At 37.8% G+C, this 72,089-nt stretch overlaps 2 protein-coding genes and 2 long non-coding RNA genes across 7 annotated transcripts; 2 read left to right on the top strand and 2 right to left on the bottom strand.

Moving 5' to 3' along the window:
- Positions 1 to 13,790: 13,790 nt before the first annotated feature.
- Positions 13,791 to 14,208, bottom strand: LOC113293822. The gene is made up of 2 exons (XR_003332592.1): positions 14,135 to 14,208; positions 13,791 to 14,021 (listed from the first exon to the last, which is right to left on the bottom strand). It is a non-coding gene; the product is annotated as an uncharacterized LOC113293822 (long non-coding RNA).
- Positions 14,209 to 57,914: 43,706 nt separating this feature from the next.
- LOC113299708 (histone H2A.1-like) lies at positions 57,915 to 58,620 on the top strand. Its single transcript, XM_026548779.1, has 2 exons — positions 57,915 to 58,197; positions 58,284 to 58,620. Exons 1-2 carry the CDS (start codon positions 57,988 to 57,990, stop codon positions 58,530 to 58,532), a joined length of 459 nt encoding a protein of 152 aa, XP_026404564.1. The 5' UTR covers positions 57,915 to 57,987; the 3' UTR covers positions 58,533 to 58,620.
- LOC113299706 lies at positions 58,582 to 63,607 on the bottom strand. Its single transcript, XM_026548778.1, has 2 exons — positions 62,446 to 63,607; positions 58,582 to 59,019 (listed from the first exon to the last, which is right to left on the bottom strand). The coding sequence occupies exons 1-2, from the start codon at positions 62,870 to 62,872 to the stop codon at positions 58,709 to 58,711; spliced, it is 738 nt and encodes a 245-aa protein (XP_026404563.1). The 5' UTR covers positions 62,873 to 63,607; the 3' UTR covers positions 58,582 to 58,708.
- On the top strand, positions 59,261 to 61,843 carry LOC113299709. Of its 4 annotated transcripts, XR_003335159.1 has the most exons (7): positions 59,261 to 59,547; positions 59,661 to 59,725; positions 60,251 to 60,361; positions 60,718 to 60,822; positions 60,915 to 61,029; positions 61,125 to 61,171; positions 61,414 to 61,843. It is a non-coding gene; the product is annotated as an uncharacterized LOC113299709 (long non-coding RNA). The 4 variants fall into 4 exon arrangements; XR_003335158.1 differs by lacking the exon at positions 61,414 to 61,843 and having other exon boundaries at positions 61,125 to 61,364; XR_003335161.1 differs by lacking the exon at positions 61,414 to 61,843 and having other exon boundaries at positions 60,908 to 61,029; positions 61,125 to 61,364.
- Positions 63,608 to 72,089: the final 8,482 nt, after the last annotated feature.

Below are 72,089 nucleotides of genomic sequence, written 5' to 3'. Positions count from 1 at the left end.
TACATAGCTAGAACAAAACTAAAACAAACAGGAGTGAAACACAAACATGGCTTTCCCAAATTAAAGCACAAACAACAGGACTCCCCAAACACTAAAACAAGACCAAACTAAGATCTAGAATAACAACATCAAACAACTATTCAACACCAGCTAAGACATTAATCCTCCTCATAAACAACTTCTTGTTGAAGAAAAAGTAAGAGAACTTCTGGTGGATTGTTCTCCCAACTGTTATTGCAGTTATTTATACGAGCAAACTTAGCCAAAGCATCTGTTACTCTGTTGGAAACCCTGTTAACAAACCTAAATTGTACATCCACTAAAGCTTGAGAAATACTTATAGTTTCAGACATCATTAATTTATCCTCCCATCTAATAGAATCTTGTTGATGCTTTTTAACTGCCTCCATAACTGATTTATTATCACCTTCTACCAGAATTATGCAAAGATCTTTACCCTTAATCCATTGTAAGACTGTCAGCACAACCATAACTTCTGCCTGATCAATATCTCTTACATTTCTTGTCCAGGCCACAGCTTCCATGAATTCTCCCACATAGTTCCATAACACAAGAGAGAAACCAACAAAGTTAGAATCTGGGAGTATAGAAATATCAAAATTTAATTTAATCCAATCATATAGAGGCGGATTCCAACAAATTCTAGGATTTATGGCTATATGTGTGCTAGCATAACTATGTGCAGTGTAACTATTATGGATGTATATGTGATGAGAATAACATAATTGAAAAATTTGTTGAATAATGCTAGCAGGATACTGAAATTTGCCTTCAAACAGCTTCAAGCATCGACTTTTCCATAAGAACCACATAGTTATGATAGCTAGATTCCTGAGATTTCTTCTTGTTGTTGAAAGTAATGATCTTTTATCCATCCATGATTGAATCCATTGAGTGATATATTCATAGTTGTTAGCATCTTGCAAAATGACAATAGAAACAGCAGACCAAACCTCTACAGTCAAAGGACATTGAAAGAAACGATGCTTGATGGATTCAGTTCGATTAGAACATTGAACACAGATGGAAGCTTCAGGATGAATGATCCTCTGAGTTATCAATTTATCTGCCACAGGTAATAAATTCTTAGCAAGCTTCCATAGAAACATCTGGCATTTATATGGAATTTCTATATGCCAGATCATTAACCACATCTGTTGTTGTTGGTTTGTAATTATCTGGTTATTCTGCTGCATTAGAATGACCCTATAAGTTGAAGCAACCGTGAATTGACCATTTCGAGTAAGAGACCATCTAAGCTGATCTGAAGCTGGTCGTTGAGGCAAAATGATATGTTGAATTTGCTGAAGTTGATCCAGAGAACATATTTTCTGAAGCTTATCAATTCTCCACCTTCTTGCTGAATGATCAATATACTCAGCAACTGTAGATTGAGGGTTGTAAACATATAGAAGCTGATGTCGAAAATCCTGATGAGAAACTCTGCCAAACCACTGACCTTGGATATTAACTTTTGACCCATCTCCTATTCGCCAAATATGATATCTTTTAATCCATTTTAATCCTCTTTGAATACCATTCCATATCCAAGTTCCTTGTTGCTTAATCTTGCCATACAAAGGATCAATATTATGAAAATACCTTGCTTCAAGCAATTGCACCCGTTTAGCTTCTTTTTCAGTCAACATTCGCCAGGCCAGCTTACCAAGAAGAGCTTCATTAAAGATGTGCAGATTTTTAAAACCCAGTCCTCCCATTCTTTTTGGTTTACTTAAATCATTCCAACCAACAAAGTATCCTCCACGCTTAGAATGCTTATTCCACCAATAATTACGTTGTAAAGTCTCCATTTTTTTGACTGATTTCTCTGGAATATGCATGCAACTCATCTGATACTGTGCCATTGTTCCTGTGAAAGCTTGAATCTGAGTACTTCTACTTGCTTGATTGAAAAGTTTACCCTGCCATGATTGCAATCTACTATCCATTTTAGTATCTGTGTCTGCAAAGAAAGCATTTTTGTTATGGCCTACAAATAAAGGAATACCCAAATACTTCTCCACTAATGGCATTCTGGGCATCTGAACCATGTCTGAAATATTTTCCTTGGCTAGATCACTCGGATTATTACTAAAATGAATACTGGATTTATTGAGACTAACCATCTTGTTTATTGGTAAAAATCGTTCCTGGTGATTTCGGTAATTTCGGGTGTGTGGATGAGAAACGAATCTAAACCCTAAATAATGTACTGCACGAGAGTACTTTTGATTCGAGAGATCAATCTGTACAATCCTGTCCTAAACAAAGAAATGGCCGTTCCAGGCTTGCTTCGGTCACAAAGTGAAGGAGAAGGGTTGGTCTTGAGAGGGAAGCGAAGAGAGTGTTGAGACCAGAATAGTTGATTCTGAAGGTGTGGTTTGTTTTATGACTTGTATCGGAAGTAGAACTGGTTAGCAGCATGGAGAGCTACCAGATGATTTCTAGATACTGTGTTGTTCTCCGACCAAAACTTGTTATTTGGTGAAAATAGGTGAAGACTATTTATACAAACGTACCATGGTCTCGTAGGAAGTGGAAACGATTGAATTGTGGAAGAAAAGAGTAACGTGTAACCGTCAGGCGTTATGCTTCCATGATGAATGAAGTGAATTCGTGTAACCGTCAGTCATTACACTTTCATGATGAACGAAATGAATTGTTTACACCGTTACTTTTTACCACCACTAATTGTCCCACTTCATGACACTTTCTTGTAACGGGCGCATTGCATGCCACACGCTGTAAACCGCCAGACCAATACCCTGATGAGTATCCCCCAGTTTGTGACATGTTTGATGTCTCAAGTGTTTTCGTGGAAAACGTGTAGCATGTTGCTATGTGTGGCAAGTCAAAGTCAAGAGACCTTTCCATAGGAAAATAACATGTGATGCTATTAGGATTGCCTTGGCCGGCCGCCTAAAAGTTGCCACAAGTCCGTCAGTTTCGTGGAGACCGTGAATAGATGAGATTTCATCTCATGAAGAAGGGTAGCCGTTGATTATGGCTACCTTCTGTTGGCGCCTGGTAATGTTACAGTAGCGTTTTTGGTGTATGCCAGTGACATTGCGGCATGACTGGCATATCTCGTGTATGCCAGTGGCACGATGGTGTAAGTGGCGCCTGGCGTAGCCATGGCCACTAGTCCGTTAGTTTGGTGCGAACTTGGATGGCTGAGATTGCATCTCGTGAGGAAGAGTGTCCATTGATTATGGCCGAATCTTGTTGTATAGCGAAGTGGAGCCATTGGCATAGTAGCGCCTGGTGGAGCTATGGAATCGCGGTATGCTAGTGGCATTCCAGTGGCATAGCCGCGACATAGCGGCATGCTAGTAGCCGTGGCATAGAGGCATTCTAGTGGCGGGGTTTTTCGGCATACTAGTAGACGTGGCATGGCGGCATGCCAGCGGCGTTGTGGTATGGCCACGCCTGTGGCGTTGTAGCATGGCCCAAGCTAGGATTTGGCGACGTGGTAAGAATTAGGGCTTGGCGGCATGGACAAGGCTAGGATTTGACGTCGTGGTAAGAATTAGGGCTTGGAGGCGTGGCCAAGGCTAGGTTTCGGCATTTTGGTAAGAGTTAGGGCTTGGAGGCGTGGCCAAGGCTAGGTTTTGGTGTCGTGGTAAGAATTAGGGCTTGGAGGAGTGTCCAAGGCTAGGATTTGGCGCGTCAATAAAATCTTCATAGAGATTTGGATCCGTCTGCAGAGTCTTAGAGAGATTCACATCTCTCCTCAAAATCGCGGAGAGTTTCACATCTCTCCGAAAAATCTCATATAGGGCCGAATATTCCCCATGATAGGCACACACCTTACCTAGAGTTCAAGCATATTTCTCAGCCTCTCAAACACACTCACGGCTAGTAAATTGATTCTGAATTGTACATGTCTATCCAAAAACGTGGATAATCTCTCTTGAGCTCTGCATGATCAACAAAAGGACCCACAAGCAATAATATGGCCTCCACATGACATATGTGACCGGCCATGGAAAGAGGGAGCTCAACCTCAGCTCCTCTCACACTCTGCACAGAATTCTTGAGGCATTCCATGCCTTTTCACGTGACTCATCCTAGTCATTCTCACAAATCAGAGAATATCTATCTATCTTGGCCAACTCGTCTAAAGAGAATATTTCTCTCTCAACACATCATCACAAAAGGTTGACTCATCTTCACACAAATGGGAGGATATCAATTAGGGTTTTGGTCTGACGGTCTACAAAACGTGCGAGAAATACCCGGCCTATTTCTCACTGCAGAAGAGAGTAAAGGCGGTGGAATAATGAGATAAAATCACCCTAGTTTATCTCTATCTATTCCTGAAGAGACGGGATAATTTCTCCGCACGGCACGGCAAGCAATCCCTATCTTCACCGACCTGAGATTAGAGAATTCAGATATAAATAGGTCATCTATTTCTCCAAGCTAACACATGAATTTTCTCTCAACAACTCAGAGCAATTCTTATTCAAACTCTAAAATTCTCTTATCTCTCTCTTCATCTGCTTCCCTCCCTAAGACCAGCCATAAGCGCTCTTCCATGTGACTGAAGCAGCCTTTGAACGGCCACTGTGCGTGGTTTAGGTGACGACTGTTCGTGCTCAACCTCGCGTAACTCACTTTCAGAAACTCTAAAATCCCACTTCTAACCTCTCTCAGATTTTAGGTAACTACATTTTGGCGACCACAGTGGGAGGTTGTTCACTCAGTTATAGATTTCAATCATGGTCACTATTAGGAAGGAAGCCGATTCCACTAACCAATACACAAAAACATTCCATTGATTCAGTGTCTGTAAATTCTTTACAGACTTAGTCGATAGAGCTAGTTATCCCTACCAACACTTTCTCTCTCTTTCGAATTTGACCTTAGTGAATAGGTTAGTGCGTCCCAGATCACCTGGATCTCTTACTGCATAATGAAACATCCCTTTAACCTACTTCCAAAAAAACCTACTACCAACCCTAAAAACGTTTGTTAAATACCTGAGAACTACTGGAGACTCAACAAAATCTTTAAAAATCTTCGGTCGACATACAAATTTATCTGAAAACGCCTTTAAAGTTACCAGTAGGGATAGATCCAATGAATCTACATCGAGTACATGTTCCCTAAAGAAGGAATACTAAAACTGTTGGGAATAGCACGGACGAGATCCAGCATGTCCGCAATCGGCCTCATCAGAGAAGATGTAGCTTATTAAGAACACGATAGAGTAAAGGAGCAACCATCTAGCTGACCCATCTATCTTCAGGACCAGATGGTGATCTAAACTTGGATATTCTGATGAATATTTGCTCCAAAATTCGTATATCTCAAAGTCCCTCAACCTGATTTCGGGGGACTCGAGAAATTTACTTCGCTTTACTATTTTACTTATAACTCTTTCATTCTGTATCAGATTGACCTAGTTCTTTTTCTGTCGGATTTGTCTTTTCGTCGTTTACAGGATAAAATTAGTGAAAACTTGGAAAGGTTCCAAAAAAATTCGTGACCTAGACAAAAGCGTTGCAGAACACATAAGGTCATAAATCGCCAGCCGAGATGCATCTTATTGTTTTCCTGTTTCAGAGGATCATGACCAGAACGCGACAAAGTATAAGATGAGACTAGATTCCAAGATATTTATCGACCAAAGCTCATAATTATCCGAAGATTCAAAGTCGTTGGTCGATATGTTATCTCAACACCGGTCCCGTCATAAAAAAGAGGAATCGTAGCAATTGTACGACCAAGTATCGATGAGCCTCCATCTCGTCTACTGAAAATACGAGGGCACCCAAATATACCTCAAGTCCACCTATAAGTCCTTTCTCCGAAAATGATTGTCTATGGACTGAGTAGAGACAATACAACGAATCGTTTCACACTTCGTGTGATCGTCTATGGATACAAGATCGAGACAATAGAACAACGAAGTATGATTTCTTGATAATAGGTTCAGACTTAACCAAACACTATAGGATTGGTACCAAGCAATTATGAATTAACGTTTGTGTATTTTACTTCTAATTATAATAAATCAATTATAATTGCGGTAATAGAAAAGTAAAAGACACGCAAGATTTTGTTAACGAGGAAACCGCAAATGCAGAAAAACCCCGGGAACTTGTCCAGGATTGAATACTCTCAGAATTAAGCCGTTATACAAAATCTAAATAAACTTCGTATAGTTGAGACCAAGCAACTAAACCTATAGTTCACCTAGTTCCCTCAGTATCCCTGCGCCTCCAACTTGCAATAAGTCATGCACTTGGAACAATTCCTTTGGTTCGTATTCCAAACAGTAAAGGAACAACAAATCTGTTCGGTAACAACTTTTTTCAATCAACGTGATATGAGTTTGACAAAAGGCTCTTACGATTAACCAATAAACTCCTTTGTCGGGTTCTTAGATCAATTTATCCAACAACTACCAAAGTAATTGTTTTAGACTATGCAATCAATACTATGAATCACAAAGAAATGTATTGATGCCGATCTACACAACTAATCAATCCAATCTATCAAAAGATAAACCGATTATAGTTGGATCCCCAGCCGATCAAGTTCTGTGCACACCAAAGATTTTGAACTCAAATAAGAAATCTTCTTTATCTTCAAATCTTCTTAGATCTTCAATAAACACCTACATACAAACAACTTGAATCTCTTGTGATCAATCACACACAGAACGGAGTCTGTTAATTATGGATTATCACAAGACGTCTTTAGATATACAAAGAGTCTAAAGATCCCCGTCGATACTTCGATCTAGTTTGAGTGAATCTTATATCAGAAGAGAAGATTCTCAAGCATAAACAAACTAGGTGCAATCAAAGTTCAACAATCGTCAGTCAATCAAATTAATCGAAAACTAATAATAAACTGCAATTATCTAGTTTGCCACCAATGGTACTCGTAGAGATTCTCAATCCCAAAGAAGTCTTTAAAACGAGCGGTCGTAAGAGATTTCACCTAATTAGGGTACTTTTCTCTCCGAATAGACGGTTCCACCAGTAACAACACAACTAGGTAGTTTTGCTGGCTCTGAGGATTAGTTTGCTCGAAATGCAAACTTCAATATTTATAGACCAAGGAAGTTTTGACACCAAGGAATTTCCAAAACCGAATATTCTCAAAGATATGCAATAAACCCAAAATCGGTCTTCATAATTCCTGGAAATGCTCTGTCCAAATATTGACCGAAATCTCAGAAGAAAATCTCCAATTAGTAAATGCACATTACTAATTTTTATTTCCTAAAGATATGCATTTTAATTGCTGGAAATTAAAAGCATATAAAATTAAAAACTTTAATTAAAAGATTCTCAATTTATTTCGATCCGATATTCTCCTTTAGTTATTAAGGAATATCTTTGAACAATAATAGATAAGAATCACTACACATGTTCAAAGTATATCGACATCTTTACTTTGTAAATCCTTTTTCATATTTATAATATTGGAACCGATTTGTCACACTTCCAAACGAGTTTAGAATTGGTTCATCTGATTTCCAAGAACTATGTGATTGATCAAAAACATTCAATCACCATTCATGGGTTTAATGGTTCTACCAAATAAAGTTCGGTTCTACCTCCAGGTGGCTACTAGGATCGGTTACACTAGTTTCGATAAAATGGCTAACTAAGTACCAGGATCGGTTACCACTATCTCATGGTATTACTTGTGATCGGTTGCACAAGTCATAGGATCGGTTACACCAATTACTAAGACTTGTTAACTGACTACAAGGATCAATTACACATCTTGTGATTAGTCCCACCAAGTACTAGGATCGGTTACCCAATGACTAGGATTGGTCACACCAATTACAAATATCGATCATACCATCTCAGGTGATTACTTAAGATTGGTTTCACTAATAAAAGTCATACCGATACATAAGTCAGGCCTTGTGAATAGTTTTACCAAGATACATAAACAAGTTATGAACGGTTATACTAAACACACATATTGGTAATCCAAAGATTTGCAATGAATAACAATACCAATAATCCTAGCGATTTTCCTTTCGATTCACAAAACAAGTTTATGAATTTACTTCCTTTAAACTAATGTAAAACATTGTTTCCTAGGACGAAATCTTCACCCATATCTATACATAATTGCAATAGCATTCATACGATTATATCGATGTCTTATATACGAAGTTCAAAAGATAGGCGTCATACTTCGTATTATAATTCCTTAATACTACGTCTAACTAGAGTATAATCATTCACAGTTTCACAGTTATGTTTTCAATATAGCACGACTTGAAAGATACGTTAGGAATGAAACAGTTCAAGTCAAAAATTACTAACCTCAAGAGGAAAGATGATGTCGTCGATGTAGCTCTTTACTTCTTCACATTCTTCAAGTCTTCGAGTAATAGTTGTATGTCTCGTATCCTAATAACTTTCTAGCTAACCTATATGAAGTTGACTCTAGTAAATAATCAAGCGACTCTTTAAATGAGTTTTGATTCACTAAAATATGACAATCAAACTTGACATACCAACGCTTGGTGGGTTCAACCGAGCAATGCTCTAACAGCTACACCAATGATTATCCAGTATCATTTTCTGATAGGACCGCAGTCACCCAAGACGGAGAAGGAGAATATCTTCGCATCCGAACTTATCAAGGGAAAAAAATCCGTAGTGATACTCGTGAGGTCAACCGTTTAGATAAAGAATCCACTACTCGACGTAAAACCAGCACTAGCTATTTTTACTGAAGTAAACAAAGGAAGAAACTGAGATTGTAGCTTCAGGCCACACGCTACTTATGCGGAGGCCTGCTTCCAGTTCCCTCAGTCAAATCCTCTTCTCTCAAAACGATATGCTCGACAGGCTATCCCATGAGTCAGAGTCAGACGCGATGAGAGAACGACAAGATATGATGATCATATATAATTTCCTCATGTCAAAAAACGACTCCTCCACGTGAAGAATTATCTAGCGGATTCCAAGAGAACTCTTCCATCAATAAAACAAACAAAAATCGATTGCGCAATTAGACCTGAATGTATCTATTACCCTGCTGGTACCAGAAGGCATATACTACTCTCAAGTTCGGTTGAGCATCCTCCCAAAATAAGAATAAATCTCAACGGATAATTTTGCTACAGAAGTTCACATGAATCCCTGTTAAGACACCTAGTAGAGGCGGAACAACAACTTCATCTTGTAAACAAAGACACATGCGGCATTATCTCGATATGAATCTCAACAGACGTCTCCAACCCACAGATTATCGCTTGACCTCCTTGAAGACTAAATATCGTACTCTACTGGGGTCTTACTTCATATTCCAAACGTCCCGAGTCAATGGGAATCCCTAGTCTTATATCAAACTAGGAACTAACGAAGAATCGTGCGTCACACACCTGCATGGCCAACAGGAGGTGGCCCAGACATCCAGGTTTCAGATAACAGATTTAGAAACGATCAGCGCAAGAGTCTCAAAAGATCTGGACACATCAAGACCATTCAACTCCTTAATCCAACACCACAACATGTTATTACTTGGGATTAGGTGACTAGAGATCAGCCTTCAAAATCATGAAGGGGACTTATTTGTGACTCGAAAAATCTCACATCTCTCTCCGGTCTCTGATGGACGCATTTTTGTGTCCTATTTGTCTCGATTTTATATATTGATAGTGCTCATTTTTGTACTTATTATGGTGCTTTATGCGTGTGTAGGTATTTTTGGCCAATAAACATTTTTGGAAAAGTCAGGCTCGAAAAGTTGGTAAAAGCGCTCGGAGGATACCTCCTATTCGGACCCGCAGTTTGGATAAGGGGTACTTCGTTTACTAAGGGGCACCCAGTTGATAAGGGGCATCCTCTTTATTTTTCACCACCAGCTGCTATGGTCACCCCTACTCTGGATAGGGGGAGACCCTTTCTTCTTCACGGATTGGAAGCGTTTTGGCGGGAAACTTGTTTCCTTTCATGCAAAATTGTCCGGATCGTACTTGTAGGATTTGGAGTGAGACATTCTCGTAGATATGGGTTGGAAACACCCTGTTTTAGTTAAACATGGAATCTATGTTGGCAAGATTCTAAAAATCAGGGATTAATCTTCGATTAATAGGAAACATGGGCTTGGAGAGTATCACGGGATTTTGGTTGAAAATATGTAAACTACCGGTTGGAGATATAGGAAGAATGTAACTGCTCGATTCCATAATTTCCTTGAGAGGTTCTGGGACATCAGATTTTACTTAGCAGACGGGTGCAGAGGAGGTTAAAGGGAGAGATTCCCGTAACTTGTTGAAAAAGGGAAGAGAGAATAAGCCGAAGATTTTACAGAGAGTTATCAGGTTTTTTGGCTATATAAGAGCCTTTGGGGAGTTCCAGAAGAGGTTACGCACACTTTGGGGGAGTTTAGAAGCCATAACAGATAGAAATCAGGAGTGCAGGAAGTTAAGTTCTGCTGCTGCAGAAGCTGAAGAAAAATGTTGCAGTGAAAAACAAAGTCTCAAATTCGCAATAGGCTGAAGAAAAAGCGTCACAATTCAAATTAGGTGTCTCAGTTTTTAACATTTCAACAATTCTTTCTGTAACAGACGACTTGTAACGTTGTTCCAGCGTTGCAATTTAGCTGCTTGATTATTTTTCATCCTTTTAATCATCTTTTGTGCCATAAACAAATATTTTGAGATCATGATTAATATGATGAGCTAAACCCCATTGCTGAGGCGATAGAGGAAGCTATTTTTCCAACAAAAAGTGGTATATTCTTATTTATCTATTTATTTGCAATTATTATATGATTATTTGCCTTGATCGAAAATTGTTTGAATGATTTTTGTTAAGCAATTGTTATTTCCTTTGATAGAGCATACTTGGACCTAGGTTTTTGATGTTCTATGCTTCGGATTTACACTTGTTATTTTGAGAATCTACTTGTTGCAATAGTTTAGAATCAAATTGAACGAGAAAGTTGCATGAATATAAATATTGGATTAAATCACTTTGAACTTGGAAAATAGTGTAACCTTAGCCTCGGTGTTCTTTTAATATTGATATCATCTTTGTCTGATTTGCTATAATTATTAGTGAGTTTTCTATTTAGTTTTAGAATTTAAGTCTAAAGTATCCTTCACAAGTCTGAGAATCGAATCACTTTATTTACCACTATCACAACCACATCAATTTTTGGCGCCGCCGACGCGGACTTGCTTTTAGGGTTTTAGATTTATTTTTCTTTTCTTTTTTAGGTTTTTATTTTTTTTTCTATTTTACGTTTTTTGGCATTTATCTTTTGTCTACAAGTTTTGGATCATAAAGAAAATTGAGCCAAGGAGTTTGTTGATTTCGTAAAGACTTGTAGCGAAATATTAAAGCGAAAAGAACGGAAAAGAGACAATTTTTTTTTTAGCTATTTTATTTTTTTTAGGATTTTGTTTGCAGAGAAGGAGGAAAATTACGATATTGTCTCTGCACCTTGGGTTCGTACACTGACATCGGAGTCGGTGGCCCGAGTCGTCTACAATCGATTCATCCCCCGTCTGGAACGGGAGGTAAGATTCTAAACCCTCGCGAATCCCCTGTCAGCGAGTTACTGGACTCCTTCGTATGCATATATGTTGAGGACTGAACACGAACATTTATTTTTCTAGTAAAGGGCAAGGCCTGTCCATAAAAGATAAGGGTTCGGATTTCATCACCGTTCTCTTCTTTCTATCCTTAGGAACACGTAACCTACGTGAATCTAATCCTTAAAATTTGAACTATAACGAGACCAATAAGGTAACGATATTATAGGAAAGTCGTTCAAAAGGATCGTATTGGGTACTTTGTTAGCCTAGATCAAAGTTCAGGAAGATTACTAGAAGTCGATTAGAGCCGCCTTGTAACCCAGGGAAGCGTTTTCCATAGAGGTGGGGGTATCAAAGCTCCTCAGAGCTTCTCCTACTTCTCTTCGACTTACTTCATTCGGACCGTCCTACGAGATTTGCTAAAATTGTACCTAGTTGCCTCTTGGAAGAGTAGAAGCTGGTCTAGAAACAATCTAAGTGGAGCCATCATGCTTTTTGTTTGCTAGAGATCAATAGGTTTGATTTGGTTGAGTCAGCCTTGTTTTGTGATTGCATAGAATCCCCTTCCTTATTCTTTTGCATGCCTGAACGTAAAAGAGACCCCCTAGGTATATTTGTTAAAGAGAAACCTAGTAATTCTAAGCGTCTCGATTACCTCGATTTAGAGAGTCCAATTTTTGAAGAGTCCTTTTTTGAACGTCCGTTTGAGGAGACAATCCATAATATTCCGATAGTGCCAGAAATGGAAACTTTGAAAGCTTTGTTGAACCCGACTAGGACTACTCGTCCCTCGTGTATCAGGTTAGCTGAAACGGAAGCAAATTATGAACTTAAACCTGAGACCTTACAGCTGCTCCCAATCTTCTTAGGGAAAGAAAATGAAAACCCCTATTTCCATGTTAGGGGCTTTGAGGAAATTTGTAGTACCCTAAAGATTAGAAACCTTGATGATGATGATGCTTTAAAACTTAGGTTATTCCCTCTTTCCTTGAAAGATAAAGCTAAATCATGGATATATAGTTTGGCTTCTGGTTCAATTGAAACATTTGAACAACTTACATCTGCCTTTTTGAACAAGTTTTTCCCTAGGCACAAAACATCGTCTATTAGGACGCAAATCTGCACGTTTTCTCAACAAGAGGGAGAATCTTTGTATAGGTATTTGAAAAGGTTCAATGATCTATTAGCCCAATGTCCTCATCATTGTTTAGAAAAGGTTAGGTTAGTTCAGATCCTTTATGAGGGTCTAGATTATCCCACTACAACCACAGTAGAATATAGGTGTACATGTGGGTTTGAAAACCAAAAAGTTGATGATGCGATGACATATTTGCATGAAATCTCCGAAAAGACCCAACAATGGGAAGTAATAGGGGACCCCATAAAGCAATTCTTCTAGGCAGAGGAAAGGTTAATAGGGTAGAAGGAAGCTTTGAATCAGATGCCAAAATTGTTGTTATAGCAAAAAGGTTAGAAGCTTTAGAAGTGGGTCACACTAGTGGTAGATTGGAGCCTTTTTGGGAAGGCCAGAATAATGAAGAGCAAGCCAATGCTCTCTATAATAACAATAGATTTGATAATCGTCAAAAGTTTGACCCATATTCAGAAACTTATAATCCTGGTTGGAGAAACCATCCGAACTTTTCTTGGTCTAAGGGCCAGAGTCAAGGTCAGTTTAGTAATTCTAATGCTCCCCCAGGTTTTGGTTACACTAATAATTCTTCAGGCCCAGAAAATAAAACGACTAGCTTAGAGGAATCTATTAATATGTTAGCAAAAACTCAGGATATGTTAGCACAGAACCAAATTAGTTTTCAACAGGAAACCAAGAAGAACTTTCAAACTAATGCTCAGAGCCTTTCTAAGTTAGAACTTCAAGTGGGACAAATAGCTAAGACCTTAAGTGAAAGAGATAACAGAAGGTTCCCTAGTCAGACTAATCCCAATCCTAGAGGAGTTCATGAAGTAGGTGCAAAACCATCGAATCAGTTGAATGCTATTAGAACCCTTAGGAGTGGTAAAGTAGTAGACAATCAGGTAACCATGCCCGATAGTTAGGGCTGTCAATGGAAGAATATCCGTCGGATATCTGGATATCCGATATCCGACAGGTTAAGAACTATCGGATATTCGATATCCGAGAATATCCTATAGGATATCAAAATCAGATATCGATATCCGATAGGTTAAGCTTCCGGATAACGGATATTTATCCGATAATATCCGTTAGTAACAAAAAAATCTGTAAAGGTGAAATTATTCTCATACTGTCATACATAAAACTTGGAAACAGTACTCATAAGATGGCATCTGAATTGTCTTCATCTGAATGTAAGTCTCTTACTCACACACATACATGAAAAGAAGCACAAGCAAATGCTAAAGAAAGTAAAAACTTAACAGATATTCAAACAGGGTCTCTCTTGTCTTCATTCGTCTTCGGTTTCCAAAATTTCCATATCTGCATTATAACAATTAACAAGTCAACATTCAGATAGAATAAGATACACAACAATTGTCTAAGTAGTAATAATAGGAAATATGCACTGAGTTTAAGAAGAAAAAAATGTTTACCTTCATCACAAATGAAATCTGGCAACCAATCGCTTAAGCATAACAATGCTTCAACAACCTCTGGATCTAATGAAGCTATGTGTGTTGTAAGCACTCTACCACCTGCACTGAACATTGATTCGGATGCCACACTGGTGACTGGGATAGCCAAGACATCTCTTGCCATCTTTGCAAGAGTTGGGTACTTAGGTGCATTTAGCTTCCACCAACTCAAGATTTCAAATAAATACTCATCTTTTGGTGAGCCTTTGCTTAGCATTGGTTCTTCTAAATACTTGTCCAACTCAGATTTCTGCACCTCAAAGTCAATGTTCTCCATCATAAACTCAACATATTCAGGATCACATAATTCATCTGGATTGTCTGAATCCATCACACTTGAGCTAGAGACAGAGCTGCGGCCACCAAAATAGTGTTCATCTGCATTTGAGTTTTGTGAATCATATGCATTGAAAAGAGATGTCAATTGTTCTTTGAATTTGTTATACTCAACTGCATAGCCAGTTCCATACAACTTTTTATAACGAAACTCTACCCATCTTGCCTTGTATCTAGGATCTAACACAACACCGATGCCCATAACCAAATTACTTTCGAGCCAATACGCATCGAACTTCTCTCTCATCTTCAACCCCATTTGTCTGATATACTCATAATCACTGCCTTCCCATTGTTTGATGCACTTGTGAACTTCATAGACCCCATTATAGTACAGATTTGCAGTTGGATACTTCATCCCTGCAAACCTGGTAGAAGTAAGAAACTTCATTAACACCTCTAAACACCTACAAATAACTACTTGTTCCCACTCATCTTCACTTGGTATACAGTCGAATTCATGATCAAGGACAGCTAATCTTTCAAACCCTTTTCTCACCCCGATTACATTCTTAAGCATAACAAAAACTGAGTTCCATCGAGTGTCCACGTATAGACTAACTGCCTTTCCAGACAACCTAACCTGTGACATAGCCAATTCAAACCTCTCTTTCCTAGCTTGTGAAGCTTTAACATACGTAACACAATCTCTAATTGATTGCACAAACTTAGCAGCAACTTTCATACCATCTAGGACAACCAAATGAAGAATGTGGTTGGCACACCTCATGTGAAACAATTCCCCATCAAGAAATAGACAATTCTTACTCTTTAGCCACGAAATCAAGTTTCTCATCATAACACCATTGGCAGCAGCATTATCAGCAGTTAAAGCAAGGAATTTCCTATCTATGTTCCATTCAAGAGTACAAGTTTTGATACATTCTGTGAGAACATCTCCTGTGTGTGGTGATGGCACTACAATATAAGCTAATGTTTCTTAACCAAATTCCTTCATCATCTATGTAGTGGCATGTCACACAACAATACCCATCTTTAGTATGCTTAGCAGTCCACATATCAGTTGTAAGACTACATCTAGAAGTCAACTTATCCAATACTAACTGTAATTCTTGTTTTTGTTCATGAAAAAACTTCATCAAATCACTTCTAGTTGTGTTTCTACTCATGATCTTAGCAGCAGGGTTCAAAGACTTGCAATACATTCTAAAGTAAAAATGTTGAGCCATGTTCAGAGGGTAATCATGCTTAGCAATCATTTTAATCATGTATTCCCTAGAAATAGCAGGATCATACTTCCAATTAGCTAGTTTTAAAGCTTTGTTACCTGCTGTTTTCAGTGAAGTAGCAATCTGTTGTTGTCCAGCCTTGTTCTGTGGTCTGTCTCGGCAAATCTTTAGATGATTAGACAACCTTGTAGTACCACTGAGACTACCAGCATCAACTATCTTCTTGCAATGATGGCATGTACCTAGTACAACAGCTTCCCTCGCATTCTTTTTACTGTTGTATCTTACTTTACAGTCCCTTTCAAATTCATCCCACACTGGTGACCTTGTTGATCTAAGTTTTTCTTCAGAGCAGTTATCAGTGGATCCTCACCAGCTTCTCTATCTTCATCACCTGAGCCACCTGTATGAGAGCTTGGCATGTTGATGTTATCATCAGTTGGGTTTTCTTCTGGTTCTGTTGAGCCAATTGCTGAAGCTTGAACACTTTGTGATTGTGAACCATCCCTAGAAATGATAGCATTTGATGTAGTTTGAGGCAAAGGGGTTGACTTTGAGGTTGCAACTGTCTTTCCCTTGGCTGGTTTTTTAAACATTTTTGCAATTTCCTGTATTGAAATGTAGATGCCCATAGGGTGAGAAGGATATTGTATCATAAGCTAGAAGGCAGTGGAAGGACACAAGAAATAAAACAGTAAGTTACAAAAGATATTTTCACTATAGCTAACTAGAAGTAAAAGCTACTAAGCTAGATTTCTGTATCCAGTTTCACTAATTTAATTTGAGCAGGAATCATACAAAGAGGGAAACTAAGACACATGAAACTCTCAAGCATCAATGCTACAGAGCACTAATAATACCAGCTTAAAGAAAAGACACTGAAAGCTTAGTCTTTGTTCCCCAGTCCCTAGTTCATCCAATACTATCATGTGTATGATACAACATTACCAAATCATTTTCAAGAACAGTGGTCACATAATCACATTCCCCTAATTCTAAAAATCTCTATGATGCATTTGCTGAACCCCTAATTCACTTTTCTCAAATCAAAAAAAAAAGGGAAAATCATACAATAATCGATCTAAACTACTAAAAACCCTATATCCATCCAACATCTAAAATTCAAAAACCAAAAATTAGAAGAAAACTCACATCAAAAGATATTCATCAGTTTCCCTATTTCCATAAAACTTTCATAAACTTTCATAATCTCAGATTGTTAGGCCTCATATTCTTATTTAAGAATAAACCCATCTCAAATCTTTCTCTAATTTCATCATACCCTAAATTTTTTTGCAAGACAGAAACCACAAATCCCTAATTTCATGAAAATCGAACACAAAAATCGAATATGGAAATAGAAGTACCTGATTGAGCGGGTGAGTGATTGTCTGATTGATAAGCAAAGCAACTGAGTGAGTGATTGATCGGGAGAGACAGAGAGTGATCGATTGAGAACTGAGAAGAGAAGAGAAGGAAAAAAAGAAAACGAAAAAAATGACTCGGTTCTCGACTGAATCCACTCAATCCAGGCAGTGATAATCGATTAATATATGAAATTACAATTATACCCCTAATTCTATCGGATATCGGATGTTAACCAAACGGATATAGCCTAATCCGATATAGATAGGTTAAGGAAGAAATATCCGATAATTTTTTTTATCCGATATCCGATAAAACGGATAAAATCCTATAGGATCTCGAATAATCGGAAACGGATTCCGGATATCGGACATATATTGACAGGCCTACCGATAGTGAACATACTGTAGTTCACCCCTCGGGATCTCACCCCTCAGGACCACCACTAGATGAGGGGACTGATAAAATTTCTGATAATGGCAATTCGGCTCCTAAGAGGTCTGATTTTGTGCCTAGAGCCCCATTTCCCCAGCTATTAGTACCAACAAAGAAGGAATCGAACTTTAATGACATATTGGAGGTTTTTAAGAAAGTTACCATAGACCTTCCTTTATTAGATGCAATGAGGCAAATTCCTGCTTATGCCAAGTTTCTTAAGGATATGTGTACGCGAAAGCGAAAACTTAGTGTCTATAAGAAAGCCTTTTTAGCTAGTCACGTAAGTTCAATCATTCAAAACACCACAACTCCAAAGTACAAAGACCCAGGTTCCCCTAACATTGCTTGTACAATAGGTAAACACCGGGTAGAAAAATCTTTACTTGACTTAGGAGCCAGTGTGTACTTACAGCTAGGACTTGGTGAAATGAAACCTACTCAGATGACATTGCAGTTAGCTGATAGGTCTGTTAAAATTCTTCGAGGTGTTATTGAGTATGTTCTTATTGAGGTCGACAAGTTTATTTATCCAGTGGATTTCGTGGTCCCAGATACCCAACTTGTACCCGACCCAGAGAACCAGATACCTGTGATTTTAGGTTGCCCATTTTTAGCTACGTCTAATGCGATCATTAACTGTCGAAATGGTGTGATGATTTTATCTTTTGGTAATATGACTATAGAGATGAACATTTTTAATGTCATTAAGCTACCTTATGAGCTAGATGACACATGTGTTGAAGGTGAACATGATAGAAGCCTTAGTTCAGGAGTCATTACCAAACATTTTGTCTGAAGACCCATTAGAAAGTTGTCTATCCCATTTTGGTTTAGATTTTGATGACGATAGCACTATTGAACAAGTGAATGCTCTATTAGATTCTATCCGTGTGTTAGACAGTGATAGATGGAAATCTAGGTTCCAACAATTACCAGTTTCTGAGACCACCTTAGTTCCTTCTTTAGAATAGCCTCCTAAATTGGACCTAAAACCACTACCCGACACTCTAAAGTATGTGTTTTTAGGCCCATCTGAGACTTTACCTGTGATTGTAGCTTCTGATTTGGATAGTGATCAGGAAAGTAGGCTAGTGAATGTACTTCAAGATAATAAGGAAGCTTTAGGGTGGACTATAGCAGACATTAAGGGTATAAGTCCTACTGTGTGTATGCATCAGATTCATTTAGAGGAAGACTCCAAACCTTCTAGGGATATGCAACGTCGACTAAACCCTAACATGAAATAGGTAGTACGAAAAGAGGTGATTAAATTGTTAGATGCGGGTATTATCTACCCAATTTCAGACAGTAAGTGGGTCAGCCCCGTTCAGGTTGTCCCCAAGAAATCAGGTATCACTGTAGTCCAGAATGATAATAATGAGTTAATCCCAACCCGAGTGACCACGGGATGGCATGTCTGTATCGACTATAGGAAATTGAACAAGGTCACAAGGAAGGATCACTTTCCCCTTCCTTTTATCGACCAACTGCTAGAGAGATTAACTGGACATAGTCATTATTGCTTCTTAGATGGCTACTCCGGTTATAATCAGATCGTTATTGCCCCAGAAGACCAAGAGAAAACCACTTTTACCTTTCCCTTTGGTATCTTTGCGTATAGACGCATGCCTTTCGGGCTATGTAATGCCCCTGCGACTTTTCAACGTTGTATGATGAGCATATTTTCCGATATGGTAGAACGGTTTCTAGAGGTCTTTATGGATGATTTTTCAGTGTTTGGTTCATCTTTTGATGAGTGCTTGCATCATTTGACATTAGTGTTGACTAGGTGTAAGGAAAAGAATTTAGTGCTTAATTGGGAAAAATGCCATTTCATGGTTAAATCAGGAATTGTGTTAGGGCACATCGTTTCTTCAAAGGGTATAGAGGTAGACAAATCCAAAGTTGACCTTATTAAGACTTTACAGGTCCCAAAAACCGTAAAAGATATTAGGTCATTCCTAGGGCATGCAGGTTTTTACCGTCGATTCATTAAGGATTTTATCTTGATTTCTAGACCTCTTTGCAATTTGCTTGCAAAAGATGTTAAGTTTGTCTTTGATGATGCTTGTTTAGAGGCTTTTGATAAACTTAAGAATTTACTCACTACCGCCCCCATAGTCCAGGCACCTAACTAGAACCTACCCTTTGAAATTATGTGTGGTGCTTCAGATTATGCTATAGGCGTTGTGCTAGGTCAGCGAGAAAACAAATTACTTCATGTGATTTACTATCCTAGAAAAACTCTGAATGATGCCCAAATGAACTATACAACTACCGAGAAGGAACTGTTGGCCATCGTGTTTTCTTTGGATAAGTTTAGATCCTACCTATTAGGTTTCTAAGATCGTAATTTATACTGATCATGCTGCTTTGAAATACCTTTTGTCTAAGAAGGATACCAAACCTAGATTGATTAGATGGATCCTTTTATTACAAGAATTTTGTCCAGACATTAGAGACAAAAAGGGTGCAGAAAATGTAGTAGCAGACCACTTGTCTAGGCTAGTTTTTAGTTCCCCTAATGATTCCCTTCCTAGTGCTAAGAAGACTGTTGCTAAGATATTGCAGTGTGGATTTTACTGGCCTTCGTTGTTTAAAGACTCTCATAGTCATTGTGTTTCTTGTGAGCGTTGCCAGAGGTTAGGGACCATTTCCGTAGAAATATGATGCCTTTGAACCCTATTTTAGTGATTGAGGTCTTTGATGTGTGGGGCATTGATTTTATGGGTCCTTATCTTTACATACTTGTCGCTGTAGACTATGTGTCTAAGTGGGTTGAGGCGGTTCTGTGTAAAACAAATGACCACAGGGTCGTAGTCCAGTTTTTGAAAGAGAATATACTTACACAGTTTGGTACGCCGCGAGCTATAATTAGTGATGGAGGTTCACACTTTTGTAATAGACCGTTTTCTCTTTTAATGAAACAATATGGTATTACCCACAAAGTAGCTACCCCATATCACCCACAGACTAATGGTCAGGTAGAGGTCTAGGGAAATTAAACGTATTTTAGAGAAAACAGTTAATCCCAATAGGAAAGACTGGTCGTCGAGGCTTACTGATGCCTTATGGGCTAACCGTACTGCGTTTAAGACACCCATTGGAATGTCACCTTATCGTTTAGTATTTGCCAAGGCATGTCACCTGCCTGTTGAGTTAGAGCATATAGCCTATTGGGCTATTAAGCAGCTAAATTTTTCGCTTGACAAGGCAGGAGCTCACAGAAAGCTCCAGCTCAATGAGTTGGACGAGATTCGTAGAGATGCATACGATAGTGCTAAGTTGTATAAGAACAAAATGAAACTTGTGCATGATAATAATATTTTACGAAAGTCATTTTCTCCAGGTAAAAAAGTTCTTCTGTATGACACTCGTTTGCATCTATTTTCTGGGAAGTTGCGCTCTCGGTGGACCGGTCCTTTTGTCGTCCGTACTGTTTTTCCTCATGGCGCTATTGAGATTGAGACAGCAGATGGTAGTAGTTCTTCAAAGGTTAACGGTCAGCGATTAAAGCCCTTTTTAGAGCCTTTTCCTACAGGTGATGTTGAGGAAGTCCCTTTGGAGGACCCTGTTTACCTTGATTGACCATCAAGGCGGTTTGTATGTCGTATATTATTTTTGTAGGTTTTTGGTTACACTTCACCCAGGTACTATCTTTCCAACTTCTCTCTTTACTATTTCCTCATGTTATTTATACTTTTGGTATTGTTCTTTCATTAGAAACATTGAGGACAATGTTAGATTTAAGTTTGGGGGTGGGGTAGAAACATTTTGTTGCCTTTTTGTTACAATAAATAAACTCCAGAGCCTATAAATTTATGCTTATTAAGTATGGCACTAACCAATCTAAGTGGATGGAAGCATCTTGGTTGTAGGAGTTGAGGAACCAATCTGATTAGATGGAAACATCTAAAGAGTCTATTCATAAAAGCACAGAGCTCAGGTGTTTGAAAACAAAACATGGTAGTTTCGCCATATCTCGTTGAGTCATCTTCACTTCTGTTTTTATTTTTTATTTTTAAATATGTTTCTAAGTGATTTGGTGGGGCTCACGATTCAAGTTGTTACCACTGCTAGGGTGAAATAGAGTGATTTAGATACCAAATAAAATAAAATAAAAAGAAAAAAAAAATTGAGACCAGACCATCAGACCAACCGGAATAAATTTAATAAAGTCGACCACTGGAACCCTTATATATGCCAGTTGTGTTGACCTAGAGTTAGGATTATCGACCACTGGTACCCTTGTATATGCCAGTGTGTTGATATTAGTCCAGACCAGTATCTCAGTCCATTAGGACAGGTTTATTTTGGCAGTGGCCTTCAGACAGATATGAGAAACATCGTTCACCTTAGTCAACATCGAAAATCATCTATGTTTTTCTCTATATCCATCTTCTTGATTTATCCATGTGATTAGTTTGACTCCGGATATTGATGTCCATAGTGTGACTATCTTAGTAGAGCTTTGTGACTTATATATGAATTTTAGTATGCTTGAGTGCAAACTCGTGTACAGTAATTGGAATTTCGCATCAGGGTACTTCCTCCTGTAGTCAGTAAGTATGCCAACCAAGGAGATTCTTTAGTGCCTTCCAAGGTTCTGCGTAGATAGATAGGGTATGGAGTATAAAGGTTTTGTGGGTACACCTCTGGTAAACCCTCCCGAGACTATAACTCACCTAGTGGTTCAAAGGCTTATTGCATACGCTAAATGCAATCGACGATGCCTGCGACACTGAGTTAGGATTTTATTTTTGTTTTATTTTTGCTCGAGGACTAGCAAATAATAAGTTTGAGGGTATTTGATGGACGTGATAGACGCATTTATGTGTCTAATTTGTCCTAAATGTTTCGTATTGTTAGTACTCGTTTTCGTCCTTATTATGGTGTTTTGTGTGTTTGTAGGTATTTTTGGAGAAATAAACATGCGTGGAAAATTCAGCTTGAAAATTTGTCTATGGCACCCCGGAGAACATGTGTTGTGCGGACTCTCATTTTGGTTAAGAGCACCTCAATTACTAAGGGGCACCTCAGTTGGGCAGCTGTTATTCGCACCCCTACTCTGGATAGGGGATACCCATCTTCATCGTTTCAAAATTCTGGTTTTGGCGGGAAATAATGGCAGCAGAAGAACATATTTCTGGTTCGAGATTTGGGATGATTTAACGAGACTCAATGGCTGGATCTGCAGAGGAAGACGTGACGGACATTAACAGGCGTGGTATGGGCTTTTTCTTGGATTAAGTTGGGATATATTGATCGGGTTAAAGATGGACAGTGTGCACGAGAATATCTCACCCTTTCCCGTGAATTTTATGCTATGCGTGTGTCTTGAGAGTGTTTGAACCAAACAATGACATTTAGTAGCATGTTTTAGTGTGTATAACCAACAACAAATACGGAGAATCACTTGCAGGCGCGTGAACGGGTTTTAAAAGGAAAAAAATAATCCCGTGATAGAAGAGTATTGAAGAGAGAATTATTTGCAGTTATGATGCGAGATTTGGGTGCAGTGAGGCTATATAAGTCGTTCAGGGTCAGTATAGTGGAGGGGAGAGAGATTGGGAGAGTTGCAGAGCATCAGAGAGTCGAGATAATCAAGTGGCAGGAAACCACCATTTCTGCTGCTGTGAAGAACACGAAGAACATAAGACCATCCTAGAAAGTCGTTTATGCTATAACAATTGCAACACAGCAGTGACAGTCTTAGAAGCTATAGTAACAACGACTGATAGTTGACAGTCTTAGATACTACAGTAACAGCGACAGTTTGCATTTATCGTTCTCTGTAACTTTAACCATTCTCATCATTTGTAAACCATTTTTGAGCATAAATGAAATCAACTTTTGAGCGTGTTTCCAAGATGATGATGAGCTAAACACACTCCTTGGGGCGATGGAGGAAGCTGTTGTTTCGGTAAAAGTGATATATCTTTATTTTAATTAATTATAAGAACTCTATTATGATTTTTTCCTTTAACTCAAAATTGATTATATGATTTTTATTAGTTAGGTGTATTTTCTCTTGATAGAATATGCTTGCTTTAGTGTTTTGATATTCTATGCTTGGATTAACATCTATTCTTTTGGAAATCTACATGTCTAGGCAATACTATTAGAATCAATTTGAATGTTGAGTTGCATAATTATTGTTTTATTAAATCACTAATATCGACCAATGGTGGAATCCTAGCCCCAGTCTTTCTCTAATTTTTACATCAACTTTTACTTGCTTTATTTTTGTTATTCTTAAAATTTAAATCTAAAAGCACAACCTTCACAAGTCTTGAACGAACTCTATTACTACATCATTGAAAATAACCATCAATTTTTGGCGGCGCCGACGCGGACTTGTCTTTAGGCTAGAGTTTTTAGATTTTTGTTTTCTTTTTAGGTTTTTATTTGTTTTTTATTTGTTTTTGTTCTTCTTTACGTTTTTGGGTTTTTGTCTTTTCCTTACAGAATTTGAAATTTGGAGCGAAAGAAAATTTTGCCAAAGCTTTTGGTGAATACTTAAAGACTTGGAGTAAAAGGCAAAGCGAAAGGAGAGAAAGAAGAAGATTTTTTTTTATTTTATATAAAAAAAGAAGAAAAAAAAAGAGACATTTTATTTTTATTTTTTTAGAACTTTTTTTAGATTATCTTTTTCTTTTGCACTTTATTTTTGGACTTTGCATTGTAGACTGTGGACTTTATTTTTTATAAATTTTTTTAAACCCTACGGAAGGGTAGTTTAAATATAAATTGTTTGCAGAGAAGGACAGCGATTACGATATCGCCTCGGCCCCTCGGGTTCGTACATGACATAGGAGTCGTGGCACGAGTCGACTTCAGCGGTTCATCCCCCGTCTGGAACGAGAGGTAAGTTTGTCGAAACACTCGCGAATCCCCTGTCAGCGAGTTACTGTCTTCCTTCGTGTGAATATATGTCGAGGAACTGAATACGGCTTCTTTAATTTCCTAGTAAAGGGCAAGGACTGGCCATACAAGATAAGGGTTCGGATTTCATCACCGTTCTCTTCTTGCCCGCCTTAGGAAAACGATACCAAACGCGAACCTAAGCTTAAAATACTGACTAGAACAAGACCTATAGGGTAACGAGGTTAATAGGAAAAGTCGTTCGAAAAATATTGGTTACTCTTTTAAGCATACTTTGAAGTTCATGATGGTTTCTGTGAGTTGAATGTGTGACTGCGCCGCTTTGTAATGCGGTGAGGCCTTGGGTATCAAAGCTCCACGCAGCTTCCCTCGCCTCTATTCAACTTACTTTGACTCGGATTGATTCCAGAGGGGTTTTCTTAAATTGTAACGAATTCCCTTTCGAAGGATTAGAAGCTGGTCTGGAAACAATCTAAGTGGAGCCATCATGCTTTTTGTTTGCTAGATATCAGTAGGTTTGTTGTGGTGAAGTCATCCTTGTTTGTGTTTTCATAGAACTTCCCTTCCTTTTAGGACTTTTTTTTTCTTTTGTTTTTCTTGTGTATGCCCGAGGTTATTAGAGAGCGGGCTTGGAAAAGAAACACTCTAGGTCGTTTGATTAGTGATAAACCTAGTAGTTCTTCTTGTGAAGGCGGGGAGCTCGAAGACTCTTCTTTTGAGAGCCCCGTTTTTGGAAACTTCAGTTTTGAGAATCTGTCTCTCTGTGAAGAAAGTACCCCTAGTACTTCAGTTGTGCCAGCGATGACAACTTTGAAAGATTACATGTTCCCAACTAGGACCAACCGAGCTTCGTGCATTAAATTGCCATCCAATACGGCTAATTTCGAGATAAAACCTAGTATTCTTCAGATGATCCCTATATTCTTAGGAAAAGATGATGGGAACCCTTATTTTCATATTAGGGACTTTGAGGAAATTTGTGGGGCAGTTAGAATAAAAGACCTTACTGATGAAGTTTTGAAACTTATGATGTTTCTCTTTTCCTTGAGAGATAAAGACAAGAACTGGATCAACAACCTACCATCTGAATCCATTGAAACATGGAAGGAACTTATTGCTGCTTTCTATATGAAATTCTACCCTAAGCATAAAACTGCAGCTGTTAGGCAGAAAATTAGTGCTAGTGTGCAACAAGAGGGAGAGTCTCTTTATAGGTTTTTAGAGAGATTCAATGATATCCTATCCCAGTGTCCTCACCATGGATTTGATAAGATGAAACTTGTAGAGATTATTTATAATGGTTCAGACTATTCGACCAAAGCCATGGTCGAGTCTATGTGCGCTGGTGAGTTCACTAATAAAAATGCTGATGATGCTTTTACCTTCTTAGGAGCTATTGCTGAAAAATCCCAACAGTGGGAGTCTTGTGTTGAACCCCCTAAAAGACTCTTGATCAATAGAAGTAGCACCAATGTGGTAGATACAAGCTTCGGGTCAGATGCTAAGTTTGCTGCTTTGTCTAGAAGGCTAGAAGCTTTGGAATTAAATCAGCCTAGACATAGGTCTCTTGTTGAAACTGATGATAGGATTAGAGCCTCTCAAGTCTCTAGTTGTGGAGTAGAACCCAATAACTCGTTTTGGGAAGGTCATGTTAGTGAAGAGCAAGCCCATGTTGTCTATAACAATGCTAGGTTCGAGAACCGTCAGAAGTTTGACCCATACTCAGAGACCTACAACCATGGTTGGAGAAACCATCCTAATTTTTCTTGGTCCAAGGGCCAGAATCAAGGTCAGCCTAGTAATACTCAGCCTCCCCCAGGTTTTGGTTATACTCAGAACCCTTCAGGTCAAACCCAGTTTCAGATTACTTCTGAGAAAAAGATCTCTACCTTAGAAGAAGCTCTTACTATGTTAGTAAAGAACCATGATATGTTATCAACTAACCACCTTAGCTTTCAACAAGAAACCATGCAGAACCATAAGGATAATTCCCAGACTCTTGCTAAATTAGAACTTCAAGTCGGACAAATAGCTAAGTATTTAAGTGAGAGAGAAGAAGATAAGTTTCCTAGTCAAACTCAAGCCAATACTAGGGGGTCCATCAAATATCTTTAGTTGGTGAGGAATCATCAAACCATGTGAACTCGATAAAAACCCTCAGGAGCGGTAAAACAGTAGACAATAAGGTAGCCATGCCTAGTGAACATATTATAGTTCCACCTTCTACTTCCCAAGAGGAACCCATAGCTGAGGAAACTGAAACAATTTCTAAGGAGTACCAAGATATTCCTTATAGGACTATATTTGTGCCTAGAGCCCCATATCCTCAGTTGTTAACCCCAACAAAGAAGGAGTCAACTTTCAACGAGATAATGGAAATATTTAAGCAGGCGAACATCAACATCCCTTTATTAGAAGAAATTAGGCAGATGCCTGCTTATGCCAAGTTCCTTAAAGATCTTTGTACAAGAAAGCGTAAGCTTAATGTTCATAAGAAATCCTTTTTAGCTGGTCAAGTAAGTTCAATTCTTCTAAACCAAACACCCCCTAAGTATAAGGACCCTGGATGCCCTACCATATCTTGTGCAATTGGTAACCACACTGTTGATAAGGCATTACTTGACTTAGGAGCTAGTGTTAACTTACTCCCGTATCATGTTTACACCCATCTAGGTCTTGGTAAGTTGAAACTGACTAAAATGACACTACAATTAGATGATAGGTCTGTCAAAGTCCCTCGTGGTGTCATAGAGGATGTTCTGATTGAGGTTGATAAGTTTATTTATCCAGTGGATTTTGTTGTTTTAGACACCCATCCAGTTCAGGACCCAAGTGCTCAAATCCCGGTGATTTTAGGTTGCCCATTTTTAGCCACAGCTAACGCTGTCATCAACTGTAGGACCGGACTTATGAACATATCCTTTGGTAATATGACCACTGAACTAAATGTCTTTAATGTTACTAGACAACCTTCTGAGAATGAGAATGATGAATTAGAATAAGTGAATATGTTTAGCACTTTAGTTCAGAATTTAGTTCAGGATAATTGGTATGATACTCTATTGGGAGATTCTTTAGATGAATTTGAGGAAAACATTCTCTTAGACCAGATGTGTGATCAATCTTTAGAAGAAGCCCTTGAGTATTTTAAAGACTCTACGTACCTTGAAATTCATGCAATAATGTTAGGTCTTTCTGAGAGTAATGATAACCATAAGTTTGGGGGTGGAGAATTGGAAGAATCTCTTGAGTATTTTAAGGACTCTGAAGATCCGGAAATTCAAGCAATAGTTAGAGGTTTGTCTGTGAGTAGTGAAAATCCTAAGTTTGGGGGTAGTGATGGTTCTTGTGATTGTCACGTATCCCTAATTAGAGTCCCTAACTTGGGACTCGAGCTTCGTGCATCTGAGATATCACTTGAGTCTATTCAGACTCCGCAACCGGATCCACCTGATACTGTCCAGGAGGTAACTCAGGTATTAGAGACCTGTTTTTTGGATGGACCTATTTATCAAGATACACATAAGAAGCTCAATTATGCTACCCAGATAAACCCAGTTTTCTTGACAGAAACCTTAGACGAGGATGTGCTCCTTCTTTTCATTTTTCTGAACCAGTGTAGTTGTCTCATATTTGTGTTAGCTCTATTTGGTCTTGTGGATCCACAATTATTTCGAATATTGGTATACGACTGTGGAAGGTGACAATCCTTTTTGAGGTATTTGATGTCTACCTAGAGACTTTAAAATTAGCATTTAATGGGAGGCACCCGCGCTCATGCGACACGGTAATGTCCTTCCTTGTTTCTTTTCCTCAAGTGGTAACAGTTTCTCCTTGTTCATGCTTTTAATTTCATTTTTAGAACATTGAGGACAATGTTAGATTTAAGTTTGGGGGTGGGGAAGAAACTTTTTGTTAGATGCAATAAATAAACTCCAGAGCCTAGAAATTTATTTTTATTAAGGATGGCACTAACCAATCTAAGTGGATGGAAGCATTTTGGTTGTAGGAGTTGAGGAACCAATCTGATTAGATGGAAACATCTAGAAAAATCTATTCATAAAAGCACAGAGCTCAGGTATTAGAAAAAAAAAACATGGTAGTTTCACCATATCCTCGAAAGAATCCTGATCAGTTCTTTTTTCTTTTTTTTTTTCCATTGCTAGGGTGAAACAGAGTGACTGAGATCAAAAAAAATAATAATAAAAAAATAATAATAAAAAATAATTGAGACCAGACCACCAGACCAACTGGAATAAATACAATAAAGTCGACCACTGGTACCCTTGTATATGCCAGCTGAGTTGACCTAGAGTTAGGATTATCGACCACTGGTTCCCTTATATATGCCGGTGTGTTGATATTAGTCGAGACCAGTATCTCAGTCCATTAGGATAGGTTCACCTTAGTTAACATCATCTACGTTTTTCTCTACATCCATCTTCTTAATTTATCCATGTGATTGGTTGACTCCGGTTTATGATGTCCAGAAACTATCTGAGTAGAGCTCTGTCACTTTATATGAATTTTAGTATGCTTGAGTGCAAACTCGTGTACAGCAATTGGAATTTCGCATCAGGGTACTTCCTCCTGTAGTCAATAAGTATGCCAACCAAGGAGATTCTTTAGTGCCTTCCAAGGTTCTGCGTAGATAGCTAGGGTCTGGAGTAATGGTTTTGTGGGTACACCTCTGGTAAACCCTCCCGAGATTAACTCGGTTTTATTAGTTTTGCTCGAGGACTAGCAAATAATAAGTTTGGGAGTATTTGATAGACGCATTTATGTGTCTAATTTGTCCTTAATGTTTTGTATTGTTAGTACTCGTTTTCGTCCTTATTATGGTGTTTTGTGTGTTTGTAGGTATTTTTGGAGAAATAAACATGCGTGGAAAATTCAGCTTGAAAAGTTGTATATGGCACCCCGGAGAACATGTGTTGTGCGGACTCTCATTTTGGTTAAGGGAAACTCAATTACTAAGGGGCACCTTAGTTGGGCAGCTGCTATTCGCGCCCCTACTCTGGATAGGGGGATACCCATCTTCATCGTTTCAAAATTCTGGTTTTGGCGGGAAATAATGGCAGCAGAAGAACATATTTCTGGTTCGAGATTTGGGATGATTTAGCGAGACTCAATGGTTGGATCTGCAGAGGAAGACGTGGCGGACATTAACAGGCGTGGTAGGGGCTTTTTCTTGGATTAAGTTGGGCTATATTGATCGGGTTAAAGATGGACAGTGTGCACGAGAATATCTCACCCTTTCCCGTGAATCCTGTGTTGTGTGTGTGTCTTGAGAGTGTTTGAACCAAACAATGACATTCAGTAGCGTGTTTTAGTGTGTATAACCAACAACAGATACGGAGAATCACTTGCAGACGCGTGAACGGGTTTTAAAAGGAAAAAAATAATCCCGTGATAGAAGAGTATTGAAGAGAGAATTATTTGCAGTTATGATGCGAGACTTGGGTGCAGTGAGGCTATATAAGTTGTTCAGGTTAGTATAGTGGAGGGGAGAGAGATTGGGAGAGTTGCAGAGCATCAGAGAGTTGAGATAATCAAGTGGCAGGAAACCACCATTTCTTCTGCTGTGAAGAACACGAAGAACATAAAACCATCCTAGACAGTCGTTTATGCTACAACAATTGCAACACAACAGTGGCAGTCTTAGAAGCTACAGTAACAGCGACTGATAGTTGACAGTCTTATATACTACAGTAACAACGACAGTTTGCATTTATCGTTCTCTGTAAGTTTAACCATTCTCATCATTTGTAAACCATTTTTGAGCATAAATGAAATCAACTTTTGAGCGTGTTTCCAAGAAAATCAGGGATTAATCTTCGATTAATAGGAAACAGAGGCTTAGAGAGTATCACGGGATTTTGGTTGAAAATATGTAAACTACCGATTGGAGATAAGGGAAGAATGTAACTGCTCGATTCCATAATATCCTTGTGAGGTTCTGGGGCGTCAGATTTTACTCAGAAGACGCGTGCAGAGGAGGTTAAAGGGAGAGATTCCCATAACTTGTTGAAAAAGGGAAGAGAGAATAAATCGAAGATTTTACAGAGAGTTATCAGGTCTGTTGGCTATATAAGAGCCTTTGGGGAGTTCCAGAAGAGGTTACGCACACTTTGGGGGAGTTTAGAAGCCATAACAGATAGAAATCAGGAGTGCATGAAGTTAAGTTCTGCTGCTGCAGAAGCTGAAGAACAAACGTTGCAGTGAAGAACAACGTCTCCAATTCGCAATAGGCTGAAGAACAAGCGTCATAGTTCAAATTAAGTGTCTCATTTTTTAACAGTTCAACAATTCTTTCTGTAACAGACCACTTGTAACGCTATTCTAGCGTTGCAATTGATAATATTTTTTAATGATGTTGTAGTAATGAGGTTCAAACTCTCGGACTTGTGAAGATTAAATTTAAAGATTTAATAAAATTATATACAAAAAATTAACAAAGTGGGCGAGAGGTAATGAGAAAATAACCAAGACACTGATTCCACTATTACACATGAATTAATGATGGTAAATAATCCAAACTCTGATTATCTTATAAGTCCTTTATATCTTAACTCACTAATAATCAAGCAAATTCTCAAACATCAATTGTATCCCTTAAACATAGATTATCTAAACAAAGCATGACCTATCTAATTGAATCACAACTGATTAGGAAAATTACGCAAACAATTTAAAACTCTGCAAAAGCAGTGATTGAGTGAATTATAATTAAATATTAGAGAAAATAAAATAGTTACCAATTATTCATGCGTAAATAGCTTCCTCATTGCCTTGGTTGTGGGAGAATTAGCTGCTCATCATGTTGGAAACACGCTCAAAAATCATTATTATTGCTCAAAGGGTGTTTACAAATGATGAAAATGGGGAAATAATTCAAAACCGGGTTTTGTAACAATTATATTTGTTACAAACCAAAAAAAAAGACGATACAGAGGATGTGTCGTTGTTAATGTTGCTCTAAGACTCACATCTCTGTGTCGCAAACGCTGGAAAATAAGTCTGCCTCTGATGTACGACCCACGGCTGTGAGTCGTTGTTACTGTTGGAAAACGACGGTCTTGGATGGTCCGTTCTTCGTGTTCTTCGTGTTCTTCATCATCAGCAGCAGCAGCAGAAACCGAGTTTGGGAAAACTCGAATTTCTTCTTCTCTGGCTCTCCTCAGCCCCCAGACTCTCGACCCCCTTCTATGATACTTCAAGACCCTTTTTATACACCTACAACACAAGAAATCTCCTCCATAAATCGAGATAATCCTCTCTTTACTCGGGTGATAAAAAATATTTTCGGGAAGATTTTTTTCTCTGTTTTATGATTTTCACGCGTTCTCAGCTGTGTTTCTTTCCTTTTATACCTTCTTCACGCTCCAGAATATGGATTAAGTCTTCCAATCACGAGCAGTACACGTTTAAACTCGTGTAAGTTTGTGTTTATCCTCCAACTCACTGTTTGGATTAAACCAAGTTATCCATCCAAATTTGATCGAAACAAACACCCATACCAGCTTTTCTATGACATATCACATCTACCCATGAAGTTTCAGCGATTGAATCGCAAAAAACTCCTCCAAAATCCGATCGAAAAATCTTCCTGTGAAAAGAAATATTTTCCCGCCAAAATATTTTTTTGAATTTGTGAAGAAGGTCACCCCTTATCCAGTGGTCGCCCCTTATCCGTTGCTGGAGTCCGAATAACACATGTCCTCTGGGGTGTTTCCAACATTTTTCTGGGTTCCTCCGACGCATTTCTGGGGTGTTTTTAGTCTCTATCCTGGGGTGTAAAACACCACTTTTCGAGCCAATTTCGCCGATAGAGCTTATTTTTCCAAAAACATCTACAAAAACATAAAATAACACAATAAGTATTTAATCGAGTCTAACAATACATAACATTGAGGACAAATTAGACACAAAAATGTGTCTATCAAATTCCCCCAAACTTATTATTTGCTAGTCCTCGAGCAAAACTAATAAAAAATAAAATCGAGTTAATCTCGGGAGGGTTTACCAGAGGTGTACCCACAAAACCATTAATTCTAATTGGTCACAAGTATCCAAAGATCTATGAGGACATACATATTATCAACCTATCTCCAAGTAACTAGAATGCCAGAGAAATTAAAGGTGTCAGCTCTAAAGCTGACTGAAGAAAAGGGGAGACACATCCGCAACACTGCTAGATAAAGAGATATCCGCTACACAGCTAGATAAACATTGTAAGATGCGTCCGCTGCTTTACAGCTGGATAAGATTAGGAGAGAGATAAAGATGAGAGGGACATCTGCTACACAGCTGGACTAATTACGTGTGATGAATTAAACCAGTGCTAGAAAGATCTTGTGCCAGATTGAAAGCGGACTAACAAAGCAACCAAATGCATATTTCTTCGACTCTCTCATAGTTCTCAGTAGAAACAACTTTTTCTTCGGTCTTCAACTGTTGATGATAAACTATCGAACTTCATAGAACCTTGACAATTAACTCTTCTCTTCGATTTCTTCCTTGACTTATAAATTTCTACTTCCCTTTGGCCTTATTGAATAAAACATAACCATGATTTTTTCATTTTTCATTTTTTTTCATTTTTTATTTTTTTTTCTTTTTTTTTTTCTGGAAACAAAAATTACAAGACAACAATTTACATGGCCATGAGAGAAGGACTTTCAAAACTTGGATCTTCGCAACTTGTGATGTCTTGGTATCATGGATTCTAACAACTTATATCATTTGCTCTTATAACTTCAACTTTGATTTTTGAATTATTCTTTTCTATTGTTGCTTCTAAGCCTAAAACGTCTTCAACTTTCTTCAAAGATTTTGATGTCGCTCCGCTTGTTGATGATGATAAGTTTCTACTGAGAGAGAGTCGCAATCCAGTAACTAAGACTACATTGTGAGGTTGCTTTGTCTTTCTGGCATTTCCTGACCTACTTGCTGTTCCATCATGTATGGTTAGGTCCATCACGGTTACCCTCTAAAAGGAACAAGTTCTCTCCTGAATTTCAAGGATCTCAATGTCTTTTTCTCTAATGTCTCAAAAGGTTGTTATCCCTAGCATTCCAATTTCTATCTTTTCGGTGAGAAACAATATGTAAACTTAGCTAACCGGATACCATGTGACGCTAGAAGTTTCAAAAGTGAAACTAAAAAGTTCTTCCCCACCCCAAAACTTAAATCTAACATTGTCCTCGATGTTCTAAAGATAAAATTAAAAGCATGAACAAGGAGAAATTGTTACCACTTGAAGAAAAAAAGTTAAGGAAAGATATTACCATGTTACATGAGCATGGGTTACCTCCCAAGAAGTGCTAAGTTTAAAGTCTTCATACAGACTTAGGAAAGGATTAGTCAACTCGAACCGTATAACAGTAGCCGGAATAACTGTGGGTCTTCAAAACCAGATAGAGCTTACCAAAGGAAACTGCAGTAAACCAAGAAAATGAACAAGACTAGCATGCCCTTACCTAGTTTCCTGATTAAGACAACTACATCTAATTGTTGTTCAGGTTCAGGTTCTATAAAAGGGTCTAAATATATTTCTTTAAGCTGCAACTCCTCAAAAGTGAGATCCGAATTAGGTCCTAGATTCTGTAAAAACTCAAATAAAAATTTAGAAGCACATAACAACAACCTGAATAATTGGGGATCCTCTAAGTCAATTAGATTGGACTCACAAATTTGACCATAATAATGGTCATTCTTAAGAAAATGTGTCGACCCTAATATCCTAAAGTAATTAGGTTTAGTCTCAAAACTTAAATACCGACACATCTGAAAATCATATGTTCCCACAATTAGAAGAAAATTTTTTGGTGGGAAAACAAAGTCAATCTTGGTATCATAGCCTGGGTTAACCACATCAACCAGAGGATGGGTCTCTAACAACTGAGTTTCTTTCTGGACATCATTAGGTTCGGTAAAACATGTATGAAGATAATCTTGTAAGATGGTTGAGGCATAAATGTCAAGTCCTACACGAGGGAACTTTCTAAGAGTTAAAGAACACGGAGAATGATAATCACCCCCAAACTTAGAGTTTTCTGTGTCTCTATAAAGACTAGTCACAACTTCCCTAATTTCTAGGTCATCAGATTCCTGGAATTGGTCAATTGATTCTTCTAAGTTGGGTTCATCCTCACTTATTTCTACGAGTTTATCATATTCTAAGACTAGTGCTTCTAAATCGCTAGATTCTAAAACAGTATTCTCAGGGTAAACTCTTTCCTCTAAATCATTATCGGCTTTGTAAACAGGAAATACTACATCGTCTAAAACGGGGATATCTCTAGTCAAATCCTCGTCCTTTTGAATAGGTGAATAATTATTAAAATTATTTGGATTTGAACTAGAAATAATATTATCATTAAAGAGCTCATTGGGAGTAACAGATTCCTCATCACTATGCCTATATATTTCAGATTCTTCATCAATACTATCCTCATCAAAGTCCTCATTATAATAACATGAAAAAGGTATAACCTCATCAAAACAAGTAGTGTTACCAATTCTAACCTCGTCATCTTGATTATGTGAATAAAAACTATCCTTATTTTCGAGGGTGGTATTGGGAAAACTACACTGGAAATTAAGACTATCCTGAGAAAGTTTTTCCACAATCATATTTGTACTCTCAGTAAATTGCTTGAGGGTCTCTTCTAGAGATATCTTAGTTGACCGCTCTACGGACTCTTCTGGGAGAAGAATATTATAAGTCTCTTTCATAAATAACTTCCGTGTTGACTCATTGAAACTCTTGAGAGACTCTTCTAGAGAAATAGAAGGATTGTTTTGCTCGTATGACCTGTGGGTATATGGATAGTAATTGGGATCACAATGGTATTGGCTATTATAATACCAGTTCGACATCCTAATCGCAAGGGAATTCTACACAATCACAAACAAGGCTGACTCGACCAAATCAAACCTATAAAATCTAGCAAACAACAAGCATGATGGCTCCACTTAGATTGTTTCTAGACCATCTTCTAATCTTTCGAAAAGGAATTCGTTAAAATCTGAGAAAACCTCTCTGGAATCAGTCCGAGTTTAAGTAAGTTGAATTGAGACGAGGGAAGCTGCGAGAGCTTTGATACCCAAGGTCTCACCGGTATTATAAGGAGGCGCAGTCACGCATTCAACTCGCAAAAACCATCATGAACTTCAAAGTATGCTCAAAAGAGTAACCAATATTTTTCGAACGACTTTCCTATTAAGATCGTTACCCTATAGGTCTCGTTCTAGTCAAAATTTTAAGCTTAGGTTCGCGTTTGGTTTCGTTTTCCTAAGGCGTGCAAGAAGGAAACGGTGATGAAATCCGAGTCTTTATCTTAATTTGTCCAGGCCTTTCCCTTTACTAGGAAATTAAAAAAACTGTATTCAAATCCTCAGCATATATTCACCTTAAGGCATACAATAAACCCGCTGACAGGGGATTCGCGGGTGTTTCGAAATCTTACCTCCCGTACCAGACGGGCGCAGAACCGCTGAAGTCGACTCGGGCCACGAATCCTATGTCGTGTGCGAACCCGAGGGGCCGAGACGATATTTTAATCGTCGTCCTTCCCTGCAAACAATTTTATATTTAATGTACCCTTCCTTAGGGTTTAAAAAAAAATTGTCCAAGTCCAAAGTCCAAATAAAGTACAAAAGAAAAGAAATAAAAAAAAAATTTACAAAAAATGGAAGGTCTCTAAAAAATAAAATAAAATAAATTCTCTCTTTTTTTTTTAGTTTTTCTTTCACTCTTTTTTTTTTTTTTTTTGGCTTTGTCTTTTTCCTTCTCTTTTGGCTTTAAGCTTTGATTCCAAGTCTTTAGTATCCAACTTCAAACCTGTAATACAAAGACACACCCAAAGAAACGTAAAAAGAACAAATGAAATAAAAAAAAAACTAAAACTTCTACCTAAGCACAAATCCGCGTCGGCGGCGCCAAAATGATAATATTTTTGAATGATGTTGTAGTAATGAGGTTCAAACTCTCGGACTTGTGAAGATTAAATTTAAAGATTTAATAAACTTATATACAAAAATATTAACAAAGTGGGCGAGAGGTAATGAGAAAATAACCAAGACACTGATTCCACTATTACACATGAATTAATGATGGTAAATAATCCAAAACTCTAATTATCTTTTAAGTCCTTTATATCTTAATTCACTAATAATCAAGCAAATTCTCAAACATCAATTGTATCCCTTAAGCATAGATTATCTAAACAAAGCATGACCTATCTAATTGAATCACAACTGATTAGGAAAATTACGCAAACAATTTAAAACTCTGCAAAAGCAGTGATTGAGTGAATTATAATTAAATATTAGAGAAAATAAAATAGTTATCAATTATTCATGCGTAAATAGCTTCCTCATTTCCTTGGTTGTGGGAGAATTAGCCGCTCATCATGTTGGAAACACGCTCAAAAATCATTATTATTGCTCAAAGGGTGTTTACAAATGATAAAAATGGGGAAATAATTCAAAACCGGGTTTTGTAACAATTATATTTCTTACAAACCAAAAAAAGACGATACAGAGGATGTGTCACTGTTACTGTTGCTCTAAGACCCACGGCTCTGTGTCGCAAACGCTGGCAAATAAGTCTGCCTCTGATGTACGACCCGCGGCTGTGAGTCGTTGTTACTGTTGGAAAACGACGGTCTTGGATGGTCTGTTCTTCGTGTTCTTCATGTTCATCAGCAGCAGCAGAAACCGAGTTTGGGAAAACTCGAATTTCTTCTTCTTTGGCTCTCCTCAGCCTCCCAGACTCTCGACCCCCTTCTATGATACTTCAAGTCCCTTTTTATACACCTACAACACAAGAAATCTCCTCCATAACTCGAGATAATCCTCTCTTTACTCGGGCTATAAAAAATATTTTCGGGAAGATTTTCTTCCCTGTTTTATGATTTTCACGCGTTCTCAGCTGTGTTTCTTTCCTTTTATACCTTCTTCACGCTCCAGAATATTGATTAAGTCTTCCAATCACGAGCAGTACACGTTTAAACTCGTGTAAGTTTGTGTTTATCCTCCAACTCACTGTTTGGATTAAACCAAGTTATCCAGCCAAATTTGATCGAAACAAACACCCATACCAACTTTTCTATGACATATCACATCTACCCATGAAGTTTCAGCGATTGAATCGCACAAAAACTCTTCCAAAATCCGATCGAAAAATCTGCCCGTGAAAAGAATTATTTTCCCGCCAAAATATTTTTTTGAATTTGTGAAGAAGGTCACCCCTTATCCAGTGGTCGCCCCTTATCTGTTGCTGGAGCCCGAATAACACATGTCCTCTGGGGTGTCTCCAGCATTTTTTCTGGGTTCTTCCGGCGCATTGCTGGGGTGTTTTTAGTCTCTATCCTGGGGTGTAAAACACCACTTTTCGAGCCAATTTCGCAGCAAGAGCTTATTTTTCCAAAAACATCTACAAAAACATAAAATAACACAATAAGTATTTAAACTAGTCTAACAATACAGAACATTGAGGACAAATTAGACACAAAAATGTGTCTATCAAATACCCCCAAACTTATTATTTGCTAGTCCTCTAGCAAAACTAATAAAAAATAAAAATCGAGTTAATCTCGGGAGGGTTTACCAGAGGTGTACCCACAAAACCATTACTTCTAATTGGTCACAAGTATCCAAAGAGATATGAGGACATACATATTATCAACCTATCTCCAAGTAACTAGAATGCCAGAGAAATTAAAGGTGTCAGCTCTAAAGCTGACTGAAGAAAAGGGGAGACACATCCGCAACACTGCTAGATAAAGAGATATCCGCTACACAGCTAGATAAACATTGTAAGATGCGTCCGCTGCTTTACAGCTGGATAAGATTAGGAGAGAGATAAAGATGAGAGGGACATCTGCTACACAGCTGGACTAATTACGTGTGATGAGTTAAACCAGTGCTAGAAAGATCTTGTGCCAGATTGAAAGTGGACTAACAAAGCAACCAAATGTATCTTTCTTCGACTCTCTCATAGTGCTCAGTAGAAACAACGTCTTCTTCGGTCTTCAACTGTTGATGATAAACTATCGAACCTCATAAAACCTTGACAATTAACTCTTCTCTTCGATTTCTTCCTTGACTTATAAATTTCTACTTCCCTTTGGCCTTATTGAACAAAACGTAACGATGATTTTTTCATTTTTCATTTTTTTCATTTGTTTTTTTTTTTAATGAAAACAAGTTTATTAATCATCATCAACAACAAGGAGTTTACAATTATTGGATGGAAGCCTGACAACAAGCTGTGCTCCAATCCCTTTATTGAGAACCACACATATCCTATGAAAGAAAAAAATCCCCGATAAAGACATTCTCATCATGACTAGACATATAGTTTCGCAACCTATTCAGGAACTCCTCGGTATCACTCCCCAACCCACCTAAGGTTGTGAAGGCAAGAACTCCAAACCCCAGCTTCTGACCCTTGCATTTCTCCGAATACTTGGCCCTCTTCTTCACCACCGCATTATCCATAGCCCGACCAAGATCAAAATTACGTTCCCAAGCGCCATTGAAGGGGGAAACCACCGTGACATCCAAGCACATATCATGGCCATTATCCCAACCATACACAAGGATATCCGTTGGGAGTAAAGCCGACCCATCATCCGAAAGGAGTCCCAAATCTACTTCCTTTCTGGCAGGAAGACTAGCACAATAACAAATGTCCGCAAAGGTGTCACGCATTAGTTCATGCCTGTATTTGATCCCGACCCCGTGCTTGCAATGCAATGCATGATCCCCAAAGATATCCATCCCAGCACCACAAATAGAGCACAAGTATCCATTTTCAAAGAGGGGAATTCCGAGCCTATACTGAAGAACAGCACGAAACTTCCTAGCACCATAAGCCCGTCAATAGGCATCGCCAGCAAGAAGTCTTGCGCATGATTGAATCTATTACTCTGCCAGAGGGTTGAATCACGCTTCGACATGTTGAACTGCATAGGTATGTTCTTCTTCACAACATCAAAGTATTTGACCGCCAAAGATCTCATAGAGTGGGGGGAAGTATCCTCAATGATTAAAAAATAATCACCAACACCACATACCTGTTTGAAGCGTGTCAAAGCGTTCTCAAAACTGGAGCTCAGACCCGAAACCCCAGAGTGCCTCAGAATGGTCCCCTGCTGGGATCTTGTCTGAAAACAAGAAGCAACATAACAATATTGCTTCGTGTCCTCCATAGTACACACCCCCAAACCACCATCCTTAACGGGAAGCGTAACTAGTCTCTGCTGCAGTAAACCAAAACCTGGCCCGTCTCCCGTAACCAAGTGCCTAAGAAACTGTCTAAGATGGTCATCAAAAACCACTTGTGCCTCATCCAAAAACTCAGGTTTAGTAGTACGCATGGCGAAATATAACCTAGAGACACCAGAACAGTTTCTTAGCAAAAGAAACTCTCCTTGTGGGTCCTTCAGCTTCATCACCACATCCATCAATGCAATGGTCTTCTGCACCCTCTTGACAACCATGTTTATGCAAAACTGGGGATCTTGGCTAACTGGCCCACCCAATAACTTAACACCATCGGTAGGACGATGTAAGTTAGGCGGGAAAACACCATCAACTAACCCTCTACTATCAACCAAAGGCCAGAAAAGCTCCGACTTAGAAACATTGAGATGCAACCCCAAGTGAACACTTTCCTGCTGGATAATGTCCAAAGCCTTAGCTACCATCAAAGTATCTCCGATAATGGTACCATCATCCAAATACCAAGCCTTAAGATCCAAGGTGCATCTCTCGGCGATCATATGAATGAGGGGGTGTAGCGTCAAAGAAAATAACATGGGGCCAAGAGGATCCCCTTGTTGAACTCCCTGAGCAGAGGAGAGAGTTTTGTCCATATAATATAGCCTAGCAGAAGACGCAAAAAAAAACTCCACCCACCTCGAGATCGAAGGACAATGCTTTCTAACCTCTCTAATCATAGAAGACCTGCTTACCAGGTTGAAGGCGTTAGAGAAGTCCACCAGAAGCATAGACATAGAAGTAGAGTCACCCTTGACTTCCAAGAGCCGGTTAACTGCATGAAGAATGGACTCGCCACCACAGGGTACACCTACGCCAAACTGAAAGTCACCAAGATAGTTATCCATTTCCTTACCAACATGAGAAGCAGCTACTTTGGAAACCAGACGTCTCCAGATAGTACCCACGGCTATCGGACGGATACCCCCATTAGGCTTAACAAGAGGTGTGAGGGGAACCGAAGCTATAAACTCACCCAGTGCTTGCGGACAACCCCCAGCGAGCCAAATGTTCACAAGGTCCGTAATGGAAACAATGAGCTCACCGGAAACTGCTGAAGCAGCCCCTCCCAGTGCATCAATAAGGTGTTGGGCCCGAAGACCATCTCTCCCACACGAGGTCCCTCTAGGAAAACTTTTCAGCTTATCTAGGACCAAATCTTTAGATGTGACAAAGGGCGTATGAGCCACCGGTGTGTAGGGTATCAATGGGGATGGCGCGTACGGATGCATGGCTTGCAACACAAGAAAAGTGGCTTCGTTAGGATGAGAAATATCACTTGAAGTCAAAGTGCGAATCGCGGCAGTATATAAACCGTTACTCAATTTCCTACGACATACTTGGAGATTATCCTTCTCCATATCCTTTTCTGTCTTAACCCGAGTTGTCCTTCGCTTGTCTTTCGCCCTTAGCTGTTGTATAGCCTCTTGATCTTCCAATGCAATTTGAACCAGAGACGCACATCCGTCTGTGTCTGTCCATTGCTTCAAAGCCAAGAGGATTGCATCCACCTGCAACCTCTTCCTATTGCCTGAATGTTCTTCCTTGCAGCAAGTGGGAGTGTAACGCCGCAACGTACACACAGGGAACAACAGGAGCTTAATCCAGCAAGTGATATCCGCGGGATTACGAACTGCACTCTGAATTTCATCCGCAAAACCCCTAGCAAAACTAAGCCTGCATTTGGCAGGGATGCTGGTAACAGTTGAGATTTGGCATCGCAGAACCCTGTCAAGCAAAGCAAGATCAATGAGAGGGAAAACAGAAGCCACGGAAACTCCAGCCAAGTCAGGGACAACACCGTCAACAGTTGAGGCAGCAGGCCGTGAATTAAGAAGTCGGCAGTCCTTCCTTTCAACGGGATTGAGTTTCCTCACCCTTGTGCATGGCACACTTCTTCTTCCATCCATGTATGAGCATACAGTGGTGGCAAAGCCACATTTGCATACTTTGCAGTGACTTCTCCCAAGCAAGATATACAGCCAGATCATTGTTGATCCTCAGACGACACTTCTCTTTGGCCTCCATAGTTGGGTAATGCTTGTCTCTGAGATGCGTGAGTAGGTAACCTTTGATATAACCCCTCCCTCCCACGCCATTTCTGCAACCATCCAACCCAGCAAAGGGGAATTGGTGATATTCAGAGTCGTCAACATTAGATGATGACGCTGAGCTGGTAAAGCCATATACAGGTGACGGGACAGGCGTAACTTGAGAAGTCGATGCAGAAAATTGAATGCAGGCAGGGTACGTAGAAGGTTCGGCAGCTATGGGAGTATCAATCCAATCAGAAGATTGAATGCAGACTTCGGGAGGTTCAGCATCTACGGGAGTATCAAACGAAACAGAAGATTGAATGGAGGCTACGGTTGCGACTGGTAAAGTTGCAGGCGTAACTTGAGCAGTCGATGCAGAAAATTGAATGCAGGAAGGGTACGTAGAAGGTTCAGCAGCTACGGGAGTATCACTCGAAGCATAAGATTGAATGCAGGCAGGATTCGTAGAAGGTTCAGCAGCTACGGGAGTAATAATCGAAGAAGAAGATTGAATGGAGGCTACAGTTGCGACATGGAAAGTTGCAGGTGATGTCGAGGCGGAAGATAAACTCCTGGGAGGCTTTGCAGAGGATTGAATCAACAACGATCGTCTTGTGCTAACCATTGATAATCATCACAAAGGTTAAAAAAAAAAAAAAAAAAAAACCAAAACGAGTTGCAGAAAAAACTCGAGCAGAGGAAAACTGTTGGAGCAGGGTATGAAAAAGATGCGGAAGAGGAGAGGGAAACGATTGCAGATCAAAAAAACCGATGAAGAACGGAGTTGATCAATTGAAACAAAAATTACAAGACAACAATTTACATGGCCATGAGAGAAGGACTTTCAAAACTTGGATCTTCGAAACTTGTGATGTCTTGGTATCATGGATTCTAACAACTTATATCATTTGCTCTTATAACTTCAACTTTTATTTTTGAATTATTCTTTTCTATTTTTTCTTCTAAACCTAAAACGTCTTCAACTTTCTTCATAGATTTTGATGTCGCTCCGCTTGTTGATGATGATAAGTTTCTACTGAGAGAGAGTCGCAATCCAGTAACTAAGACTACATTGTGAGGTTGCTTTGTCTTTCTGTCATTTCCTGACCTACTTGCCTTTCCATCATGTATGGTTAGGTCCATCACGGTTACCCTCTAAAAGGAACAAGTTCTCTCCTGAATTTCAAGGATCTCAATGTCTTTTTCTCTAATGTCTCAAAAGGTTGTTATCCCTAGCATTCAAATTTCTATCTTTTCGTTGAGAAACAGTATGTAAATTTAGCTAATCGGATACCATGTGACGCTAGAAGTTTCAAAAGTGCAACTAAAAAGTTCTTCCCCACCCCCAAACTTAAATCTAACATTGTCCTCGATATTCTAAAGATAAAATTAAAAGCATGAACAAGGAGAAATTGTTACCACTTGAAGAAAAAGAGTTAAGCAAAGATATTACCATGTTGCATGAGCATGGGTTACCTCCCAAGAAGTGCTAAGTTTAAAGTCTTCAGCCAGACTTGGGAAAGGATTAGTCAACTCGAACCGTATAACAGTAGCCGGAATAACTGTGGGTCTTCAAAACCAAATAGATCTGACCAAAGGAAACTGCAGTAAACCAAGAAAATGAACAAGACTAGCATTCCCTTACCTAGTTTCCTGATTAAGACAACTACATCTAATTGTGGTTCAGGTTCAGGTTCTATAAAAGAGTCTAAATATATTTCTTTAGGCTGCAACTCCTCAAAAGTGAGATCCGAATTAGGTCCTAGAGTCTGTAAAAACTCAAATAAAAATTTAGAAGCACATAACAACCTGAATAATTGGGGATCCTCTAAGTCAATTATATTTGACTCACAAACTTGACCATAATAATGGTCATTCTTAAGAAAATGTGTCGACCCTAATATCCTAAAGTAATTAGGTTTAGTCTCAAAACTTAAATACCGACACATCTGAAAACCATATGTTCCCACAATTAGAAGAAAAGTTTTTGGTGGGAAAACAAAGTCAGTCTTGGTATCATAGCCTGGGTTAACCACATCAACCAGAGGATGGGTCTCTAACAAGAAGGAAACGGTGATGAAATCCGAGTCCTTATCTTAATTTGGCCAGGCCTTGCCCTTTACTAGGAAATTAAAACAACCGTATTCAAATCCTCAGCATATATTCACTTTAAGGCATACAATAAGCCCGCTGGCAGGGGATTCACGGGTATTTCGAAAGCTTACCTCCCATACCAGACGGGCGCAGAATCGCTGAAGTCGACTCGGGCCACGACTCATATGTCATGTGCGAACCCGAGGGGCCGAGACGATATTGTAATCGTCGTCCTTCCCTGCAAACAATTTTATATTTAATGTACCCTTCCTTAGGGTTTAAAAAAAAATTGTCCAAGTCCAAAGTCCAAATAAAGTGCAAAAGAAAAGAAATAAAAAATAATAATTACAAAAAATGGGAGGTCTCTAAAAATAAAATAAAATAAATTCTCTCTATTTTTTTTAATTTTTCTTTCGCTCTCTTTTTGCTTTGTCTTTTTCCTTCTCTTTTGGCGTTAAGCTTTGATTCCAAGTCTTTAGTATCCAACTTCAAACCTGTAATACAAAGACACACCCAAAGAAACGTAAAAAGAACAAATGAAATAAAAAAAAAACCCTAAAAATTCTACCTAAGCACAAATCCGCGTCGGCGGCGCCAAAATGATAATATTTTTGGATGATGTTGTAGTAATGAGGTTCAAATTCTCGGACTTGTGAAGATTAAATTTAAAGATTTGATAAAATTATATACAAAAATATTAACAAAGTGGGCGAGAGGTAATGAGAAAATAACCAAGACACTGATTCCACTATTATACATGAATTAATGATGGTAAATAATCAAAAACTCTAATTATCTTTTAAGTCCTTTATATCTTAACTCACTAATAATCAAGCAAATTCTCAAACATCAATTGTATCCCTTAAGCATAGATTATCTAAACAAAGCATGACCTATCTAATTGAATCACAACTGATTAGGAAAATTACGCAAACAATTTAAAACTCTGAAAAAGCAGTGATTGAGTGAATTATAATTAAATATTAGAGAAAATAAAATAGTTATCAATTATTCATGCGTAAATAGCTTCCTCATTTCCTTGGTTATGGGAGTATTAGCCGCTCATCATGTTGGAAACACGCTCAAAAATCATTATTATTGCTCAAAGGGTGTTTACAAATGATGAAAATGGGGAAATAATTCAAAACCGGGTTTTGTAACAATTATATTTGTTACAAACCAAAAAAAAGACGATACAGAGGATGTGTCACTGTGACTGTTGCTCTAAGACCCACGGCTCTGTGTCGCAAACGCTGGCAAATAAGTCTTCCTCTGATGTACGACCCACGGCTGTGAGTCGTTGTTACTGTTGGAAAACGACGGTCTTGGATGGTCCGTTCTTCGTGTTCTTCATGTTCATCATCATCATCAGCAGCAGCAGAAAACGAGTTTGGGAAAACTCGAATTTCTTCTTCTCTGGCTCTCCTCAGCCCCCCAGACTCTCGACCCCCTTCTATGATACTTCAAGACCCTTTTTACACACCTACAACACAAGAAATCTCCTCCATAACTCGAGATAATCCTCTCTTTACTCGGGTGATAAAAAATATTTTCGGGAAGATTTTCTTCTCTGTTTTATGATTTTCACGCGTTCTCAGCTGTGTTTCTTTCCTTTTATACCTTCTTCACGCTCCAGAATATTGATTAAGTCTTCCAATCACGAGCAGTACACGTTTAAACTCGTGTAAGTTTGTGTTTATCCTCCAACTCACTGTTTGGATTAAACCAAGTTATCCATCCAAATTTGATCGAAACAAACACCCATACCAGCTTTTCTATGACATATCACATCTACCCATGAAGTTTCAGCGATTGAATCGCACAAAAACTCTTCCAAAATCCGATCGAAAAATCTGCCTGTGAAAAGAAATATTTTCCCGCCAAAATATTTTTTTGAATTTGTGAAGAATGTCACCCCTTATCCAGTGGTCACCCCTTATCCCTTGCTAGAGTCCGAATAACACATGTCCTCTGGGGTGTTTCCAACATTTTTCTGGGTTCCTCCGACGCATTTCTGGGGTGTTTTTAGTCTCTATCCTGGGGTGTAAAACACAACTTTTCGAGCCAATTTCGCCGCAAGAGCTTATTTTTCCAAAAACATCTACAAAAACATAAAATAACACAATAAGTATTTAATCGAGTCTAACAATACAGAACATTGAGGACAAATTAGACACAAAAATGTGTCATCAGCAATTTAGCTGCTTGATTATTTTTCATCCTTTTAATTATCTTTTGTGCCATAAACAAATATTTTGAGATCATGATTAATATGAGGAGCTAAACCCCATTACTGAGGCGATAGAGGAAGCTATTTTTCCAAAAAAAAGTGGTGTATTCTTATTTATCTATTTATTTGCAATTATTATATGATTATTTACCTTGATCGAAAATTGTTTGAATGATCTTTGTTAAGCAATTGTTATTTCTTTTGATAGAGCATACTTGGACCTAGGTTTTTGATGTTTTATGCTTCGGATTTACACTTGTTATTTTGAGAATCTACTTGTTTCAATAGTTTAGAATCTAATTGAACGAGAAAGTTGCATGAATATAAATATTATATTAAATCACTTTGAACTTGGAAAATAGTGGAACCTTAGCCTCGGTGTTCTTTTAATATTGATATCATCTTTGTCTGATTTGTTATAGTTATTAGTGAGTTTTCTATTTAGTTTTAGAATTGAAGTCTAAAGTATCCTTCACAAGTCTGAGAATCGAATCAATTTATTTACCACTATCACAACCACATCAGTCTCGTCGAATTATCCTCCATCTACATCTTCCCTGTACTCAGCAATTGCAACTATGTCCCGGATCCTGACTGAAGATAAGATGTTTTAGCGTTTTATACGCGAGAAACATGACCATATCAAGTAGAATAAGCATTCAAATTATCCCTCGGCAATAAACACATGCATGAGACAAACTATGGGTCGCAATCGGTTTGAAGAGGAGTTTATAGTTTCCACTCTATTCAGACGCGCACAACTCGTACTTTAGTCACTTAAATCGATGAACTGAGACAAATGGGTAGAGAATTCGACAACGCTCCCTTGATGAAAAATATTCGTCTATGTCTCTCCCCACGTGTTAAAAGGGAATGATGTTTCGAAATATGGTCTAAGAGATATCATCAAAACACTTAAAGGAATTGATGTTGAAAATCTCTGATTCCCGAGTTCAAATTCACATGGATTTATCATCGGAAAAACAAGCTCCAAATCCTAATTTTATTATAGTAGATGAAAGGCAAGTCTTTTCTGTTCGATATTTGGGTGTCAACCACTGAAATCGGACGTCAAACGAAGTTTCCATTACCTCTAGAGCGAAGGTCGCGCAAGGGAGGAACTTCTATTACGAATTTAACTTAGGGTTTTTGATAGGCACATTTTTGTGTCTTAAATAATCTCAATTGTATATATTACTAGTGCTCGATTTTATATTTATTATGGCTTTTTATGTCCCTGTAGGTATTTTTGGAGAAATAAGCTTTTGCGGCGAAATTGGCTAAAAAAGTGGTTTTTGCGCCCGTGGGAGAAAATTACTATACGGACTCTCACTTTGGATAAGGGGTAACCTAATTACTAAGGGGTGACCCATTTCCAGGCATCTGCTAAAGGGAGACCAGCACAGGATAGGGGGAGTCACTTTCTTCTCAAATTCGAATGAAATTTTGGCGGAAAAAATATCCAGCAAAGAACCAAACTTTGGGTTGGATTTCGAAGGTGTTTTAGAGAGATTCAATCGCTGGAATTTGTTGGGCTGAACGTGATTGAGCATAACAGGCTTGGTATGTGCGCTGGAATCAATCAAATTGGGCTGGATAATCCGTAAAAAGGAAATAGAGGTTGAGTTGTAGACGGAAACTGTGTGGAATTATTTTAGGAATTTCAGGGATACTAAAGGCGTGTTATTGTTTCCTAAGGTGAGATTATATCTAAGGAAGAGTTTCGGATGATTTGGAAGTCTTAGAAACGCGTAAGGAAGTTGGCAGAGAAGATTATTTCTGTGGCTCGCACGAAAAGAAAAAGAGAGAATTAATCGCTATTTTTAGGTTTCTGAGCAGTATAAAAGGTGTGTTCGAGTTCCAGGGAAGGTGGCGAAGTTATTGGAACAGTTTGGGGAAGTTTAGAACACCACAAAGTCAAGAAATCGAAGTTGCAGGAAGTCGAGTTCTGCTGCTGCTGCTGAAGAACACGAAGAACATAAGGCTGTAAAGGACATTCGTTTCTTAGGGTCTTAAATTTCAAATCCTGTAACAGTCCATTAGCAACAATTATTTCAGTTTGCAACAATTCCTTGTAACACTCGATCTGTAACAATTATAACTGTTACGATTAAGCTACTTTCATTCTTTTCTCACATACCTTCAATAAAAACACCCTTTGACCCATGAGATATTATTTTGAGCGTGTTTTCACCATGAAGAGCTAAACCCCAACACTTGGATGACGGAGGAAGCCTAATATCATACTTGGGTAATTATATTTAATTCTTATATGACTTTTGCACTAATTAAAATTGAATTATGATTTTGATTAATTAGTTGTCATCTCGTTTGATGGGTCATGCTTGTTTAGATGTTTTGATGTCCCATGCTTAGGATTTACAACTAAAGTTTTGAGAATCTACATTGGCAAAAATAAGAGTCCATGTCTTTATTGATCTATAATTGTTAAAAGAATTAATATTTGAACCTTATGTTGTGAGTTTGGTGGAATCCTAAGTCCCAGTTTCTCCCGATACTGCTACCATATTTTTGTATATATTTATTAGAATTATTATTTAAGTCTAGAATCAAGTCTATACAAGTCCGAGTTGAACGAACTTTATTTACCACTTGAAAAACTACATCAATTTTTGGCGCTGCCGACGCGGACTTGTATTTAGATTTGTTTTAAGTTTCATTTTATTTTTATTATTTTTTGTTCTTTTTTACGCGTTTTGGTATTTTTCGATTCTTTTCAGATTTGGAGCGAAGCTACAAGGGAAGAAAAAGTGTTATAAAAGGAAAACATCGCCAAAGAAGGAAAGAAAAGAGGAATCCGAAAGGAGTGAAGAAGACGATTTTGTACATAGTTATTTTGTTTTATTTTTAGAAACTGTAAATAGGGTGTTATTTTTGTAATTTTTCTGTTCCTTTTTGGACATTTTTATTTTTGGACTTTTTGGACATTCTTGGACATTATTTTTAAACCCTAAGGAAGGGTCAAAATTAAATATCAACTGTTTGCAGGGAAGGACGACAGTTACGATACTGTCTCGGCCCCTCGGGTTCGTACACTGACATCGGAGTCGGTGGCCTGAGTCGACTTCAAAGGTTCATCGCCCGTATGGTACGGGAGGTAAGACTCTATCCACCCACGAATCCCCTGTCAGTGGGTTTTATTTTGTGTGACAAGTCACACCCCTGCAATAAAATGTCGAACTGGTATTACAATAGCCAATACAACGAATATCATACTGAGTTTCAAAATGGACGTTACTACTTTGACCATAGTGTGAATAATTGTTGGGAACATCAACCTTTTGAAGGTTATGGTTCATACCATGGTGAGCCCAATTACTATCCACACGCCAACCGGTCATACGAGCAAAATTCCTCTATACTAGAGTCAACATGTAAGTTAGCTGAGTCGACAAGTAAGTTAGCAGAAATGAATAACTTAATTATGGACGAAAGCAATGCAACGAGTGAACTTTCTTTCCTAGATTCAATCAGGAAGTCATGTGAGTCGACTCAAAATATTTTGTTAGAGGCTCAGAACATAACTGCTCTTAATTTCCAATATAGTGTTTCCAATAGTACCTTTGAAAATGAAGATAGTTATTCACATAATCAAGATGACGAGGATAAAATTGGTAACACTACTTGTTTAGATGAGGTTCAACCATTTTCATGTTATTATAATGATGATTATGATGAGGATTTGTTGATGAAGAATTTGAAATAAGTAGGCATAGTGATCAGAAATTTGTTACTCCAATTGAGCTTAATAATGATAATGTTTCTAGTTCAAATCCAAATAATTTTAATAATTATTCACCTATTCAAAAGGACGAGGATTTGACTAGAGATACCCCCGTTTTAGACGATGTAGTATTTCCTTTTACGAAGCTAATAATGGTTTAGAGGAACGAGTTTTTCTGAGAATATTGTGTTAGAGTCTAGCGATTTAGAAACATTAGTCTTAGACAAAGAAAGTGAACTCGTAGAGATGAGTGAGGATGAACCATACTTAGAAGAATCAATTGACCATTTTCAGGAATCTAATGACCTTGAAATTAGGGAAGTTGTGACTAGTCTTTCTAGAGACACTGAAAACTCTAAGTTTGGGGGTGATTATGATTCTCCATGTGCTTTAACTATTAGAAAGGTCCCTCACTTGGGACTTGACATATGTGCCTCAACCGTTTTACAAGATTATCTTCATACACGTTTTCCTGAACCTAGTGATGTCCATAAGGAAGTTCAGTTGTTAGAAACCCATCCTCTGGTTGATGTAGTTTACCCAAGCTATGATATCCAGATTGACTTTGTTTTCCCACCAAATATTTTTCGACCAATTGTGGGAACGTATAAGTTTCATATGTGTCAATTATTAAGTTTTGAGACTAAACCTAATTACTTTAGGAGATTAGGGTCGACACATTTGTTTAAGGAAGACCACCACTTTCATCATGGTCAATTGTGCGAGTCAAAACTGATTGACTTTGAGGATCCGCAGTTATTCAGGTTACTATTATGTGATTCTAAGTTTTTACTTGAGTTTTTCCAGACTCTAACACCTGAACCGGACCTTAGCTTTGAGGAATTCCAGCGCATGAAAATATTTTATCTAGACCCTTTCATAGAGCCTGAACCTTAACCACAGCTAGATGCAGTTGTCTTATACAGGAAACTAGACAAGGGTGCGCTTTATTTGTTAATTTTCTTGGCATGTTGCAGATTCCTTTTACTTGTGATAGCTCTATTTGGTTTTTATGACCCACAGATATTTCAGATATTACTTTATGATACGAGGTGATTAATCCTTTCTTATGTCTGGCTGAAGACGTTAAACTTAGCACTTCTTGGGAGGTAACCCAATCTCATGCAACACGGTAATATCTTTCCTTATCTCTTTTGCTTCAAATGGTAACAGTTTCTCCTTGTTAATGCTTTTAATTTTATCTTTAGAACATTGAGGACAATGTTAGATTTAAGTTTGGGGGTATTGGAGAAACTTTTTAGTTGCAATAAATAAACTCTAGAGCCTAAAAATTTATGCCTATTAAGGATGGCACTAACCAATCTAAGTGGATGGAAGCATTTTGATTGTAGGAGTTGAGGAACCAATCTGATTAGATGGAAACATCTAAAGAGTCTATTCATAAAAGCACAGAGCTCAGGTGTTAGAAATAACATGGTAGTTTCGCCATATCTCGTTGACTCCTTTTCACTTCTGTTTTTATTTTTCTTTTTAAATATGTTTCTAAGTGATTAGGTGGGGCTCACGATTCAAGTTGTTACCAATGCTAGGGTGAATTAGAGTGATTGAGATACCATGAAAAAAAAGAAAAAAAAAAAGAAAAGAAAAAAAAAAGATGAAAAAAAAAGGGAAGAAATTGAGACCAGACCATTTGACCAAAAGGGAATAAATTCAATAAACTCGACCACTGGTACCCTTGTATATGCCAGTTGTGTTGACCTAGAGTTAGGTTATCGACCATTGGTTCCCTTGTATATGCCAGTGTGTTGATATTAGTCAGACTAGTGCCTCAATCCATTATGATAGGTTCATTTTGGCGGAGGCCTTCAGACAGATATGGGAAACGCCGTTCACTTAGTAAACATCAAAACCATCTATGTTTTTCTATATCCATCTTCTTGATCTATCCATGTGATTAGTTTTGACTCCGGATATTGATGTCCATAGTGAAACTATTTGAGTAGAGCTCTGTCACTTTATATGAATTTTAGTATGCTTGAGTGCAAACTCATGTACAACAATTGGAATTTCGCATCAGGGTACTTCCTCCTGCAGTCAATAAGTATGCCAACCAAGGAGATTCTTTAGTGCCTTCCAAGGTTCTGCGTAGATAGTTAGGGTATGGAGTAAAGGTTTTGAGGGTATATCTCTTGTAAGCCCTCCCGAGACTATAACTCGGCCACTAGGGTCACCTAGGGGTTTAAAGGCTTATTGCATACGCTAAATGCAATCGACGATGCCTGCGACAGTGAGTTAGGATTTTATTTTCTATTTGATTTGCTCGAGGACTAGAAAATAATAAGTTTGGGGGTATTTGATAGGCACATTTTTGTGTCTTATATAATCTCAATTGTATATATTATTAGTGCTCGATTTTATATTTATTATGGCTTTTTATGTCCCTGTAGGTCTTTTTGGAGAAATAAGCTTTTGCGGCGAAATTGGCTAAAAAAGTGGTTTTTGCGCTTGTGGGAGAAAATTACTATACAGACTCTCACTTTGGATAAGGGGTAACCTAATTACTAAGGGGTGACCCATTTTCAGGCATCTGCTAAAGGGATACCAGCACAGGATAGGGGGAGGTCACTTTCTTCTCAAATTCGAATGAAATTTTGGCGGGAAAAATATCCAGCAAAGAACCAAACTTTGGGTTGGATTCGAAGGTGTTTTAGAGAAATTCAATCGCTGGAATTTGTTGGGCTGAATGTGATTGAGCATAACAGGCTTGGTATGTGCGCTGGAATCAATCAAATTGGGCTGGATAATCCGGAAAAAGGAAACAGAGATTGAGTTGTATACAGAAATTGTGTGGAATTATTTTCAGGAATTTCAGGGAGACTAAAGGCGTGTTATTGTTTCCTAAGGTGAGATTCTATCTAAGGAAGAGTTTCGGATGATTTGGAAGTCTTAGAAACGCGTAAGGAAATTGGCAGAGAAGATTATTGTCGTGGCTTGCACGAAAAGAAAAAGAGAGAATTAATCGTTATCTTTAGGTTTCCGAGCAGTATAAAAGGTGTGTTCGAGTTCCAGGGAAGGTGATGAAGTTATTGGAACAGTTTGGGGAAGTTTAGAACACCACAGAGTCAAGAAATCGAAGTTCCAGGAAGTCGAGTTCTGCTGCTGCTGCTGAAGAACACGAAGAACATAAGGCTGTAAAGGACAGTCGTTTCTTAGGGTCTTAAATTTCAAATCCTGTAACAGTCCATTAGTAACAATTATTTAAGTTTGCAACAATTCCTTGTAACACTCGATCTGTAACAATTATAACTGTTACGATTAAGCTACTTTCATTCTTTTCTCACATACCTTCAATAAAAACACCTTTGAGCCATGAGATATTATTTTGAGCGTGTTTTCACCATGAAGAGCTAAACCCCAACACTGGGATGACGGAGGAAGCCTAATATCATACTTGGGTAATTATATTTAATTCTTATATGACTTTTGCACTAATTAAAATTGAATTATGATTTTGATTAATTAGTTGTCATCTCGTTTGATGGGTCATGCTTGCTTAGATGTTTTGATGTCCCATGCTTAGGATTTACAACTAAAGTTTTGAGAATCTACCTTGGCAAAAATAAGAGTCCATGTCTTTATTGATCTATAATTGTTAAAAGAATTAATATTTGAACCTTATGTTGTGAGTTTGGTGGAATCCTAAGTCCCAGTTTCTCCCGATACTGCTACCATATTTTTTTATATATTTATTAGAATTAGTATTTAAGTCTAGAATCAAGTCTACACAAGTCCGAGTTGAACGAACTTTATTTACCACTTGAAAAACTACTTCAGTTTTCACCTACCCGCATGCCCGACGGTGCAATCTAGGGTATGCATCAAGTTCGAACTCATGAAGGTCCCATTCCTTTACCAGATGCATACGGGAAAGGTTCGAGAGAGAAAATATCAACTGAAGAAAATAATTTCCCCCTAGAAAAATCTGTTGATTCATGTTTAGCTGCTTCACTTTGGCCTTCGCATCTCGAGCCACCCTCTTAGCATGTTCCAGTTCTTCATCTACCATACATACCTCCAGATTGAGAACCTCTCTAAACTCCACTCACCTCGAGGGACCCTGACAAAATTGAGTCATTCTCGCAACCACCTCATATTCAAGCAAATATTCTCATGATGTTCATAAAGATTTACAATATCCTCAGAAGCAAGTCCGTTCATAGTTATCATTTTCATGACGCTGAAATTACCAACAAGTGTCTCATCCGAAGTTATAGATGAAATGGGTCCCGTGAAATCCCCAGGCCGGTCAGTTGTCTCTCTTCACCAGAAATCTCTTTCTGAAGTTCTTATGAAATTGTTTAATCCCGCTCATCCCCGCTTTACCAAGGTCGAACTCGTTCTCACCATGAAGAGTACGCTACAAACGAGAGACGAATTAGAAGAAGTAAACAAAGTAAGCAACAACACATGACTAGGGTTTTCTCTATATGAGGACCGGCCTTCCCGCCTAAAACCCTGTCCTCATACAATTCCTTAAAGTTTTGTCTCATCCAATCCCTTCAAGCCTTGTCCACTCCTACTCCCTTCAAGCCTAACCTCATGCCTAGAGTCCTATTATTATCAATAAATATATTCCACATCTCGTGGGGTAATCACGGATTTTTTTGGGTCCACACTTTCACAAAGGATCAAGGAAAATTACGTTTTCTTCACAACAAAAGGTACAAACGTAAAATCGAAGTATGGGGCATGTCTCTGACCTAGGAGGAAAAAATCACGACCTATTTTAATCTAAGAAAGGGTGATGAAATCATAATACTCCAAGGGTCATGCTTGAGGCGTCGGGACATGCTAAGATTGCAAGGATTTCTCTTACAATTAGGATTGATGTACACTACAACGTGAAGACGTGCTAACTGGTAATAATATGTAAGCAATTTTGGGGTACTCTCTTGAGAAAATATGTTCCCATATGTATATAGTACAACATACCAAAAGTGCGCATAAAACGGACAAGCGAGCTAGGACATGTGGTCCCAACACCGAAGTAAGTGCAATCTGAAAAATTATGAAATTTTTATACGTGATTTCTGAAGTCAAAAGTATACACGGATTTGATTGGCAAAACGAACTCGTAATTGATTCTTTTTTCATTATAAATATCATCCTCTTACATTTAAAATTTGGGGTCGGGGACTCAAATCAGAGGAAATTAGGGTTTTGGCCAAGTAAACCCTAATTTGCAAACCCCATTCGACCAAGATGTAAATTTCATATTTGCAAGGCTCAATTACTCTTCCAATGGCGCCTCCCAACGAAAAATCCCAGGAAGTTCCCAAGTTGAGAGTCGATTCCAAGATCAGAGTCATAACAATCGAAGGTTAAACATCAATTCGGGGACTCTGCAAGTCTAAAAGAACGAGCGGATCGTAATTCCGTATGAATGATTTCTACGAAAGGTGTGAGTCTGCATCCATGTTGATGACAAAAACTTAATATGGGAAGGGTGTTGATGAGAATAAAAAAATGATTTATTTGGACAGTTCGTAACCTAAAAACCGACCACAAAAAGACTGAGCCCCGACCAAAGGTAGGGGTGACAATTAGTAATATATGAAAAGTATAACTTGTACTTTTTATATTTTTAAGATACCCCTTAACAAGGTCGTTATGATGGGAAAAGTAGTTCATATCCCCCGCCAATGTCCACATCCCTTAATTTCAGATTATTTTAAAAGTCATACGTGGTTAGGGGTTTTCTTAAAAGTCATATGTGGTTAAGGAAATTTCTATATATGGTAATCTCCAAATGAGAATTTTTGGTGAGCCACGTCAAGGTTGTGAAATCGTAAATCGCAACGTAAATCGGTTTTCCAGTTTTGCGAATCGAATCGTATATTGAACCGTGAATCGTAGATTCTTAGTCATTTTTATATTATCTTAAAATATATAAAATAGGAATGTTTCTATCAGAAATCCAATAGATACATACAGTGAAATATGTACAAGTATATTGTATGTTGGAGATAATCACAAAAAAAAAGTGTGGAACGGTGGTCTGACTACCAACTACCAGAACAGGGGGTCGGAGTTCGAATCTCCCTCAAACTAAGTTCGTGCGATTTTTAAAAACCTTGAGCCACGTGGATGAACAAATATGATTTTCCATTATGGGAAATCAGAGCAAAATGAACAAATATGATTTTCTAGGGTCCCACTATTATTTCTAATATAAAATTTTTTATAGGATGGCGTTAAAGATTAAAATATTGGATTTAGATGAGATAAATTAGGGTAAGGTGAAATAGGATAAGTGAGATAAAAAATAGTAAAATAATTTTTAGGAAACTAAATTTGAAGTGAGCGGTTTCGGAAGACCCGCTGGCAGTTTAAAAAAATTCTCCCGTGGATTTTGTAGGCCCGCGCGACTTTAGGTTAAAGTGCGCGGCTAATGCACGCCCGTAATCAACAAACCAACAAATTTATTGGTTTTCCCATCCGTTTTTCATATTTTGTTGAGTCCATAATGGGAGCAAAATAAATAAACTCCATGTTTGTTCATTCCAAAGGAACTGCTTTCAGGGTATTAAAAATCCGTCATATGTAACACAGTTACGGCATAAAATTTACAAACTTATGGATTTAGATCGAAAACAAGCATGTTATAGGGGCGACATGGTTTATTAGAGGGGAGGCATTGTAATAGGACAAAAAGGGTCATTACATGATAATTCAAGTGTCCCTTATCCAAAAAAAAAACTGCAAATGACAAACTAACCCTCATAATTTATAATCTAGTTTAGTGTTAATGATTAATTTCACTTATATTAACTCAAAACCAAAATCAGATTTTTAGAGTTAAAAAAAATAAAAAAAGTTTAGAGGAGAAGGTCAATCTCAATCAATCGAAGAAATTAACCAACAAAATGAAGAAGCAGGACCTGAAAATGACCGGGTATACTTCTAAATTAGTCGCAACTAGCTTTTTGTTGCTCAAAGTTATCTAAAGTACGTAAAAAATTCAATCTTTTTACATTTTCAGAGCTAATTACGGTTGTAATTTTGCTCATAACCAACCGTAAATCGAAGTTACGGTGAGTAAAAGATGAACTACCAACCGTAACTGGTTAAATTTTGAAGAAAACCCAATCGTAAAACCAGTTACGGTTGGTAACTAAATGCTCGATACGAGCCGTAACTCAGTTACGGTTGGTAACCAAATGCTCGATACCAACCGTAACTGAGTTACGGTTCGTAAACTAAAATGGTTACTAACTATAACTGAAGAAAATTCTCAGATATAAGAACATACGGTTGGTAATTGAACTATTACCAACCGTAACAACATCAAGATCTCCAATTACGGTTTGTAATTGAGTTAAAATCAACCGTTACTCACATAAACCCAGAAATTTCAATTTCAATTTTCATCTAAAACCCTAATTTTTGATAGAAATTAAACTTAAATCGAACAAAATAAACCAAATCGTAACTGGGTTTTCAAAACATACCTCATATAAGTCATTACACTACACTTGATTAATTTTCGAATCGTCGATTAATCGAAGGCGATGAAATTTTGAGTTTTAATGGAGGTTACGGTCGATGGGAGGAGGAGAAGAGAAGAAGAAAGAAAACAAATTTTCAATTTAACTTTGATTTAGGTTAAAAAGTTGGGACGGTAATCTAGTCAATTTACACCCCTATAATACATCCCCTAACCAACTAAATGGACATTACTATCACACTGCCTCCCCTCTAATAAACCATGCCGCCCTATAACAGGCTTGATCGAAAATTCAACAATTAGCGGAGGATTAATTTTGGAAGTGAAAAGAAAATGTAAAGATTGCATTGATTTCCTATGTTAAAATATTGAAGAAATCTTATTGGTTAGAAGTGAATCTCTAGCTACTATAACTAGGAACCGTTGGATTATAATCTAAAAGAACAAAAAACCAAAAGTCTAAAGAAACATAATGAACATATCTTATTGGTTAATAATGAAGCACACAGATCGCTGGTTTGTGTAAACTAAGAAGCTGTAACAACCGCTGGATTATAATCGAAGGAACCGAATACCAAAATCTAGATAGAAATCCATTTTTTGAGTTCAGTATAAATAACCGGCAACCCAGACCAGTTTGATTCACAAATACGATTCCATCTCTCAACGATTCACAGAAATTCTCTCACTTTGAAAACCCTAGTTTCAGAATCATCATTTTAGGTTATCAATGGAAGGAACTGCAAGTGCTAATGTTGTTAGCAAGGGAGGACGTAAAGGCGGTGATAGAAAGCAAGCCGTAACAAAATCTGCTAAAGCTGGATTACAATTCCCAGTCGGAAGAATCACTCGTTTCTTAAAGAAAGGTCGATATTCTCAGCGTCTTGGTTCTGGTGCCCCCGTTTACATGGCCGCTGTTCTTGAATATCTCGCTGCTGAGGTAATTTTCACTAGTTTTCTTCATTTTGAATCCGGGTTTGTGATTTTGTTTCTGATTTGTGTATTTTTTTCGATTTGGGTTTTTAGGTATTGGAATTGGCTGGCAATGCTGCAAGAGACAACAAGAAATCGAGAATTATCCCAAGACATTTATGTTTAGCAATAAGGAATGATGAAGAATTGGGGAAATTGCTGGCTGGTGTTACAATTGCTAGTGGTGGTGTTCTTCCTAACATTAACTCTGTTTTGTTACCAAAGAAGAGCGGAAAGGCTGAGGCAGAGAAATCCCCTAAATTTGCAGGAAAATCTGTTGCTTCTAAATCTCCTAAGAAGTAAAAATAGGATCTAGTTACTTAGTAGCAGTGCCCTGAATGTATAAGCAATGAAATGTGTAAGTAATGAAATGAATGAAACATCCTTTTCTTCAAATTCATGTCCACCATTCAAAGCAATCAAATTTGTAGTCTTTATTTTCAGAAGATAACATTAGACACTCATATACCTTAATTTAATCACCTGCTTACTCTTTCAACGTCTCCTCCGCCAACCCATTCATCCATTGGATCCATCTCTTCAAGAAATATATCTTTGAAATCTGTTTTTGAAATAGAGACAGCATTTTGCAACCGAAGATTATGATGAACAAATGTAAGGCTAGTCAACTGTTTCTGCTCTACAGGGCTCCTTCCATTCATATGTAGTTGCTCAGATAGATTCCTTTTCAGACCATACTTTGAGGCACCCGTACACGTCTGACTTAAAATTCTCATAGCAAAACTTTGCAATTCAGGGCAATGACCTCCATTTAAGGACCACCACTTCTCTGCATGCAGAAAAGAAATTGCAATTCAATCAAATCAATCAAACAAGATGATAATTGAATCTAAATAATAGATTCTCATTAGTTCTGACCCAATCAAAATCTGACGTGGAGGTTTGAGTACTGGTGAATAGGGCTTTTTCATTCATTCTAGCCCCACATGAATCTAAAGTAGTGTGCCACGAGTCTTTTACATCTCCCACTAAACCCTTAACCCCACTATCTCAATGCAACTGTCGAGCAAATAAAGAAAAAAAAAGAAGAAGAAAAAACTCGGAATTTTCAGAACCCCCTGTTTGATTTGATCCATCCTCTCAAAATTAATTCTTCACAGTCACAATCTCAATACGTTGATCACAAACTGAGTAATTTTGGTTTCTATTTTTATTCTCCTTAGATAATAAAACAAAAATAATCACGAAAACAGGTTCGTTGGCTCTCCCATCACCACAACCATCTCTCACAGATTTAGGTTACATGATTTTGGAATCTGCAAAACTGATATCTTTTTTTCACAGCCACTATTTATGGGTATGATTACAACTATGAGTGATTTGGTTTCTGTTACAACCATGTGTATGATCACCATAACGATTTCTTTGAACTCATCATGGTTATTAATTTGGTTTTTAAATCTCTCACAGGTTTAGGCTCAACAAATTTGGATTCTGCATGTGTTGATTATGAATTTTCTACACCGTTTTTTGAGGTAACCCGAAGTGTTTTTGAATTGATTTTGTGCTTTTGTCTTTACTGTAATCAAAATCCAACTTCGAACAAGATGATAAGTTGTTTTCCAAAAAATTTAAGTAAGAAAAGATAATTAGTTGTTCATCAAAAAAATTTAAGCTTTTCAAGTTTTTTTTTTTCTTTTCTATTTTGCTAATGCAGGTCAAAAATCCAAAATCAATCGATTATGGAGTACTTCAGAGGAATAATCATACTACTCTTTTAGTTAGTTTATCTGATTTATAACCAAGAGGTCTCTTATTCATAATTTCGCATAGGACTGTTTTAGATTTTAACCAATTACTTGATCATTGGTTTTTCTAAAATGGGTTTGTTTCAGTTTTAAGAATCCTCCATCTTCTATAGAAATCTTCAAAACCAGTACCCAATAGGGTTTGGATTACTTTAACATATGGTTTCTAATTGACTTCTGTGATCTTTCTCATAGTAATTAAGTTTTAAGTTCTATCTTTTGGTTTCATTCTAATTTTGTGTGTACTTTCAGTGATATAATTAAGGATGGTGAAAGGAAAAGATCCACGTGAGAGTAGGGTCTATGCATTTGTAAGCCACTGATATGAAAGCCTTAAAGGAACTTGATGATTCAAAATTGAAGGTAATACATCTTCTTTCTCTGCAAATTAATTTTGTTTATGTTTCTTGATCATTGGTTTTTCTAAAATGCGTTGTCTCAAATGCTGGATTGCGTTATTGATTCTCTTTTCTTTGTTGTGCTAGAGATAAAACTGTTGGTGGTGTGTTGTTTGTTTTTTACATTTTGTTTTTGTTACCGTTTGTGCTTCGATCTATGGAATACCCTTTTGTTCATTTTTCTACTCTTTGTACAATTATTTTATTTAGCATAACAGAGAATTTTTTTCATGCTAATTAGTCTGCAACATAGGCATGATGATAGTAACGAGTTTTTTGTTTTTGTTTTTTTGATCAACATGATGACGACTTTGGAGACAGTCACCCGTGTTGGAGACATGTTGCAGTGAATTTATGTTGCACCCGTTATCATTTATTTGCTTTTCTGTTTTATGCCACCAAAAGGAGCAGGATTTTGACATTGTGGTTAGTCATTTAGTAATTTGCAAGTATTTGTAATTGTGTTTTTTCCTTACATAAAGGTGTATAGTTGATGGTATGTATGCATTAGCCCAAAGCTTCAGGTACATCAAATTCACAAGCATATTTAAAGACTGAATTAGTTTTCAACTACCAAATCAGGTGTGCCCGAACTGACAGTGCATAAGAAGAGTCGTAAAACATCCACCAAAGGTAACACTAATTTGTTCACTGTTGACGGCAAAATTAACGGCATTTCCTAGATGAGTAAATAAATACTAACCAGCACTTTCTCTGGTGTATGGAAGTTGGAACGCACACATTGGCACTGTCATTGTGGATAATATACAGAGGGGTACATTCTTTACTTCTTTTACCTATACATTTTGTTGCTAATAATTTGCGGATCGATTGAATTAAAAATTCTTATCTAATTCTGTTATTGCCTCCATAGGTATGATATGAATGTGTTGTTGTTGTATATAGCTGTTATAATCATTGCCCAACATTCACTGAAATTGTTTGTCACAAATGTTTGTACATAGTTTTTGCACAATGAACAAGGCTTATCTTCATTCTTCTTTCCTTTCACCTCAGGCTTTTACTCAAGTTGCATGAGCTGTAAATGCAGATTAGAACGCAGGCCAGGTGTTTGAGCCCCAACATTTTTCTATGCTAGACTGACTACAGAATAAGGCTCATAATGTCTGCAGAATACCCGAACACTTTGGGTCATAGACTCATAGTGACTTTGATGTATTGATAAGTCTAAATTGGACTAAAAATTAAATAAGCTTTTTTACAACTACAAGGAATTTCAGTGGGTTGGAAGGAGACTAAAAACTAAATAAGCTTTGTTGCAACTACAAGGAACTTTATTAGGTTGAAAGAGGACGGCGTACAGCTTGTACATTGCCAAGATCAGTCTGCCTTTAATGACATTCCAGTTTCAGCTTTGTATTAATCTTCTTTGCGGGGTCCTCTTTTGCCATGGTTGGCAACATAGACTTGGTGGCCACTAGCGGATGGGAAATTTACCTGTAGGGAGCTTTGTCAGTTTCGTGTTGAGAGTAGTTGAAGTGTTCCCTAAATTTGTGAAAAGAAGTTACAATCCCAGACTACAATATTATTGTGGTTCCCGAACCAAAGGCGAAGAGGTATATTAGAGCACCAAAAACAATGATAGTTAAAAGAAACAAGATAATCAGACACTTAATCCTAATCTTAAATACTTTTTTCTATAACCAGCAACATTATTGAGAAAATCAAATTGGCACATATACGTATATGAAATGTTATCTTTGTACCCAGGCTCAAGATGGCAAACCAATAATCCCAAAAGATAAAAAAAAGAAAAGAAAAGAGTGGCAGCCCAAAGTAGTGCCACTTATACCATCAGTCTTTCTATACTCAGCTCAGACAGGTGCAGTGCTGGGATGAATTAGACTATATTCCCCTGTGCGAAGCACGGGTTACTATCTAGTATCCAATACAACTAAATATCTTAGGATTGGCTAGTGGTGACTATTGAACTGTCTGTTAGAAGATGTTTTTAATATCGTAAGAATAACTAAGAGAAAAATAAAACTGAACCCATAATAAGGAAAGAAGAGTCGAGAATTTTCTAACCTGGAGAAAGCTTCGTTTTTTGATCAATAGCAACCCCCTCGCCGAAAGCACCACTAGACACTAAATAGTCATTTAACTGTAATGATATTAAATCTCGAACTCCCTTATCCTTTACCATTCCCTCAATGCAGAGTGAAAGCCCATCCTTGATCTCATTATCATCTTCAATGTCCTCAGATGAGCAAAGAAGACTCGGATTCAAAATAAAGGCAGCAGAATGGATAGGGCTATGGAGTTGGTTATTCCAGATCCCATCAATTACTGTCCAGAAAGGCTGATATTCAGATTCCACGTCTTCATACTCCTCTTTTATTGTCTCTTTTACTTGGTCCATCGTTTCATATATGTATCCCAACTGGGGTTTACTATCTCCTCCACTGATTAGATGCAGAGCATGTATGAGTGGAAGGCTTCCCTTCAAAAGCATCTCGGCTTTAGTCCAGAAAGACGACACTCCAGTGACTAAATCAGTCACATGCCTTCAATCAGCTGTTGAAGCTATGGCTGACGTCTTCCATTCTGACGAACTAAACATGATCTCCCAATTATTCTTTTGAGACTCAATTCTCTCCAGTATTAGAAATGGCGTCAGACAGCATGGATCCACGTCCAACCAAAGCATGCATCATTTTCTCGAAAGTAAGCGAGTTTGCAGCACTAAAGTCTATACCATTTTCGAAAAAAGAATCTGCCTATACACCTTTGGATTTGCCTAGGTGACTTATCTTCAGCTTGTTTTTCAATCTTCTTTACGGTGTGTTCGGGATTAATCAAGCTCTGTGCCATCTCATCATTGTCTTTTAATCCAGATTGAGTTGTAGTGTAGTGCGTCCTCTTCCGTGACAAATTGGCGGGTTGACTGGAAACATGATTGCCTTTACATGGGTCGTTGGAGCTGGACTTTCTCTTCCGTAGAGAAGACGATTCAAGAAATTTGGTGTTTGCATCTGCTTTTGTTATTCCCATTAAGTTGTTTTTCATTTGAATTTTCACATCCTCTGGAACTTCCAGACAAGGTAATACATGAGGAGGTATTCCACCCAAGTGTTGCTTAAGACGAGTAGAACCACTTATCTCCTTTCCATAATAATTGCACCTAACTCGCCCTTTCTTCTTATCAACAACTGTATAGTGAGTGTCTGTAACCACTGCAGGCGTAGCCATTGGCCTAAATTGGAATGTCTTGCTGCCAAACTTAATGTTCCAGTCCTGCATTAATGTAGTTCAGTATATGAGGTCAATCACCATGCAATTGGGTGAAGGGAAGAAGAGAAGTAGCTATGAGACAAACAAAGGGGTGATGAGTAGAAAAAGGGAAGGGAAGAAGTACAGATAATCAGAAAGACCCGGTAGTCACTTCGTTTTCTCCAACGGATATTGTTGTGTTTCTAGTCAAACGTGAATGTATGTGTCAACAAGACAGTCCAACCATTGCCACGTCTTTTCTGAGCATAGCTAAGGGAAACTGGGTTGACCCGGTTACTTCTTCTCAAAACTGTTACAAAAAACAAAATTTTATCAACCTTATGCTTTGCTAAGATTGTGATAACATAAACTTGGGGAAAGATAACCGAGTCAGGCAAGGAAATCTTATGAGCATATTCCATTGTAAAACGCAGTATGATGTTGAGCACCATATTGATGCTAAACTATTAATAATAATTCATAAAAAGAAAATAATATATATACATATAATGTGAAATCCAGCCTAAAAACCAGGGGTTCTAAAAATGGGTAAAATCATGTTAACTCCAACTGATGCCCGGCTTAGGCATAGAAGACGTGATGATCAGCATGATGAAAATTATAGCATATCACCAATTCATGCGAAACTTATATCAAGTGGTTGTTGGTCTAATGAAATCAAGATTATCCAGATTGGACTATGCATGAGCCATTCTATGGCCAGCTATTGGATCTGAAGAGTACCTTTCTCGTGAGGAACTATATTCCCTAATCAAATTTCAAATCATGTATAAGTTAAGTTTGAATAATTAACTTCAAAGGTACATACGAAGGAAAAAAACGTCTAGAAAGCCGGTATATATAACAATTCATCTCAGATGGAGATTTAAAGGATACCTAAGCAGTTCTTTCGTACACCTTGTGAATAAATTTTTTTGTGCAGCAGATTATGAATAGATTTGGTATGAAGATATTTTCTTTTTTCCTGTTATATTTTCTTTCCTGCTTTAGATTGACATGACAAAGTCAACCTAATTTCTCCGATATATCGTTTGATATCTCACATTGAAAATATTATTTATTTCCGCTATTAAATAAAAAAAAAATACAGAAAAGATGTCATGTTTCGTGGGACATGGGCAGACCAATGTATAGGGGGTTAGTCCACGAGTGAGTTGGAGGGAGTTTAATGTATTTTGAATCTTGGGGATTTTGAGGGAGTGTAAGAGAGTATTGAGAGTTTGAGAGAATTTGGTGTGTTGAGTGTAGGGAGTTTGAGAGACTCTCCCAATATCTCTACTTTTTTGAGAGATTTGGAGTGAGTCAAAAATACACTATAAACTCCCTAAAACTCCCCAGAACTCCCCAAAAAAAACAAACTCCCTATCATTCTAATTTTTACCACTAACAGGGGGTTTAAGAGTTTCTTTCAAACTCCCCCACGACTAACGGGGTTTTCTAGGGAGTTGGGGAGACTCTTCTAAACTCTCCCACGACTAACGGGGATTTTAAGAGACTCCCTCGAACTCCCTCACGACTAACGGGAAAAAACACAACTACACCCAACTCCCTCGAGGACTAACACCCTGGTAGTCAATGTCGGCCGATATATCGGGGATATTTCGGATATCGGCCCAGAACGATACGATAAGAAGGATATCGGGGATACGATATTCGCCGGATAATATCGGCCGTTTCGGTCGATACGAAATTTTCCTACATTTCCCGATATGAGACGGTATTGGTCGTTTTCTATAAAGTTTAAGGTTAATTTTGGCGAAGAAAGTCTTCCAGGTGGTAGTAGAGGTGCATGTAGCTCTCGAAGCAAGTTACTAAAGTTACTCTTTTGGTTTTTTGATAAAATTGATGTTATCTATTATATCTTATCCGAAAATGTGTGGAGAAAAAATGTTTAATATAAAATTATAGTCTCTAAATCTAGAACCGATATTATACCGATATTTCAACGATAATATCCCCGATATAAAATCGTACCAGTGTATTGGTCCCGGCCGAGATGAACCGATATCCGATATTAACTACATTGGGGCAGACTAATGACTACCAAAAACACTTAATGGACTCGCGTGACGTCTAGTTTCGTTGTATACTCTTTGATCGCAAAGTAAGTGGGTGGGGCAGGTCGGCCTAGCTCGTTGTATACCCTGTGCAAGTGAGGCGGTTTTTTTTTTCTTCTTTTTTTTAGCATATTTTTGGGGAGTTTCTATTTCACGGTTTGTTTTAGTAGAAATCCTTTTTGGAAATTTTGTCCAGGGTTTATCAGAGAACCTTGGGGACTCAACACCTAATTATTTTTCAAAAATTGACTGGCAAACTGGGAAGCACGGACACTGACACGGGACACGGACACGACACGACACGGACACAGGGATCGGCAAAACTTCAAAATCATCAGGACACGGACACGTCTATATATACATTAATAAAATGGTTTTTATATACTAAGATCATAGTGTTATAGTATATCAAATACATTAATCACGCAAATACATGAAAAAACTCTATTTTATACCGTTAGGTTAGTTCACATATTGAAAAATTAACTATTATACTGAGTTCCTTGACACACTAGGTCACCAAACTACTAAAATGGAGTATAGATTTCTTCACGTGTGTCGTGTCGGTGTCCCACGTGCGTCGTGCGTCGGTCGCGCGTCTGACGCGGACACGGCGCCAATACCGGTGTGTCCGTGCTTCATAGCTGGCAAAGTAGTAGAAGAGGTTGACTCATCAAAAGATTAGCTAGCTAGTATAATATGGCTAGGGTAGGGTATACTACTTGGTCTTGGGAATTAATCCTTGGCTAAAGATCTAATAACGATTCTGAGTGGCCACCTCAGTTGTTCTTATAGTTTATATGACAGGCAAAAATACAAGGCTCGTCTTCGAAGGCCTCCATGACAACACTGAAGGGTTTGAGTGACGTATTCGTTTGATGAACAACAACTCGTTTGTCATTTTACTTTTCCCTCTTCCTTGTATTCTACCGCACAAATCTTTCTTCTCTTTTTGTTGTCATTTTACTTGTACAACATACATATTGTTCTTCTTCTTTCGTTTATGTACTTGGTACTACATCACGAGTCTATGTTTCTTTTCTCTCTTCTTTTTCGTTTGTTTATTTACTTGGTACAACTAGCATAACACTTCGTTGATTTTAAAGGGCCGATAGGTAAGGTTTGAATGTTTATGCGATTACCATATCCGACAAGCAAAAGCAGTTTGATTGTTTATGCAATTACCATAAACGAATTTTAAACATGTGAAATCCATCGTCGATGGGTAAGGTTATACTTATGGATCAAAGAACTTATAGTTGCCCCCACATTAACTTTTGAAAAATTATTAATCTGAAATCTTAATAATACAATCGAGGGAACGATCACGGTCGATTTTGCGGCATTTTGTCCTTTTAACCCATATAAAAACAGTCATTCAATTTGCTTTTTTGATCTTTTCCAGCAATAATAATACATTACCAGTTTCCCTTTTTAAATCTTTTCCTGCAATAATGTATTATTATACCACCAAAATATCATCAACTACCCACCATGGATGACCAATAAACCAAATGTCACCCCCTGATATGCTGCTGGCGAACATGATTTTATGACACTGCAAACCCAAAGTGGCATGAAGTTTGTTTAGCATTTTCGTTTTCGTTTTCGTTTATTTGTTACTTGGTCACGGGTCTATGTAGTTGTGTCCCCGTTTTATCATGACTCTTCTTATATTTCTTTTCTCTCTTCTTTTTCATACGTCTCTTATTTACTTGGTACTAGCATTACACTACGATGGAGGAAGAATCCAATATACATTGTACTTTCAAAGTTAAAACCATCCTCTCTTTATTGTGAATGAATGAAATTATTTCCTGATGCAGTAAAGCATTATTAAGATTACCCTGTGGTTTTCGTTTCATCGTGCCAAAATATATTGAAACATGACGAGAAGATTTCCCAATTAACACTAGACAGTGTTAGCAGCTAGCTTTAATTGTTGTACATTTCGTTAATTAGCTAAGCTCTAAAGGCCAAACTACATTATATGCTGGCCTAGGCGGCTAGGCTTATATGGTAGGTAAACAAACATGTATGGTCTCACCATTTATCATATTCGATTCCATTGGAATCCAATGAAGTTGTATAGAGATGACCTGATCATTCTAAGTTTCAAGAAATTCACCCATCTTTACTCGGTGGAAAGCTCTTAATTTCAAGACTACAGTCTACCACCGGCTTTAGTCAAGTGAATTAATTAGACCTATAATAATAAAAACATACATAAAACATTTTAGATTAGTTATCATCCACACAGCTATATAAACACCAAACCAAACATAATATCTTCACAAAAGTGGAGTGTTCATTAGCATACTAGAGTATGATGGAATAGACAAGAAACAAGTGTAACAGTAGCTCCCATTAGTGTATCTAAACCAAATGTTCCACTAACTTAGGATGATGAATTAACGCTTATTTTCCATTGAGCCTGTACACCTTGGCTGTTATAATCACGTGCTAAAATTTTCTGTTTAAATCCCTTTATATTTTATAATGTAATTATATTCAAAACTTTACATAGCTGGCAAGCGAGTAACAAGCTGCGTCGCAAGCTCATATTTAGTGTTCATATCCTAATTATTATTTTTTGATGATGATTATATTTAGTGTTCAAATTCAATTAATCTGATCATTACGTTAAATCTTATTTGTCAGTCAACTAAGTTGATGCTTGGCGGATCCCAGCCCAGAAAGCATGCAAGTAGCTATCGTAAATGGCGAGTTTTCTTGCAATCTCGTTTTTATTATTATTACTTCACATGTTATATGCAGTCACAGACAATCAAGACACTGTAAACCAATCAAACACCACTATAGGAAGTGAAAATCCAGTACCATCCGTTGCTATCACCATTATTTATTATCATTGTTGTCCTTTTAAGTGAAAATTCCACCATCAAACACCATTAATATCACCAAGAGCGATCACAGTGAGGTCTTTTTTTCCTTTCCTTTTGGTTATGCTACACGCAAGAGGAAATTCCAGCGAGACCACTGGAAGGAGACAGATGATGGGTAGAAATAGTAAGGGAAAATTAAGAAAATGACCATGTGGGGAAATGTAATTAAGAAAATGCCCACGTTCTTTTGAAAATTAAGAAAATGCCCATACCGTTAGAAATTCCGTCTGGAACCATCATTTAGGAAAAAAGTCGCTTACTTAGTCAATTTCTCATCGCAGGAGATGATAATATGGGTGCAATTACAAACCTGTCCATAACCTATGAACGGTTCAAGATGTATCTGATGAAGTTGTGACCGTTAGATTTTCTTGAATGGTGGGTACAATTTCTAGAACCTTACCTTCCCATTTATCCCCTTTCTTCTCCCCAGTTCTCGTCACTTCTAAAAACAGCCGCTCAACTTCTTCGACTCTCTCTCCCTCCCACTCTTTCACGTCCTTATTCTTCGTCATCAAAAATTATCCATGCCAGCACCATTAAGATTGTCATCGTCATTTTATGAAATCGTTTAGTGAATGTTCTGTTAATTATGTTATTGTTGATTTTTATTTATTTTTTTTGTTTCCTTGATTTTGAATAAGTTTGCACTAGCAGATCCGTGATTGTCATGGGTTTGAAGAAGATCTCAATTAGAGATTTTGTTGGGTTTTTACGGTTTTAACTATGGTTTTAATTGAAACCACATAAACCATAAAAATACGTTGTAGAAAACCCCTAATTGAAAGGTAAAAAGATGAAGAATTTGGGATTTTTATCATGTTCGAATTTCTTTTGCTAATTGATGAAATGGGTAGTTGTAATTTTAAATGAATTGATGATTTTTTGTTATCAATTGATTTAATTAGATGTTTGGATCTGTAATTTGTGAAATTAGGTTTTTTTTAAGTAAATATGTTTTGAGAACCAAATTGGTCTTGTTGGGTAAATCAGTGCAGATCCTGTTTGGAGGTATTCCATGTGGTCTGGAAGTGGGTTTACATGAAGTTCTCGATTAAGAAATGGATACAGCAACAAACAATAGCATTGGGGGTTTGCATGAACTGAGTTCCATGGGTTTCTTGAGTTGTCAGAGAAGTGGTGGTGTCTCAATTACCCGCAATGCGATTTGTCGAGAGCTTGTCACTACGTATGATCAAGCCATGGAGATGGTTGTGAATGTTGCTGGAAATGATAAATTAATCTTGTACTTGTGCTGTTAATATGTTTACAGGGATAGAGGTTGAGTCGAATTTTCATCTTCAATGAGCAGTTTCTGGTGGCTTATGTTGCAGACAGGTGGTTCTAATTGCATTATAGAGAAGCTTGAGAAGTGATTACTGTCGCAGTTGATAGTTTATGCCAGTCATCGAAACCAGCTGAAATAGATTGGGTTGTCGGCGTCCATTGGTTTATTGAAGGTCCACTCATGGGCACTGATAGATTTCAGTTGCTATATTGGTACCGAGTCATGAGTCGAGTTCATACTGAGTCACTGTTTCTACTCTGACCAATCCAACTGACTCAGGGCTAGAAGGTCTTTTTACATGTCCGATTTAGTGCCACATGTCATGTAACGTCCGTTAGCCGTTTTTTCAAAAAAACTGGACGGAAAAGGTCAAGTCATGGGCATTTTCTTAATTTTCAAAAAAAAACGTGGGCTTTTTTGTAATTACATTTCCCCTCATGGGCATTTTATTAAGTTCCCCAAATAATAATTAGCTTTAAGTACCGAGAGCTTCCATTTTGGGGGCCTTTTGTGTTTTTTCTTCTTTTTGGGTTATGCTATATAAGAGGAAATTCCAGCGAGACCACTGGAAGGAGACAGATGATGGGTAGAAATAATAATTAGCTTTAAGTATCGAGAGCTTCCGTTTTGGGGTCTTTTTTTTTTTTTTTTCTTCTTTTAGGGTTATGCTACATAAGAGGAAATTCCAGCCAGACCAATTTTAGAACCGTTTCTCCTTCGCCCACTATTTTGAAACAAATTTTTCCATCAATATATATTTTCAATCCAAGGAAAGGTGGATCCATGTTATTGGGAGGGAAAAAATGTATTTGCGGAGGGGAAGAAATAGAATAAATTTAGGTCAATATTGGGTCAAAGAAAAACGTAATCAGAATCAACAAATATTTAAGAAAATGCCAACCCTAACTCTCTTGATGAACCGCACGTATCGCATGAGTGTTACTGTTATGATATTCTTCTTCCGGAACCTAATTTTTTTTTTTTTTTTTTAATATCGACTGATAGTATGACTTTATTTAGTCGAAGTTCTCCTAACAATGATTATCATCTATGAGTTAGTTTTTGACTCAAGCTTTAAATTGGTCTTTGGCTGCTGGTTCTGTACTTTATGTAAATTTTTTCGAATACAGTTCTAAATTGAGATTATTATTAGATTTATATCCAGAAGACAGTGTTTATGGTTTTCACAACTGTGAATATCTTGTTTATTCTTATTGATATATATAGTGAAGTTACAACAAAATAGGTAACAACAAAATAGAGATATTCTAGGAAAGAACTATATTTACGTAAGACTAAGTTTAGGAAAGACCTAGTAAACTGGGAAACCTAATAGACTAAGGAAACATGAGTAACAAGAATATATTTTCTCTAACACCCCCCCTCAAGTTGGAGGAGTCGAGCCAGATCGAATACCCAACTTGCTAACCAAATGCTGAAATTGCTTGACACCTAAAGGTTTTGTGAATAAATCTGCAAGCTGTTCAGAAGACGGAAGATGTTGTGGTTTAATTAAGCCGTTGAGAAGTTTCTCCCGTACGAAATAACAATCAATTTCGATGTGCTTCGTCCTCTCGTGAAATACTGGATTTTGAGCAATGTGAATAGCTGCCTGACTGTCACAGGAAACAACTATTGGAAGAATACAAGGAATTCTTAAATCCTGAAACAAATAACGAAGCCATTGTAGTTCTGCAGTTAAATGTGCAAGAGCACGATATTCAGCCTCAGCCGAAGAACGAGCAACCGTGGGTTGCTTTTTAGATTTCCAGGAAACTGGGCTGTTACCTATAGTAACAAGGTATCCAGTAGTGGATCGGCGGGTCATTGGGCAGCCTGCCCAATCAGAGTCGGTATATCCTTTGAGTATCAAAGGAGTGGAAGAGGCCAGAAAAATTCCATGACCAATAGTACCTTTAAGGTATCGTAAAACATGATTAGCAGCATCCAGATGTGAAGAATGAGGACGTTGCATAAATTGGCTTAAATAATTCACTGCATAAGTGATATCTGGTCATGTGACCGTAAGGTATAAAAGACGACCAATTAAGCGCCGATAAATACTAGGATCTGGCAAAGGTGTACCAGCCTCGGATGTCAGTTTTAGATGCGCATCCATAGGAAAAGAAGAGGTGCGCGTTCCAGTGAGTCCATAATCCTTTAGGATATCCAGAATGTACTTCCTTT

The sequence above is a fragment of the Papaver somniferum genome, chromosome 7 (genome assembly GCF_003573695.1).
Source record: "Papaver somniferum cultivar HN1 chromosome 7, ASM357369v1, whole genome shotgun sequence".
NCBI lineage: Eukaryota > Viridiplantae > Streptophyta > Magnoliopsida > Ranunculales > Papaveraceae > Papaver > Papaver somniferum.
This window is presented reverse-complemented; position numbering and strand designations above follow the sequence as displayed.

Coding starts and splice junctions, on each gene's coding strand:
- LOC113299706 (XM_026548778.1), bottom strand. CDS start 62,872: ATGCTTTTGAAGGGAAGCCTTCCACTCATACATGCTCTGCATCTAATC. Junction 59,020..62,445: donor AAAAACGAAGCTTTCTCCAG/GTTAGAAAATTC, acceptor TTCTGCATGCAG/AGAAGTGGTGGTCCTTAAAT.
- LOC113299708 (XM_026548779.1), top strand. CDS start 57,988: ATGGAAGGAACTGCAAGTGCTAATGTTGTTAGCAAGGGAGGACGTAAA. Junction 58,198..58,283: donor TTGAATATCTCGCTGCTGAG/GTAATTTTCACT, acceptor TTGGGTTTTTAG/GTATTGGAATTGGCTGGCAA.